The 72,089-nt window shown below is 42.3% G+C and overlaps 1 protein-coding gene across 2 annotated transcripts; it reads left to right on the top strand.

Moving 5' to 3' along the window:
• The first annotated feature begins 4,160 nt into the window (after positions 1 to 4,160).
• SOCS2 (suppressor of cytokine signaling 2) lies at positions 4,161 to 35,630 on the top strand. 2 transcript variants are annotated; one of them, XM_077470647.1, is made up of 3 exons: positions 4,161 to 4,303; positions 5,872 to 6,143; positions 34,766 to 35,630. In XM_077470647.1, the coding sequence occupies exons 1-3, from the start codon at positions 4,272 to 4,274 to the stop codon at positions 35,221 to 35,223; spliced, it is 762 nt and encodes a 253-aa protein (XP_077326773.1). In that variant the 5' UTR covers positions 4,161 to 4,271; the 3' UTR covers positions 35,224 to 35,630. The 2 variants fall into 2 exon arrangements, with proteins under 2 accessions (XP_077326773.1, XP_077326772.1); XM_077470646.1 differs by lacking the exon at positions 4,161 to 4,303 and adding an exon at positions 4,950 to 5,102.
• Positions 35,631 to 72,089: the final 36,459 nt, after the last annotated feature.

Genomic DNA, 72,089 nt, shown 5'->3' on the forward strand with positions numbered 1-72,089 from the left:
TATTCTCCCTGCATGTCCCCCTCGGATCTACAGGGACTGCACTTCCAAGTCTACTTTGCAATTGTAGTTTGCACTTGTAGGGCAAGTGGATTTGAATTAGTAAATAACCCCCTATGTGTCCATGCATATTAGCACGATTACAGCCATATTTAGATGCAGGAGAAAAAAGCCCTTCTGGTTCATGTTTCTGATTGGAGCTTTCTGGCAGAAAAAAACCCCCATAAAACTCGCCTAAACTTTGCACAAAAAATGCTCTATATGACCTTTTTTTACTGCCAAGAGAACTGGCGTTTTTTTTTTTTGTTTGTTTGTTTTTTTAAACCCAGTGTGCATGGAGCATAAAGGATCCCAAAAGAACTCTGAGGATGGGATTTCCCCATTGGTGAACATGACTAATGTGTGATGAGAACACCGCTCCGAGAACAAATGTTTTTGGCAACCTGACCAGGTTTATACTGCGTGGAGAGACTGCGCATATTATTATTACAACATAAAAAGGCCCCTTTATATAAGATTACTTTTTTATTTTTATTTTTTTAGGTCAATTTTCTATTTACAGTCATTCAAAAAGCGTATTTATTCTCATCACTTGATCTGTGTATTCTCTCTATGGGTACTTTGATTCCAGCTGTTCCCTCTTTTCCTTTTATCTGCTATTCAGCTCCAACTGTTCAGTACTGAGAAACAAGGATTTGTTGTCCAATATATACAAATTGGATTTTACCAGGAATTTACCAAAACATTCGCTGGATTACAGCGAAGGGAATTTAAAAATACAGAAATTAGAAATGACTTATTTTAATGCAAATGTGCAGATTATTTCACAAAAATGTTATATTTCAAAGAGGCTTGTCTTTATACAGTGGGGGTTATTTACTAAAGGAAAATCCACTTTGCACAGAAAGTGCACTTGGAAGTATGGTCGTTGTAGATCCGAGAGGGACATGCAAGGAAAATAAAAAACAGCATTTTAGCTTGCACTTGATTGGATGCTAAAATCAGCAGAGCTTCCCCTCATTTCAGATCTACCCCTGCACTTCAAAGTGCACTTTCAGTGCAAAGTGGATTTTCCTTTCGTAAATAACCCCCATAGTCACCTGAGAGTAAATTAGTAATTATTGTACTTCTGTATTCCACCGTGGGTTGCCCTGAAGTCTCCCTGATATTTACAGGCATACCCCACTTTTAAGTACACAATGGGGTTTATTTACTAAAGCTGGAAAGTGCAAAATCAGGCTCACTTCTGCATAGAAACCAATCAGCTTCTAACCCCAGCTTCTTCAATTAAGTTTTGGTAATAAAACCTGGAAGCTCATTGGTTTCTATGCAGAAGTGAGCCTGAGTTTGCCCTTTCCAGCTTTAGTAAATAAACCCCATTGTGTACTTAAAAGTGGGGTATGCCTGTAGTTGTACTTCTATAGTACAGGTGTCTTGACTTTCTATATAATCCTCTAAAATGAATTACTAAAATGTGCACTTCTATTGCCAGTAGGAACTTGCCTTTATGTATAATACCCATAGAGTAAGTTGGTAATAAAAGTACTTCAATAGTCCAGAGGGGCTTGTCTTTATCTGCAGTCTCCTGTCAGTAATTTAGCAGTATTTGTAGGTCTATAGTACACAGAGTACCCTGCCTTCTTATATAGCCCCCAAAGAGTAAGCTAATGGTACCTCCATGGTCCTATATATAGGTGCTTGTTATCAATTGTATCGTAAGTTAGTAATACTTGTACCTCAATAGTCCAGAGGGAGTGTGTGTGTGTCATATATATATATATATATATATATATATATATATATATATATATTTTTATTTTTTTTTTTTTTTATAGGGAGTTAGTAATACTCTTTTATTCTCTAGTCCAGAGGTACTGTCTGTCTATTTATACAGTGGGGTTGATTTACTAAATCTGGAGAGTGCAAAATCGGATTCAGCTGTGCATGGTAGCCTATCCGCTTCTAACTTCAGTTTGTGCAATTAAGCTTTGGCAAAAAAAAAAACCTGGAAGCTGATTTCTATCCAGAGCTGCACCAGATTTTGCACTCTCCCACAGTTTTAATAAATCAACCCCAGTGTATATATATATATAATTCTTGTAGTTCTATAGTGTAAATTAGTAATCCTTGTAGTTACATAGTCCAGTTATTACTATAGATATAAGTGAGTTAGTAATACTTGTAGTTGTATAGCCCAGGGGTTAATATAGAGTAAATTGTTAAACCTTGTAGTCAAGGGATTACTATAGATATAGAGTAAATTAGTAATCCTTGTAGTTGTATAGTCAAGGGATTACTATAGATATAGAGTGAGTTAGCAATCCTTGTAGTTGTATAGTCCAGGGATTACTATAAAGGTGAGTTAGTATTCCTTGTAGTTGTATAGTCCAGGGATTACTATAAATATAAGTGAGTTAGTAATCCTTGTATTAGTATAGTCCATGGATTACTATAGATATAGTAATCCCTGTAGTTGTAGAATCCAGTCATTACTATAGATATACGTGAGTTAGTAATCCTTGTAGTTGTATAGTCCAGGGGTTAATATAGAGTAAATTGTTAAACCTTGTAGTTGTATAGTCAAAGGGATTACTATAGATACAGAGTGAGTTAGCAATCCTTGTAGTTGTATAGTCCAGGGATTACTATAGATATAAACCTTGTAGTAGTATAGTCCAGGTATTACTAAAGATTTAAGTAAATTAGTAAACCTTGTAGTAGTATAGTCCTGGGATTACTATAGATATATGAGTTAGTAATCCTTGTAGTTGTATAGTCCTGGGATTACTATAGATATAGGAGTTAGTAATCCTTGTAGTTGTATAGTCCAGTTATTACTATAGATATAAGTAAGTTAGTAATCCTTGTAGTAGTATAGTCCAGGGATTACTATAGATATAAGTGAGTTAGTAATCCTTGTAGTTGTAGACTCCAGTTATTACTATAGCTATATGTGAGTTAGTAATCCTTGCAGTTGTATAGTCCAGGGGTTAATAGAGAGTAAATTGTTAAACCTTGTAGTTGTATAGTCAAGGGATTACTATAGATATAATCCTGGTAGTAGTATAGTCCAGGGATTACTATAGATAAAGGTTAGTTAGTAATCCTTGTAGTAGTCTAGTCCAGGGATTACTATAGATATAAGTAAATGAGTAATCCTTGTAGTAGTATAGTCCAGGGATTACTACAGATAAAAGTGAGTTAGTAATCCTTGTAGTTGTATAGTCCAGGGATTACTATAGATTTAAGTAATTAGTAAACCGTGTAGTAGTATAGTCCTGCGATTACTATAGATATACGAGTTAGTAATCCTTGTAGTTGTATAGTCCAGTTATTACTATAGATATACATGTTAGTAATCCTTGAAGTTGTATAGTCCAGGGATCATTATTAAGTGAATTAGTAATCCTTGTAGTTGTATAGTCCAGGAATTACTATAGATAAAAGTGAGTTAGTATTCCTTGTAGTTGTATAGTCCAGGGATTACTATAAAGTGAATTTGTAATCCTTGTAGTTGTATAGTCTAAGGATTACTATAAAGTGGATTAGTAATCCTTGTAGTTGTATAGCCCAGGGATTACTATAAAGTGGATTAGTAATCCTTGTAGTTGTATAGTCCAGTTATTACTATAGATATGTGTTAGTAATCCTTGTAGTTGTATAGTCCAGGGGTTACTATAACGTGAATTAGTAATTCTTGTAGTTGTATAGTCCAGGGGTTACTATAACGTGAATTAATAATCCTTGTAGTTGTATAGTCCTGTATAGTCCAGGTGGGGTTGTCTTTATTTCTAGTCCCCTGAGAGTAGATTCGTATAGCAGAGTTGTAGGTTGTTGTTTAGAATCCTGAAATGACAGGTACACTTACCGCACACATCGGTGAGTGGACTGAGATCTAGGAAGGGGTGTAGATGGAAAGGTGTGTCTCCTCCGCACAGCACGGATAACGATCCTACAGCCGAGCCGCAGAAAATAAATGGCTCGCTGTCGGCTGCACTTCGTAGAAGCGGCCAGAGGTGGCAGCAGAGGGGCGGTGAAGTAGCGCTCGGTCACGTGAGTGGATTCCTGGAAAGTTCCTGGAAAGCGGCCTTTGTATTTACCAGATATGGGGAGGGAGAGCCCGGCCAGGAGATTAGGGAGGGGGGAGCCGCACACAAGGAGCGATGGCTGGTGGGGTGGGGGGGTGAAGTCAGGATCCCCGGTCACAAGTCTCATACATACAATCGTTCCATGGAGCTCCGCTCTCCGCCGGGACCTCTCTGCTGTGCCGGGCTATGGAGCCGGGACCACGACTGATCCCCGCAAGGTGCGTGTGTGTGTGAGAGATAGGGACACCCTCCGGGACAAGGTGAGAGCGGGGGAGGGGGCGATCCGGGACACCCTCCTATCCTTGTCTATGGCCGATCTGTGTGTGTGTGTGCATTCCTAGACAGACCGAGGATGTACTCCGCACCTGTATACTGGGGCACCATCGGGCGATCTACATTTTTTTTTGTGTGTGTATTTATGTATGTAATGTGTGTGTGTGTGTGTATACACACACACACACACATAAATACACACACAGCTCCGATCGTTCTGTATATCCATCCTCCTTGATACACCTTTTATATGGGTGTATATAGATTACATGTCCCTCTGATCGTCCTGCACAGACCTCTATATCGGTGAACAGATCTGTACATTCATCTGATGGTGCTAGTACATTAGATGGCTGAAGATCTCATTCTGTCCGTCTGATCGTCCTACATTTCGTCCCACACAGACCTTTTTTTGTATTGCTTCTCCATAGAACTGTGTCCCTATGATCCCAACAGATCTCTGTCTGGGTGAATATATATTTATATTGGGCCGATCGTTCAGGATAGATTTTTTTTTTTTTTTTTTTTTTTTTTTTATATACAGGTGACCAGACCTTTCTGTATGATTGTCCAAGATGGATCCTTATATAAGGAGATTAAGAGAGAATCTGATAGACAGATGTGAATATTCGTCTGATCGTCCTAAGTAGAACTGTGTGTCCTTCTCATGGTCCCAGACAAATCTTTATCTTGGCGAATATATATTTATATCGGTCTGATCATCCAGGATAGATCTTTATACAGGTGAAGAGGGCTTTTATGTCAATATGATTATCCAAGATGGAGCATCATAGGGAGACGGATATATAGATCTATCGATCGCTCAACCTGATCATACTTGCAGACGTGTCTATGTGACTATTTGTCCCAGACAGACCTTCCTGTCAGATCATCCTACTGGATGGAACTGTTTGTCTGTCTGATGGCCCCAGACAGATCTTTAATCTTTATCTAGATGTGTGTGTGTGTGTGTATATATAAAATCATCTGTGTGTATATGTGTATATATATATATATATATATATATATATATATATAATTTTCTGTGTGTGTATATATATTATCATCTATGTGTGTGTGTGTGTGTGTGTGTATATGTATGTATGTATGTATATATATATATATATATATATATATATATCTTTTTTTTTTTTTTTTTTTTTTTTATTACACACACACACACACTTTTTTTTTTTTTTCCATTCTCCATCTGATAGTCCTAAGGATGTTTCTACGGATTAAGAGAGCTTTATGTTAGTATGAGTGTCCTAGATGGCTCCTTTATATAGGGGATCATGCTAAGATGTGAATAATCCTCCCAGATCTTTCTCTTTAGGTGATGTGAGGTCAGTACATACATTGTATGATATGTAGGACACCCCAGTGCTCCATCATGGCCTGTATATCAGTATGGTGATTGTCCAGACAATGAGATGGGGGGGGGGGGGGGGGCTGTAGTCTTCTCTCTCCTCAGGGCTCCTCATTCTAATCCATCCCATTTGTTGCTTTCCAGGAAGGAGGAAGATATAGCCAGGGATCCCTTGGACCATGATCACCTGCAGCGGGCAGTAGAAGTGGGCTCTGACCGACCACGCTCAGTCCACCCTGATCACCTGCCTGCAGGGAGACTAGCTACCTGTCCAATGACCCTCCGATCTCCTGACACCACTGACAGTGTGAGCACCATAGAGAACGGTCAGAACGAATCATCGCCGGGGGGCAGCGAGGAGAGCCCGGCCGGGGAAGACCGTATTGCCGCCTCCATGGTGGAGCTCCGGAGGTCAGGTCAGTTCATGCACACCATAGAGATTGCTACTACTACCATTGTGTTCTGTCGTTCTTACTGTCTTTAGAACCGCACGTGACAGGTGAACCCTCACACTATAACTGCACAATTAGATAACTACATGTGTGGGGTCATCTAGAAGAATGATTCTCCGATCACTTTAGGAAGAAGTGCAAAAAAGTGGGCTTGATTTTATTTTTTATTTTTATTTTTTCTAAAATTAGAGAGTGCAAAATCTGGTGCCGCTCTGCATAGAAACAATCGGCTTCCAGGTTTGTTTGTCAAAGCTTAATTGAACAAGCTGAAGTTAGAAGCTGATTGGCTACCATCAGATTGTGCACTCTCCAGTTTTAGTAAATCAACGTGTGTTTATTTATGTAAAAGAAAAAAAAATTATGTTGACCGCTCCGACAGCTACTGCAATAATCTAGGAAACCTCATTTATTGCTCCTATTAAAGAATAATCCATTAACGTCAGGCATCCCTGTTGCAAGTCCTGTGAAATGCTCTATTTTCACCTAATTGGATACACTTTGTGCAATGCACCACCTCTGTGTAGAGTGCAGGTACAAAAAAATATTTTTATTATTATTCCCAGTAAAGGTGCGATCATTTAGGCAGATGGCTGTCAGCGGGTAATCATTAAAGGGAAGGCAATCACGGTTTCATAACGTATGTCTTTATTGGAGACGATCGCGTTCCTACCCTTGCTGGCAGTTGTCTAGAAATCTCCAGTCAACATAATGCTGCCAGACATCCTTATTATCCCTGAGACTTGCGGGTGGGGGCTGAGGAATGACGGCACCTAGAAATAAAATCAGTGCTGGGGGGGAATGTTAGGTTCCCGCGCTGTGACGTGCCGTGCTGTTGTCACTTTGGAAGAAGCTGGTTTCCTCCTGCCCATGTCAGATGAGGTCTGATCTGTCATAACAGAGCTTTTGTGTGGAATACAATTTTTGTTTACTTTGTCACTGACTGATCCTGAACAAAGGCGTGCACACGCCGTCCTCTATCCATTCTACAGCGAGTCTGCAGCTGGCTCTACACCCAGCACTAGATCAGTAGGAATAACATAATGTCTAAATCTGGTTTTGGGAGTGTGTGTGTGTGTGTGTGTGTGTGTGTGTGTGTGTGTGTGTGTGTGTTTCGTCATTTTCAGTCATCCTAAATGTCGTCTGCATGTTGGTTTTTGCCTTTTTTTTTTTCTGTTTTCAATTGACATTTAGTTTATACTGCATTATACAATGCTTGTGCCCCCTGGGATATTAATAAATAATGCATACTCTTTCCATGTGCATATTTAAAAATGTCCGCAGGATCAAAATGTACAGTACATGTTTTGTCTAGGTCTAGAACTATACAAAATATCTTGGCCATTTTGTAGTTTGCATTTTTTTCTACTGCTAGTCACGTGACCTATGCCATGGCATTACTCTTACGCCAAACTTTTCAATCACAATTTTGGTAGCTTGAGATGAGGGTTTAGACTCCATGGTTTTTGTCCCCCCCCCCCAAGAAGTTGGCATCATGTTGCTATAGTAACTATTCAACACCCGTGGGCCATATTAAGCTTTCAGACTGTATTCCACAAAGGTTTGCAGGTTATAGCAGCGTAACATAAGCAGTTTGTTAGAGGGAAAATCGTGCTGTCCCATGAGACATTTAATTTTTTTTATTTTTTTTTCCCTCTTGGTAGGGTAGGAGTAGAAGTGAGTGGAGATATGGTAGAGGTGTAAGATTGCGCCATTGGTGAAAGTAGAATGTGTTATTTAATTATTTTTTGGCAGGTGTTCTAGCCACATGTACTAACCTCCAGGGGAAAATCTAAACGGAGAAGTATGCTTTAGCGTGTCTGGGTGTTTTTTTTTTTTTTTTTTTCTAACCTATCTTCTGTTAATGAGCCTTTGTAGGACTAAGGTTACTCTGTAGGTAAGATAGGTAGGTGTTTTAGGCATGGGTCTACAGTAAAAAATGGAACCCCTTACAGTAGTGATTGTGTGTGTGTGTGTGTATATATATATATATATATATATATATATATATATATATATATATTATAAAGGGCTAATTTTATTTTTTTTACCCCATTATGTTACTAAACGTCTTAGACCTGGTTCACATCTTTTTATTTTATTTCTTTTTGGTGCTTTTTGCAGAAACGCACTACGGTTCATTTACACGGTTTCCTATGGGACACGTTTATATCTATGCTTTTTTTTTTTTTTTTTAGCCGCTGCGTATTTGGAAAGGGTCAGGGTGGTTACTTTTTTTTTGTTTCAATATACTTCAATGAAGAAACTGCAGAAAAGCATCTAATGTGTTTTTGCAGCAATTTGTTGTTGGGCAGATTAAAAAAAAAATTGGGCAAAAAAAAAATGCAAATCGCAGCAAAATCACGTGTGCAAAAAGTACTGCAGAAACAGATGAAAAGCAAACTGCATAGGTGTGTACCGAGCCTTATGCTGGCCACATGGATCAATTTTTAGATGCGAATATTAAGGCGAAAAGTCTTTTGTGCATTTGCTGAATGAAAGAATGTTTGAAATTTTCACTTGTTTTTAACATTCTGTTTTTAAAATGGTTGTAATTTCTGAACAAAAACCACATGCACTGTCTGAAAATTCCTTTGACCAAGAAGTTTATTTCCAAATTTTTCCATCGCTGTGGTTGAAAATGAACGTCCATTTGACCCTAATAACGATTAGAAATCGAAAGTTCTTAAAATTTACTTTTTCAAAAGAAGTATTTTTTTTTTATCTCTGAATCTATTTACCAGATTCACTCTTTAATATTATCCTCTAATAGCATATACAGTATATCTCTTCTGTCTTTTCTCAGAGTGGATTAGATATTTTGCTCCCTAACCATGTAGTTGAGTATTTATATTTTCCACTGCATAGAGATATTTAAGAATAAATTGCCTTTTTTTTAACCTTTACATATTAACTAAATTATACACCACACTTTTTTTATTTATTTTTTTTGTTTTGATTAACTGAGTGTGCAAAATCAGGTGCAGCTGTACATTAGTAACCAATCGGCTTCCAGGTTTTAATATCAAAGTGTAATTGCACAAGCTGAAGTTAGAAGCTGACTACCATGCACAGCTGCACCAGATTCTGAGTGCACCGGTTTTAGTAAATCTCCCCCCATCGTGTTTTTATTTTTTATTTTATTTATTTATTTATTTTTTGAAGAGGCTGTCAACTCAAAGTGTGGCCAGAATTGTACAAATATAAAAGCGTAAAGCCCATCAAGTGGCCTTCTACCAAATGTTCGTTCTTATTGGAAGGAATGTTCTGATCTTTATTTTTATGTCACGATCGTTTAGCACAGAGCTCGGTATGTTCATGCGTCACTTATTTCTTAAGTGGAAATATGACTTTGTTCATAGACCTTGCTATTTGTGTCTCAGATTCCAGCTGAACCTTGGGCATATAAAGGTGACCCTTGCTGGCAAATATCATCTAAAGTTACTGAATTGTGTAAAAATGGCTTGCAATTTGAGACTTTAGAACTATCAAGGGGTCTTCTAGAATATCTCATCTAGTGCATGTTTTGCTGACCTTGATAAATGCCTCTCTATATAAATGTATGCATTCCATTGTTTGCTTCCTCCAGTTTATTACACTATTTTGGCATTGAAACTATCACAATGCTACAAGAGGGCTAAATATTATGTAGGTATGTGTATAATTAAAAACAAAAGGTGTTTTTGTTTTTTGTTTTGTTTCTTCAATTGAATGATTCTTAAGTATATGTAAATAGTCCCCATATATTTTTGGCAACATCATTTAGGCCCTGTTTGCACCTGTGCCCTTTAAAGCCGGCCATACATTATAAAATTTTCTTATTTGATTTCCTTTAGTTTTGCCTTAAACTATGTATTGCAGGGGCCTGCCAGCTTGCATACAAATTGAAAGTGTTCAGGTTTGACCTCATATAAGAGAAATGTAATGTATTGCCAGCCTTGGGTGCAGAAAGTGGAGGGAGGGGTGGGGGTGCGTTTTCATGAAAATGCACATTCAATAGTAACTTGTCTAAAATGCATGTAAAAGCACTGTGTAGTTGAACCCCCAGCAGTCTTGCTCATTTTGATTGACGGCACCTCCTATATTTGTAGCTCACCAGGAACCTTTAGACCTCTGTACCCATAACTCGATAGCCCCTAATTAAATACAAAATGGTAATATGTACATGAATATATGAATTAAATGTGTCATATTAAAAATTAAATGCTGTAAAATTTTGTAATTCATAACAGCAAAATAAATCTGACTTATAGAAATATGCTTAACAAGATCACTTAACTGTGTCAGTGAGTACCATAGATTGGATGGCCAAATATTTTTTTGCGGATTGGGTAAGTATTCAATGTGTACAGGGCAAATTTCTGGGGGGGGGAATCAAAGCCTTTGAACCAGTTATATATCAATGGCTGGTTTCCCCAGCATAAGGACCGTCCACTTGCAGATGCCCTCTTCGGTTTTGTGACTTGAGCAATCCTTAAGGGGATAATCTGGTCAAGAAAACATGAGACCTGACAATTTGTGCATACAAATCTGACTTTTTACGAATGTCTTTGGCCAGCTCATCTAGTTGCCTCAAATTTAAGTTTAAGGCTGTCGGCATTTTCTAGTATCCTGTAGATCCTAACATGGACATGTGGCCTAAATGTTTCTTGTTCTATTTGCTGACAGGGAGTATTCCCCGTCATACTGGCTTGCTTGTTGGCATGCAACATACTCCTGGCATCTAACCGTTTTTATGCCAATATCCCTCTGGGCTTTGCTTTTGTATCTCTAGTATCTACTTTATCTGCAAGCTTGCCAGTATCTCTCCTTGGTATGTTTGGGATGCCTACAGTGGTGGGGAACTTGGATATGCATATTTAATTTGGTCATTGATCAGGGAGCTCTGTACTACTGTTGGAACCTAGCTTACCTCTTAACTGAATATTCTGTGCCTTATATTCTATTCTGCTTGTTGGTTGGGGGGGGGGGGGGGGAGGTTGCCTTCTGCCAAACCATTGCTTTCATAGTAGGGTAATGATGACTTTTTTTTATTTTTTTTATCTCCAATCGCAATAAGTACAATTTTTAAAACGTGGTCATCAATAATACACATGGTCCTCCCTGAGCTTTAATTTAAAATTACTTCTAGTTTATTTGGAAAGTTGTCATTGCATTTTAAAATGGGTCTCTGGACGAAATATGGATGTTCACGCATGTACATATGCTTAAAGTTGTTGTAAACACTTAAAACACACTTTTTGCTACAGTTAAGCCTACAATAAGGCTTACCTGTAGCTACCTTGTTATCGGCACTGAAGCACGTACCCACTTTAAAGTTATTGTAATGTCATTCTATGAAGGTAAAAAACTTTTGTGCTGCAGCACCCCCTGCCCCCCTAAAACTTGCCTGAGCCCCATATTGATCCATAAAGGAGCAGCGGGTCTCCCCAGCCTCATTGGCTGTCGCTACTGTCAATCACAGCCAGTGAGCCAAAGAGCAGGGGCGAGGCTGAGCCTCACTCCATGTGTGAATGGACACACAGCAGTAGGAGGGAGGAGCCTGGAGTGCCAGCAGGGGACTCGAGAAGGAGGTTTGGGGCTGCTCTGTGCAAAACCACTGCACAGAGCAGGTAAGTATAACATGTTTGTAAAAGTGTGTGTATTTTTTATTTTATTTTTTGCTTTTTTTTTTTTTATTTTTTTTTTTTTCCCCCACTTTAACTATTCTTTCCAGCTATGGCAATTTTTAAAATGGATGCAAATTGATCTCTAATTAGACAAGGTGGGAAAGCATGATGGTGACCACATGATCTCTACCTGTCAAGTCAGAACACTTTTTGTACTTTCTTGGGAGAAAAAAAAAATGTGTTATCTGTGTGAAGCAGGTGACCGCCTATGTTCTGTAAGCGAGAGTCCAGATGCTCCGCAATGAACTCGGAAGCTAGTGGCAATTGCTGTAGCAGCGGTGTTTACGATTTCTCTTCTGTATCGCCACCTTTAAACTTGTATACTTATGCAGCACAGGTGTCTTCCAGGTATCGAGGACCTGGCATACTGTGTAAACACAGAAATCCCACCACCTGTGCATTAGAGCTGCACGATTCTGGGCAAAATGAGAATCACAATTTTTTTTACTTACAATAAAAAGATCACGATTCTCGCAACGTAAAATCTTTCACATTTATACAAAAAAATAAGCGGGCTGACTTTACTGTGTTTTTTATTTAACCACTTCCCGACCAGCGCACGACGATGTACGTCGACAGAATGGCACGGGCAGGCATATTGGCGTACAGGTATGTCCAATATTCGATGCCGCCCTGCCATCGGGAGCGCGCCGCCGGCGGCGCGCTCCCGCGCTGGTCGGGACCCCCGTGAGTCCGGTCGCGGGACCCGCGGACTCGATCGTCGCGGGCATCCCCGCGATCGTCTCACGGAGCGGCCGAATGGAGGAAATGCTGTATAAACAACATTTCTACATTCTGCCTAGCAACTAGTGACGCTGATCTCTGCTCCATGTGATTGGAGCAGAGATCAGTGTACACTAAATGAAAGCCCAACCCCCCCACAGTTAGTAACACACCCCTAGGAACACTTAACCCCTACACTGCCACCCACTGGTTAACCCTTTCACTGCCAGTGTCATTTACACAGGAATCACTGCATTTATATAGCAGTGATTAGTGTATAAATGACAATGGTCCCAAAAATGTGTCAAAAATGTCCGATGGGTCCCCCACAATGTCGCAGTCACAATAAAAATCGCAGATCGCCGCCATTACTAGTAAAAAAAAAAATAATAAAAAATTATTAATAAAAATGCTATAAAACTATCCCTATTTTGTAAACGCTAGAACCTTTGCGCAAACCAATCAATAATCGCTTATTGCGATTTTTTTTTTACCAAAAATATGTAGAAGAATACGTATCGGCCTAAACTGAGGGAAAAAAATGTTTTTTTATATATTTTTGGGGGATATTTATTATAACAAAAAGTAAAAAATGTGTTTTTTTCAAAATTGTCGCTCTATTTTTGTTTATAGCGCAAAAAATAAAAATCGCAGAGGTGATCAAATACCACCAAAAGAAAGCTCTATTTGTGGGAAAAAAAGGACGTCAATTTTGTTTGGGAGCCACGTCGCACGACCGCGCAATTGTCAGTTAAAGCGAAGCAGTGCCGAATCGCAAAAAGTGGTCTGGTCTTTGACCAGCAAAATGGTCCAGTCTGCAAGTGGTTAAAGTAATTTTTTCCAAAAGCATTGCATTTGAAAGACCACTGCGCAAATACAGTGTGACATAAAATATTGCAACGACTACCATTTTATTCTCTAAGTAATTTTCTAGCAAAAAAAAAATTGAGTTGAAACCAAGTGTCAGAAAAAGATTTGGTGTTTAAGTGGTTAAACTTTTTCCACTTAGACACAGTCTATTCCATTGACAAATTGTTACAATGTTTATACTTAAGTTCAACTGATAAAGAATGTTGTGATTCTTGGCTGACTGCCCAGTTTTTCTCTTCCTTTCTTTTGAAGGCTGTGGCACCAGAAGAGCAGAGAGAATTCTTTGCATAGAAAGAATTGTGAAACACTTTAGTCAAGATCGTGATAACAATTCTTGACGATTAATTGTGCAGCTCTACTGTGCATGCCTCAAAACTCTGCCAGCTATTGGCAAATTACTATACTGCCCATTGGCATTTGTGCACACGTGCCATATCCTTGTGGAGTAGTAAAATTCTGCCTCCTGGCAGAGCTGTGATGTAGCAATTCCAGGAGGCAGCGGGGGCCAGCTTGGGCCAGACACCTAGAAGTGCTGCAGCACAAAAGTAAAATGGTAAAAAATAGAATAAAAAGTTGTTGCACTTCAACAAGCAGGAAATTATCTTTCAAACAAGCCTTAGCTGACCACTTTAGCTGTAAGTTCTATGAAGTGTGCTGTCCTCAAATTTTATAACCAAGGCACTTGAATAGCTGTGCAGGTCAGTAGCTTTATTTCACACTCTTCCAGCAGTGACTTGGTACCCTTCCAGGCTTCTAATGTAAACAGCTGAACTGTATTTAAAGTGGTGTTGCCACCAAAAAATAAAATGTTTAAAATTCTTAAAAAAAACTAAAAAAAATTATTGGGGGGAAAAAAACACATTTTTTTACTCACCTCTAAATACCTGTTGCTAGGGGGTCCCTCGTAGTCTGCCTTCTTCCTTGCCCGGGCTGGTGACATCACTTCCCCTCGCGCCGCACAGTCACCTGAGACCTGTCACGAAGAACAGCATGAGATAAAGCTGCTAAGAATTGGACTACAGCCAAAAATAGAGCATTGTGACTGAGGATTATTTTCTCCTCTGTGCCTGAAGCCACAGATGGCAGTGAGGACAAGCTCTGCTACTGCTTGTTAGGAATTCATACATGTGTAAATGTCCATATATCTGGAATGTCTAGGGAGAGAGATAGGGAGAGATAACTGCCCTGCCAATAGTATCTCTTTAAATCCAATTGCTATTTTCCTAGCACAGGTTTTTAAACTACACTTATAGTACATAATTTCTAACACACACACTTGTTTAGAACCCAGTCTAGAGACTCTTCACTATTCTAATCCATGAGGAGCAATGGGACTGTGAAGCCTACAATTACACATACAGTAATAGTAAAGTGATGCAAAAAACAAGCCTACATCCTTTCACTGTTCTGACTTCTTCTCTAGACTGAGAGCTGTTATTTAACTGCTATACATTACGAGAGAGGCTCTTTGCATCACTTGGACAATAGCAGATAATGAACTAGAGCTAATGAAAAAGTTCTATTGTAATTGTACCTAAATAATGCCAACTATATTATGACATTAACCACCTCGCGCCCGCCTTATAGCCGAATGACGGCCGTAGAGCAGGCACGTTTGTCCGGGTGGTCGTCCCTGGACGTCCTGATATTTACTACCGCGATGCACGCCGCCGCGGGCGCGCATCGCGGAAGTTATGTGTTCGCCGTGTCCCCCGGGGACAGGCAAACACAGATCGCTGTAAACGGCCAATCACAGTGGCCGTTTACAGCGTGATCGGCGTGTCCAATGGGAGATGATCTCATATGTAAACATATGAGATCATCTCTCAGCGCTGCTCTCCCTCCTCACACAGACAGTGTGAGAGGGGAGAGATGAACGGCTGCAGCGGCAGCCGTTCTGCCTCGAGTTAAAAAAAAAAAAAAAGTGCCATCCGCCCCCAGCAGTGCCATCCGCCCCCAGCAGTGCCATCCGCCCCCAGCAGTGCCATCCGCCCCCAGCAGTGCCATCCGCCCCCAGCAGTGCCACCTGTCATCAGTGCCACCTGTCAGTGTCACGTGCCATCTGTTGGCACTGATAAGTGGCATTGATGACACGTGACACTGACAACAGATGGCACGTGACACTGACAGGTGGCACTGATGACACGTGGCACTGAAGACACGTGGCACTAATGACAGATGGCACTAATACGTGCCACCGATGACAGATGGCACTAATACATGGCACCGATGACGTGTGACACTGATGACAGATGGCACTGATAAGTGGCATTGATGACACGTGACACTGACATCTGTCATCAGTGTCACGCGTCATCGGTGCCATGTATTAGTGCCATCTGTCATCGGTGGCACGTATTAGTGCCATCTGTCATTAGTGCCACATATTAGTGCCATCTGTCATCATTGCCACGTATGAGTGCCATCTGTCATCAGTGTCACGTGTCATTGTCCTGGTGCTTCAAAAGTGTAATAAATAGTCAACAAGTTAGATGTGTAATTTATGTTCCTAGAACACATGATGGCGCTACCTGCATGTTGGGCCTCTCTATGTGGCCAGGCTGTGAAAAAGTCCCACACATGTGGTATTGTAATACTCAGGAGGAGTAGCAGAATTTTTTGGGGGGTGTCATTTGTGGTATACACATGCCACGTGAGAGAAATAACCTACATAACCTACCTAATAATTACAATGACAATTTTGTGGAGAAAAAAAAAATGAAAAATCTTAATTTTGCAAAGAATTGTGGGAAAAAAATGACAACATCAAAAAGCTCACCATGCCTCTTACTAAATACCTTGGAATGTCTACTTTCCAAAAAGGGGTCATTTGGGTGGTATTTATACTTTCCTGACTTGTTCGGGTCACAAGAAGCGAGATAGGCCACCAGTACATCAGATGTGATCAATTTTGTGCGATTCGCACCACAGCTTGTAGACTCTCTAACTTTCACAAAGACCAAATAATATCCACTAATTTGGGTTATTTTTACCAAAGATATGTAGCAGTATAAATTGTGGCCAAAATTTATGAAGAAAAATTAATAATTTGCATAATTCTGTCACAGAAACAAAGAAATATGCGTTTTTTTTCTAAATTTTCGGTCTTTTTTCATTTATAGCGCAAAAAATAAAAACCCCAGAGGTGATCAAATACCACCAAAGGAAAGCTCTATTTGTGGGGAAAAAAAGGACAAAAAATTCATTTGGGTACAGTGTTGCATGACTGAGTAATTGTCATTCAAAGTGTGAGAGCACCGAAAGCTGAAAATTGGTCTGGGCAGGAAGGGTGTTTAAGTGCCCAGTAAGCAAGTGGTTAAAGAGGAAGTAAACTCTCCCACTCTGATGCTTGTTTTCATTTAGTCCATTATAATAAGTCAGACTATAGCCACTGTAATCCAGCCCAAATCTCATATTACTTACTGTTTAAAGAAACTTTAAAAAGCTTGTTTCCAGGGGTTAGGCAGCACCATCTTAAGTATTTTTTTCTGAGTCCACAGTGGAGTGTATTTCTGCCCTTACGTTGAGCACTTCCTGTATTGTTAACCAAGCCTCCGTCTCAATCCAATGTTTCTATGGCAACCCTTCTTCCCTGTTCATAGCCTACTTGTTTTATTTCATAGAATTTACTTGTGCCGATGTCTGTTTCACTTTGTCAGACTTATCAGCTTTAGCTAAGACTACAGTCATGGCCAAGTTTAGACTGTATGTGAGGTCACATGATCCGTAGGAGGAAGCTCTGAGTAATTAGCAGAGTTCAGTGGTGTGCTGTAGGAAGTCCTGATAACAGATAGATAAGATATAGAGTGTGCCTTAAATCCGGGGTGTTCTGGACATGCTCAGTGACTTCATTCTACAGAACAACAAGGATTACAACAATACTAAGTAAGTAAGGAGATATCTACAAGCAATGTTCATTAGGGTTTTTTATGCTGATTTACATGGGACAAAGTTGTGGGGGAGGCTTTACAACCACTTTAAAGCAAATGTAATTCCTTTGGCTAAATTTCACACTATTTTAGGCGACTAAAATATGACTAAAACTGCATTCTAGTCAAGACTGACTAAAACCAAATCGAGGGGGGGGGAGTTACCACGCACAAGTATTCAAAAAAGGAAATTGACTAAGGCTGACCATACACAATGAGAAGTTTTCTTTTCTGCAACCACGGGTTGTACCACAAAGCAATTTGCATGATTTCCCCATCAACAAACGTTACTGACGGGAATCCCTCCTGCCCAGTAATTATCTGCTCCTATAGCAGCCGCTAGCGATAATCATAAGAATCCATCAGGCTGGCTGTACCCAAGTTAATTGCTCAATTTGGTACATTCAGCCTGCCCATTAACTGTGCAACTCTCGGCCAGTTCCTGTTGAACCAGCCAAGATTCAAACCATGTATGGTCAGCCTAAGTTATTGTCCTTGCTCTTAAGTGATCTTCCCACCAGTGCCCCTGCTTAGATGGCATTGTTTTGTGAATGTAGTGTTTTTTGTTTTTCTTTTCTTCTTCGCAGTGTGCAATGATTGGTTACTAAAATAAACACATCAGTTCATAAGCTGCCAGGAAAAAAAATAAAAGGTCACTGGTGATTGCTTTTGAAATTTACAACTGTTAATGCAATCAAAATTCCTTTTCTGCCAAAATCAAAGTCTGGAACCTAATTTCCCCCCCCCCCCCCCCTTTTCCTTTTTAAGAAAAAAAAATCGCCCAAATGGCCTTGATAAAGTTTACATACCCTTGAATGTTTGGCCTTGGTACAGAAGCTGTCACACACAGGTTGACCACTGGGCACTTAAACCCCCTTCCTTACCAGGCTAATTTTCAGCTTTCGGTGCTCTCGCATTTTGAATGACAATTACTCAGTCATACGACACTGTACCCATATGAAATTTGTCTTTTGTTTTTTATTTTTTCACACAAATGGATCTGTGTAAATGAATTTTTCTTCGTTTCTGTTATAAAATTGAGAAAATTAGTAATTTTTCTTAAATTTTGGCCAAAATTTATACTACTACATATCTTTGGTAAAAATAAGTACAAATCGGTGAATATTATTTGGCTTTTGTGAAAGTTAGAGTCCACAAGCTATGGTGCATATATATATATATATATATATGTGTGTGTGTGTATACATATAATCACACCTGAAGTACTGATGGCCTATCTCATTTCTTGAGACCCTAACATGCCAGAAAAGTACAAATGACCCCTTTTTGTAAAGAAGACATTCTAAGGTGTTAAGAGGCATGGTGAGTTTTTTGAAGTTGTCCTTTTTTTTTTTTTTTTTCCACAATTGCAAAATCAATAATTTTTTTTTTGTTTCCACAAAATTGTCAAATCAGATTATTTCTCACACACAGCCTATGAATACCACAAATTACACCCCAAAACACATTTTGCTATTACTCCCGAGTATGGCGATACCACATGTGTGAGACTTTTACACAGCGTGGTCACATACAGAGGCCCAACATGCAGGGAGCACCAACGGGTGTTCTGGAGCACCCAGGCCAATTCTGACATTTCTCTCCTACATGTAAACATCATCATTTCTTTGCTAGAAAATGACACAGAACCCCAAAACATATGTTCTTTTTAGCCCTAGAGAATACAATTGCGGTCGTTGCAACTTGTTATCTCGCGTGGTATTTGCGCAGCAATTTTTCGAACGCTTTTATTTTTTTGAAAAAAAACTGTGTTGTGCTTAAAAACAAAATCGTAAAGTTAGCCCAATGTTTTTGCATAATGTGAAAGATGAAGTTACGCAGAGTAAATGGAGACCTAACATGTCACCCTTCAAAATGTGCACACACTCGTGGAATTGCGCCAAACTTCGCTACTTAAAAATCCCCATAGGCACCGCTTTAAACTCTTACTGGTTACATGTTTTGAGTTGAAGATGTCTAGGGCCAAAATTATTGCTCTCGCTCTAATGTTCACAGCGATATCTCACATGTGTGGTTTGAACACTGTTTTCATATGTGGGCGGGACTTGCATATGCGTTCACTTCTGCATGCAAGCACATGGGGACAAGGGCGCTTTTTATTCATTTTACTTTATTTTCGTTTGACACTTTTTTATATTTTTACCCCAAAAAAAATTTTTGATCGCTTTTATTCCTATTGCAAGGAATGTAAACATCCTTTGTGATAGGAATATGGCATGACAGGTCCTCTTTACAGTGAGATATGGGGTCAATAAGACCCCCCATCTCACCTCTAGGCTGGGGAGCCTGAAATAAAAAAAAAAAATTAAATGATCCTGGCTTCGATCGTAGCGGTGAGTCAGTAGAAGCACCGGAGGGCGGCAGGAGGGTGGGGACGCCTCCCGTAAGAACAATCAAGTAGTGGAACAGCCGCTATGAGCGTTCTTATGGTGTAGGGAATCGCCGGCTGAAAAAGCTGAAATCTGAATAATGCCTGTAGCTGCACCATTTGACGGAGCGATCACGTGGTGAACGGCCATGATGAGCCTGCTTGGTGCTTGGTGCATCCATGTGAGAGCTAATAAACTCATTGACTATTTATACACAGACAGGAATTGTGATATATATATATAATATAAATTTGGCCAAAATTTATACTACTACATCTCTTTGGTAAAAATAAGTACAAATCGGTGAATATTATTTGGCTTTTGTGAAAGTTAGAGTCCAGAAGCTATGGTGTGTATATATATATATAATATATAATATATATTATTATTTTTTTTTTTTTTTTAAACCAAAGATGTGGGAAATTGAGCTTGATTGCCATTTTAACTTGTCTGTCAATCAAGTCCTGCTGTCTGTGTCAATGGACGCAGCAGGACTAAGAAGGGTGCCTGCATGAGTGCCCCCATGGAAGGCGGTTCTCTGTGGAGGCACGTGAGAGGAGGATCAAAACCCTTGCTCAGAGAAGGCAAGTAACTTTGTTTAGAAAAAAAAACAAAAAAAAAAAAAACATTTACAACCCTTTTTAAGGCTTATGTTCACAATACATGGAGCACTGTGACCTATGGAAAGGGGCACACGGGCCCTGCACTGCAGGGAGGGTCAAATCTTGCATATGGCGGGGGGACAATTACAAGAACTGATCTCCTGTGTCTCTGCCTGCAGCAGAAAGCCAATGGGAGAAGGAAAAGCCAGCTTTTCAGCTTATGCAGGAAGAGACCTACAGGGGAGATTGGTCCTTTTAATTGTCCCCATGCTGCACTGATACACCCTCTCCTGCCCACATCTGGTTGTCCGGTACAGAAAGACCAACCCTGGTGATATAGATGGATTATTCGATGTCTGTGACCATGGAGAGGAGAGCTTGTCTGTTGGTTATTTACAGAAATTAAAAATTGGCAGATCAGTAATGGTGTTTAGGATGCACATTTTCTGGAAATTAGTTGCTTTTTAAACCGATTGTGAAGGTATGACTATTTTTATGCTTGGGGCTAAAACTATGGTGCTTTTGTTCCAGCCAGAAACTCAGAACCAATCCCAGTGAAGGGGGCTATTTCAGCCAGTCACTAATCACTAATGTTGGCGGTGATGGTTACTGTTTCAGCCAGAAACTGACCACTATTGCAGGTGTGGTGGTGGTTGTGCCAGCCAATGGCCCACCATTACTGGCAAGGAGGTTGTGCCAGCCACTAACAAGCAGTGCTGGTGGGGGTTTGTGCCAGCCACTAACATCAATGCTTGTAGGAGGTTATTGGGTGAGCCAGCCACTAATTGCCAATCCTAGTAAGGAAGCAGTGGGTATTGTTCTAGCCAGGTGGCTTTTTTTGTCATAAAATATGTGCAGGTACTACCTTCCCTCTGGTGTGATGATCCTGCAGGACAGGAAATGTGTAGATTATTTGGGGGGTACAGTGGCCCTAACAATGAGGTCATGGGGACCACTAATTCTGTTGGTGACACTGGTTACAGACAGCCACTGACCCCCAATGCTGTGGGGGATTCTTGTTCCACCCAGTCACTTAACCCTAATGCTGGTGGGAGGCGGTTGTTCCTGCCAGCTACTGTTCAATGTTGGGGGGGGTTATTGTTTCTAATAGACACTTACAAACAAACCTGAGGGGGCAATTGTTCCTGACAGTGTTCGGCCACCAATGCTGGTTGAGGGAGTTTATTGAATCCAGCCACTGTCAACCAGTGCTATTAGAGGGGCAGTTATTGCAGTCAGCTGCTGGGGGGGGGTATTCCTGCCAGCCACAGGCTGCAAATGATGGGGGGGGGGTAGTATTGTGCCAGCCACTGACCACTAATGAATGCTGTGATTCATTGCAGGCTTGAATTTTATTTAATCAAGCCCCTTTAAAATCCTCCTGCTGCAATTTGGCCAAACCCTGTATTGGGTGCTATGCACACCACTTTACTACTCTCCTCTGGGACACGGGGTGTGTGTGAGGTGCCTATTTGACCAAACACATCCAAATTATTACCGAAAAGTAGATTTATGGGGTGGTGTGTGTTGTGGGGTGTTTTTTTTTATTTTTTTTATTTATTTTTTTTTTTTTCTAGATTGGGTACTTCAATGGGCAGAAGTCAAGGAAATATACTTTATAGCTTTACTTTAACATTCTATTCTTGTAAATTACAATTGTCAGAACTGGTTTCAGTGTGTTGAAAATCAAGGCAGTATTTAAAAAATAAAATAAATCCACCCCAAGATTTAGTATATTGCAGCTTATGATGTGGTGGCTGCATTTGTTTGTTTTGGGCTTTGTTCCCCCATTTTCACCTGGTGACATGGCCAGTAACATTCTGCCTGTATTAATGCCCTGTACACACGGTCGGACTTTCCGACGACAAAATCTGGTGGATTATTTCCGACCGATTTTGGCCCAAACTTGTCTAGCATACACGCGGTTGCACAAAGTTGCCGGAAAATGTGATCGTTCTGAACATGGTGACGTAGAACACGTACGACGGGACTATAAACAGGCCAGTAGCCAATAGCTTTCACTTCGTAATTTATTCTGAGCATGCGTGGCACTTTGTGCGTCGGAACCATCTACACACGATTAGAATTTAAACGATCGGATTTTGTTGTTGGAAAATTTTAGATCCAGCTCTCAAACTTTGTGTCGGAAATTCAGACGGAAAAAGTCAGATGGAGCGCACACACGATTGGATTTTCCGTTGGAAAGTACGACCATGTGTACAGGGCATTAGAGTGCCTAAACTCTAGATGAAGGGGCAACACAGACACTTTTGGAAAGCAGCATTGTCAGTCTGGGGGTGGGGGACGGGGGACTAAACTAAACAGATTAAAGCCAAAACTCCAGCTAAAACTTTTTTAAGTCATTACAGCAACAGTTTTTTTTTTTTTTTTCCTTTTTGGGATAGAAGTTTTAAACAAAAGCTGACCACTTTAAGTAGAGATGCACCAAAATTTCGTCAGCCAAAACTGGTGTTCTGTATTTTGCTGATGGGAGAAAAAGTTGCAGATAATGGCGCTGAAAACACATGTGATTTTACTGTGCTTATGATGCGTTTTTCATAGGTCATGTAACAAAAAGTAACACTGGTGTAATATTGCTGTGTTTTCAATGGGGAGGTGCGTTGTTGCGTTTTTTTTCTAACTAAACAAAAATGCGGTAAGCAAGATTTTTACCCCCACAAACAGTGTGGAGACATACATAGAATTTAAGGGATATATTTTTTCTTTTCCTGCACTAATGGCCAGTGATAGTCACACTCACAATCCTCACATCAAAATTTCCATCCAATGCACCTCTAAAATGAAGCAACCGTCAGTGATGGTTTGTTTTTTAAACAGAACAAGCTGTCCTGCAGATGAAGCAGGAGAAAAGGAGACCCTTACTGCTAGATCACCAGGTAAATATACAAAAGCCTAAAAGAAAAAACAAAACAAATGCGGCTATCGCGTTTAAAAACTGGTAAATTGCAATATAATCTTTGCTTTTGGGCTTAATCCTGCTTTAAGAAGAGAGACTGAAACGAATACATTATGAAAAGCAAGCATGTAAAGTACATAAAAGCCAAGGCAAAAATTACTTTAGGATAAACTGTGCAAAAACTGCACTGGGTAAGATTTTTCAATTTAATCAAAATAATAAAAGCAAGGACATACTAGACAGATTTAGGGTGAGGGGGGAGATGGGGGAGTCTGACCGCAGAAAAGCCTCCCCAGAAGAAGCATGCTGATCAGTGTTGCAGGCTGTAGCATGCATCGATAATCGACTGGCGAAAAATCTGACAGTGGTTGTATAGCCTCCCTGCCTATACATAGATCGAAGTTTGTCTGGTCCCTGCTGGAATTGCCATCTATGTATGGCCAGCTTAAGACTGCAACTATATGAATGAATTTCCCCCTGAAGCAGCATTGCAGCAATATAAAACCTGCCATGATCACTTCATTGTTGATGCGTTTTTAATGGATAATCCTGCACAGATTTTTGCAGGCACAAAAATGCACAGCAAACGCCAAATCAGAGGGGCAGCCTAAACTGCAATAAATGTGCAAAATGTACTTGATAAATCTCCTAATGAAACTTCACCTTTTAAATGCCAAAGACTGTTACCAGCTGTGCTCTTTTCAGTTGCCACGTCTTACAAACTTGGCATCGCATATCTATTTTTCTGAAACATGAACTGCGCATGTTGCCCAAAGCAACAATTTCACATGCAAATCTACAGCAAAAATATCAGGAGAATTTAATTTAAAGGCATGGGGTGATACAGAAAGTTCCAGTTTCGGGCACTTTAAAACCTACAAAGTTTTATCCTTTAGTCTCGAAGCTGCAAAGGTAAAAAAATAAATAAATTTAATATTTCATCGGGTAGCATAGAATGCTGTGCCTATTTTGCTTTTGGTCTTTACTGTGTTAACTGAAAAACACTTTGAAAAAAAAAACAGTACAGAAAGTTTTATAAAATGTATTTTTCCCATTTTGGATAAAGTAGAGGGTTAATAATAGGGCTGAAACAACTAATCGATTATGAAATTAATCGATTATTATTTTCATAATCGATTAATCGGCCAGTAACATAATGGGGTAAAAAAAAAAACTAAAATTAGCCCTTTATAGTACAAAAAGAGCAAATAATCGCTACTGTAAATATTACTCACTGTTCTACAGTAAAAAATATGAACCCCCTTACAGTAGTGATCTACTTTTTTTCTACTATAAAGGGCTAATTTTAGTTTTTTGTTTTTTTTAACCCCATTATGTTAGTAAACGTCTTAGGCCTGGTTCACATCTATGTGTTGGTGCTTTTTGCAGAAATGCACTACAGTTCATTTACATGGTTTCCTATGGGACACGTTCGCATCTGAAAGGCTCAGGGACTTTTAACGCAAAATAGTGCTTTTTTGGTTTAATATACTTCAATGGAGACGCTGCAGAAAAGCATGTAATGTGTTTTTGCAGCAATTTGTGTTTTTTAATCTGGCCAAAAAAAAGGCAAAAATGCAAATTGCAGTAAAATCACGTGCGCAAAAATCAAAACATACAGCAAAAAGCACTGCAGAAACAAGTCAAAAGCAAACTGCACAGGTGTGCACCGTGCCTTATGCTGGCCACACAGATCATTTTTCAGATGAGAATATTCAGCCGAAAAATCTTTGTACATTCGCTGAATGAAAGAATTTTGTTTGAAATTTTCACATTCTGTTTTTAAAATTAATGTAATTTCTGAACGAAAACCACATACACTGTCTGAAAATTCCGTTGACCAAGCAGTTTTCCATTTCCAAATTTTCCCATCACTGTGGTTGAAAATGAACATCAATTTGACCCACTCCCTTTTTTTTTTTTTTTAAGGGTATTAACCGATTAATCGAAACAATAATCGGCCAACTAATCGATTATGAAAATAATCGTTAGTTGCAGCCCTAGTTAATAATTGCTGTCATTTGTGTGGTGGTTGTTTTTTTTTTTTTTTTTTTTGATTCGGTGTAATGTCATTTTGCTCCCCATCGTAGAATGCTCCGGAAGTGACGTTGCGGCAAGAAATTTCGCATTGTGCATGCGCGATGTGTTCCAAACACTTGCGCCATGCGTTCCAAAGGATTTGCGGCAATGCAGTTGAGTGAAACCGCCAGATAATGTCACGGAAGTCACGTTAAACTTCAGACGAAGCGGAGAGCGAGCGGTTAACCGTGGCTCAGGGAGGGGATTACCTCCCCTATGTGGATTCGGGGAGGGAATTATCTGACGGTTTCAGTGGTCTGCATTGCGGCATATCCTTTGGAACGCATGCCGCAAGTGTTCGGAAAGCATCGCCCATGCGCAGTGCGAAATTTCTGGCCGCAACGTCACTTCTGGAGAATTCTATGATGGGGAGCAAAATATGACACTACACAGGTTTTGTTAAGGAAATTTCCCTTCACTTCTTGTTCTGTAGAAAGGCTAGCTTTCCATTGTGAAAAATCTCCTCTTAAGGCTGGGTTCACACTGCTGCGGGGGGAGAACCGGATGTGATTCGCACAGCAAATCACATCCGATCTCCGTAGCGCTGCGAGTTCAGCCATACAGATAGTATGGCTGAACTCGCAGCGGTCCCGCAGCAAACTCGCACGGGACCCTTTTTTGGGTCCGCAACGGAATCGGATCGCATGGGGGTTCACACCATGCGATCCGATTCCTGTGCGAGTCGGCAGATCGCACTGCGATATGCCGACGGATCTGGGGGTGTCATTAACATAACATTGACACCCCCAGCCGTCCGCATAGGGCAGTGTGAACTGCCGGCGGGAGGTGTGCGATGCGGGAAAACGCCGCGGATTCGCGGCGTTCCCGCATCGCAGCAATGTGAACCTAGCCTTAGACAGTTGTCACAGGAACAGGTGTTCCCCATTGCAAAGGATACTTCAAGTCTTCATTCATCTCTGTATCTATAAATATTGCGACAAAAAAAAAAATAGTTTTCAAAGTTCAGAACACAAGGCACTGTTTTTTGACCTTGTCAATCTACCAACCTTCTAATGTAAAACAGCAGATGTTTCTTAGCTGTTAGAAATGATTGAAACACAAGAGTGTTTTCCTTGAATGAGCAACTTCCCATTAAAAGCAGCTAGAGGGGTCAGGGATGTTTCATTTTGAAGTTTTTACTCCTTCTTAATATACGGAAATGGTTTATTAGCCAAAGCCTGGACACAGGACACATATTTTAATCCTGAGTTAATATTGCCAGAAGACAAAGGTGACTAGGCTGTACTGAAACTTAATGGAAAACAAATATGATCAATGTGCTCCGCTTAAAGAGGAAGTGAACCCTGATGGGTTTACTTCCTCTTTGTCTCCCTGCAAAGGTAACGATGCATAGTAGCCCATTATGTGTCACTTACCTGACACAGGAGCCAGCGATGTCCCCTGTAGCACAGAGCGTCCATCTTCTTCTGGGTATTGCTGCTCCGGCCGCTCACAGCGCCAGAACAGTGATGTCGCTCCCACGCATTCGCACAGGAGCTGCCACTAACGGCATATCGCATGCGCCATAGACAGTGGTGTCTGTCTTTTTGTAAATATCTCCTAAACCGTATAGTTTAGGAGATATTTCTTGGACCTACAGGTAAGCCTTAATCTAGGCTTGCCTGTAGGTCAAAGTGGTTTGTAAGGGTTTACAACCACTTTAAGAAAGTGGTAAAAATGCATGTATTCTTTGCTTGCCAGATTCTTTGCTTGCCGGATTCTTTGCATGCACCTGTCTGTGACTCAAAGCACATCAGAAACGCAATGGGTGCATCTTGGATAACATTTTCCATTGGTATCAATGGAAGGTGAGTGGGATGGGGTGTGGGGGTGTTTATTTTTTTTCTCCCGGGGCACCAAAGTTGTAGCATGCAAGACTTTTCAGAATGCAGCACACTGGTGTGAAGAGTTCCATTGGCGTAAAAGGGGAAAGCCTTTTTATTGCCATTTTTTCTTGTGCTTTTAGTCAGGTAAAAGACACATCAGTGTGAAATAGCCCTGACCTACAGTATGAATGTCTTATTAAAGGAAAAGTGCAACCAAAGCTCATTTGGCTCAATTTCTCCTGTTCGTGCGCTTTGTTTTGCATTCCTGTGACCCATTTTCAGCTGACGGGCTAAAGTCCACTGGAGAAGGATCACGACGATGGATCGGGATCAACCAAACAGTGTGGACCGTCACCTGGCAAGCTGCTGAGTGCCAGAGTAAGCCCCCTCCACAGCCCAGTGAGGGGGGGGGGGATTAGGAGGGGAGAACTGAGCGATCAGCAGTCTTTGATCACTCGGTTATCAGTCTTGGAGCCGGCAGGGGACAGATGCAGCTATGGATCGATGCTGCATCCACCTAGGAGAGTAAAATGTAACTTTTTTTTATTTACTGTATTTCTTTTTCATTTTGCCTTTGGGTATTTGTGCTGTTAATCTGAAATCCGTTCTTGATGACATTCCTTGTGTTCATCTTTCGACTCCTAGAAACTGAAAGTAAAGTTATGCCAGTACAGTATACGTCTGTACAGTTCTGGGGCTTCACATTAGATAATTGCAAGAGTTAACTGCTACCATGTTCCTTTTTAAAATGGAGAAAATACTTTTTGGTCAATAGGCTCTGTAAAGCAGCAAGTTATACTGTATGCACCTATTTATATGTGTGATCTTCCTCCTGTTGCAAAATAAGGTACTATTTTAAACCGTCATAAAACCTTACGTATATGCACATACATGTCTAGTCTACTTATGTGAAAGCCCACACTATATTAGTACTGTATAAGGGAAATGTACTACATTTTATACTTTTTTCACATGATTTTACCATTCCAGTGCAGGTTATTCTATGCATGTGAAAAGGCAAATTCTGCAAAGATTGCTAAAACTGACTCTGTGCAATGTCCGTCGCTGTTAGAGAAGTATTACTAGCATGAAAAGGTTTATTGAACTAAAAAGCAAATCGCAAAATGTACTTTTTCTGAAAAAACTAACAAAAATTTAATTTATTTACAAATCTACAAGCACATAAGGTTAGGATTTATCTGCTTTATATAAAACTAATATTTTCAGATTTTGTTCCTTTTTTACTATTTAAAATAGTTTTCTCATTTCTCAAAATTTGCTATGCCAATAGCTTTAAAAGAAGCCAATAAATCCACTTGTGCCGTTCTTACCAAATCTTTTATTTCACCCGTAGTATAATGTGCAAGTGATTTGTTATGTTTCTGTGGAAATGTTTGGACTGTGTGGCATTGCATTGTATGTCCTATCCTTTCCGCACATAATTATCCTTCAGCCATTTAGTAAAAGCTGATGCAGCCGATCACTGTTAATTTGCAAAGCCAGTTAAAAGAATTCAGTTAAGTATGTGTTTACAGTATTATTCATCTTGGGAGTGGTGCATAATATCGTATTGTTCGAGGAAGGGTAGACTGCTTTAATGCATGAAAGGCCAACGTCATGTTTGCCCTTAGGAGAATCAAATGTCAGGAATTAGCCAGCAATACTTGGAAAAAGAGATCACCTTTAGTAAAATGTTCTTTCAGTACCAAGTACTGCTGACATATGAAAGAGCCTTAGACCTATTTCCTGGAAGTATAACCCATTTGATGGCATGAGCCCCGTCTTCTGGTGCTTTAACTGTTCTATTTATACAGCAAGATGAAAAAAAATTTTAAAAAATTTAAAATACTGGGATTCAACATTCGGGTTCATTTTTTTTATAAAATACTGATGTGGTTTTAGGATTTAATTTTTCTTCTTTTTTTTTATATTCAATATTTAAACCATGTTTTGGGGGAAAATTAAAAAAAAATGTCAGTTTAACTAGATTTTGAAAAGTCAGTCTATCAGTGCCCCTCTTGAATAATTAATGATTTTCTACACATTGACCCAAGGCTGATACAACATGCTCCTTCATGCAGGCAATATCCAGTTTCATCAAAGCTAAAAGTGAAGCTCCACCCAAAAGGGGAAACTGCTTATCTGCCGCCACGTTTTGCACTTTTTGGGGGGGGGGAGCTGGATTACACGGGTACCCTCTCCCAGCTCAGTTTGTCCCCTCTCTCCGCAGCCTTCTGGGACATTTCAGAGGTCCCAGAATACTGTAGCACAGTAGGAAACAGGCTGTGAAGCCACAAGGCTTCACTGCTGGGTTCCCTTTAGTCAAGATGATGGCACCAACACTCAATAGAAGAATCGGCTCAGGTGAGGACACCATGGATGCCTGGACATTTTAAATGCCCTAATAAGTCAGCAGCTACAGTATTTGTAGCTGCTCACTTGCTTTTTTTTTTTTTTTTTGGGGAGGCGTCTGAGCTCCTCTTTGAAGTATAACTAAAGGCAAAACTCTTTCTTGGACAGAGTGGAGAAGCGGGAATAAAATCGGTCAATTTTCACCCTTTATTTGTCCTGTTTACCACTCGTGTTTATGGTGAAGGTAAAAATCCCAAATTTTGCATTGCCCCCAGAGACGTAAGCAAAATTTTCCAACTGGGACACTAAATCTCCTAATTTGCTGTGATTTCCTCACTTCCTGTTTTGGCTATGGGACAGGAAGTGATGGTAAATATCCCCAGTAGGCCACAGATTACAAAAAATAGGGGCAATGACCCTCCCTCCAAAATGAGAAGTTGTGCCTATAGCCCTACTTTAAGTGTGAAAACTTGTTCAAGGCTTTAAACTTATTCTTTTGCATCATCTGAATGCACATGAAGACTTGGTTTGAACTTTTCTTTTGTTGAATTTTGACACGAAGACCTATTTTGTGCATCACCTGAATGCCATGTCTCCTTTTGGATGTGCTTCAGGTTACAAAAAACTGGCCTTTCTTGTCTGATTATGTTGGATAACAGCACATGCCTAAAAATTTTGGGGAAATGGTAGAAAAATTACGTGCAGGCTGAAGCTGACCTTTTTAATTTTTTTTACTGTATCTGGCCTGCTCCCTGCATTTATTCAAATTCAATGTTCTGTCATGGAGGCACAACATTGCGTAAGGGGTGGCATTACTGTCCTTCAATGCATTTGAGCAGTAGATCTAAAAAAAAAGTAAGCCCTGTTTGTGAACTTGTACCTACAGGTTGGCCTACAGTAAGGCTTCCCTGTAGGTACAGTGAATATCTCCTAAACCTGCGCGGTTTGGGAGATATTCACACTGCATGCAGCTGCTGACGTCACCCGTGAATGCGATCTGAAGGGATGGTATATCAGAGCTCCAGGACTCGCATGTGCGCGAGTGACGTCATTACGGTGTGGCCAATCGGATCACTTGAACCCGGAAGGAAGACTGGGGGAAGATGGAAGCCCTGTCAGCGATGACAGCTTGCCCACTGGAGGGCTTTGTTGTAAGGTAAGCATTTCATAATGTGTTCGTATACTAGAACATTATGCCTTTACCTTGAAGGTTAAAAGGGCTGCAGTTTACTACTGCTTTAAATGTGTGTTATATGTTGTATTCTAATTGAGATCATCTTATAAGAGGCATGTATTCAGTAATCTAAGATTTACGAATGGAGAGGGTGTATGTACAAAATGAGAATCAATTTTTTTTTTTTTTTTGCTTGGAATAAAAATCACGATTCTCGAAACTTAAACTTTCACAATATACAAAAATCTAACCTGTAAAGTTTTTAAATTAATTTATTTTCCCAAAAATTGCATTTGAAAGACCACTGCGCAAATACAGTGTGACATAAAATATTGCAACAACCACCATTTTATTCTCTAGGGTGTCTACTAAAAAAGTTTGGGGGTTCTAAGTAATTTTCTAGAGGCATTGGAGCAGGAAACCTGTGAAGCAACATACTAAAGCCTCCATATGACAGGGCGCCCCCACTCGGGGGCTTCTACAATTTTTAAAGATCTGGCAGGAACAATGTCGGGACAGATGGGTGGCTTCCTCAGTTTCACTAGGTAACAAGCTAGAATTCCTGTCTCCCCTTTTTTTTTTTTTTTTTTTTATCAAATGCTCCCAGAGATCCAGGGAAAAGGAAGTCTCTTTCTGGATCATCTCTTGTTTCAAAGTGATATCAGACATTCCCACAGAAGAGCAGGGATCACGGTTTTATTCAAACCTCTTCACGGTACCAAAACCGAATGGGGAGGTAAGACCCATTTTAGATCTCAAAGATCTAAACTGGCACTGGCACTTTATCCTTTTGCATAAAGTCAATCCGATCGGTTGTCTCCATTCTACAAGGAGGAGAATTTTTTGGCATAAATGGGCATCTTTGATGCCTATCTCCATGTGCCAATTTTTCCCCCTCATCAGAAATTTCTATGCTTCAAGGTAGAAAATTGTAATTTTCAGTTTGTGGCTCTGCCTTTCGCTCTAGCCACCGCACCTCAAGTGTTCACAAAGATCCTAGCCCCTCCTTTAGCCAGGTTAAGGGCTCAGGGTATAACACTTCTAGCCTACCTAGACGATCTGCTCTTAGTAGATCAGTTGGCCACCTGTCTAAACCAAAGTTTATTCTCAGCCATGAGCTACCTAGAATTCCCAGGCTTGATTCTCAACCTATAAAAATCCTCCTTAAAACCATCAAGGAGATTACAGTACTTGGGACTGATCATGGATACCGTTCAAAAGAAGGTATTCTTACCCCAGGGAAAGATCAGTTCCATAAAGGAACGGATTTGGCTTGTCAAAACAAAGAAATCCTTCCATTTGGCTGTGCATGAAATTGTTAGGAAAGATGGTGGCCTCCTTCGAGGTCGTTCCTTATGTGCAGTTTCAGTCAAGACTGCTGCGAAACAGTATTCTGTCGACTTGGAACAAGAAGGTCCAGGCTTTGGACTTTCCAATGCGCATATTCCCTGAGGTGCATCAGAGCCTCAATTGGTGGTTCATATCCAGCAACCTTTCACAGGGGAAATAATTTAAACCAGTATCCTGGAAAGTGGTAACAATGGATGCCAGCCTTCTAGGCTGGAGAGCAGTCCTGGAAGAGGCATCTGTCCAGGGGAAGTGGTACAGGTTAGAAAGGACCTTACCCATCAATATTCTAGAAATTAGGGTAGTTCGTCTGACCCTAGAGGCCTGGACGCTCATATTACAAAATTGTCCTATGGCCTGCATCAATCGCCAAGGGGTCACAAGAAGTCGTGCAGCCCAAAAAAAGGTGAATCCTGTCCTATCTTGGGCAGAGCGCAACATTCCTTGCCTATCAACGATTTTCATTTCGGGGATAGAAAATTGGCAGGCGGACTACTTGAGTCACCAACAATTGTTTCCGGGAGAATGGCCCCTTCACCCTGACATACTTCTGTCTATGTCCAAGATGGGGATGTGGCTCTGTTCACGAAGAATCTTTATTTTGCAAAGTATTGTGGGAAACAATTACAACTAGACATTGGAATGTCTACTTTCCAAATGGGGGGGGGGTGCTTGTTGGGGTCTCAATAAATGAGATGGACCATCAGTACTTCAGGTATGATTAATTTTCAGGGATTGGGATATAGCTTGTGGACTTTCACACAGACCAAATATACACCAGTTTTGGGTTATTTATTTTTTTTACCAAAGATTTGTAGCAGTATAAATTTTGGACACAATTTTTATGAAGAAAAGACTAATTTGCACAATTTTATAATGCAGAAAAATGCATTTTGTTTACAGAATTTTCAGTCTTTTTTTTTTTTTTTTTTTTTTTAGTGTAAAAAATATAAAACCCAGCGGTGATTAAATGTCACCAAAAGAAAGCTCCATTTGTGTGGAAAAGACAAACTTCATATGGGTACAGTGTTGCATGACTGAATAATTGTCATTCAAAATGAGCATCAAAAGCTGAAAATTGGTCTAGTTAGGAAGGGGGTTTAAGTGCCCAGTGGTTAAATAGCAATTCCAGGTGACCAAGCAACTATGCTAAAGTTGGAGAGTTTATTGGGGGCTTAAATTTTATACATTGGCAGAATATTACTGTTGCTATACTGCTACTTTAAAAAAAGAAAACAAACCTTTAAACACACATTGCCGAGCTTGACAAATGTTTTGGTGCTTTGCTTACTTCGGAGGGGGAAAACTGGGAAGTGCCCAGTTATATGGCCGGTTTTAAAGTGTCAAGTTGACAATAACAAACTGATTTAATAAGAATTCTAAAAATGATGAAGTGTTTTTCTATAGACCAGCTCTCTATAGTTGCAGATTTAATTTTGATAAATGCTGTGACTTGTTAATATTGCTCGCTAGGCAATTCTTTTTATTACCTAACTGCAGACTCTCGCTCCACACTTCTGCTGCTTCTTAGGCTTCATGCACACTGGATGTTGTAACGTTATTAAAAAACGCCAGTAGCTTTGCAGTGAGTTTTTCAACGTTTTAGTAAAAAAAAAATTTATTTTTTTGTTTACAGTCAAAAATGCCCCAGCCAAAAACGGTTAAGTCTGTGTGCATGGACACCTAGGATAACACGCTGGAGTTTATTGACTGTAGGGAAAAACATTTAACGCCAAAAAACAGCAGCTATAAAAATGTCCAATGTGCAGTTCTCATGCACACACATCCTCAGGGTATGTAAATGACACTTGGGTCTTGTACAGCAGATTATGGCAACCAGTCTGCTTCCAGCTTTATTTTTCAAATGCACTAGATTCTGTCTGCTAAGGTTGTGGATACTGGTTTAACTCCTACTTACTTCAGAGATCCTATTGACCCATCTTTTTAATTTGTCTTTATGCCTTGTTGATATTTCAAGTATACAATTGAATTACTGCCCAAATATTTCAGTGCTCAGGAATCTAGCCAATTTAGCTTGCCATACTTTCAAGGCACATATTAATCGTCCACAGCATGGGATGAGGCTTTGTGCCCCTTTTAGTGTCTCATGACTTACTTTCCTAGTTTTTAAATGATGTGGCTATTTGGGATATAAATGTATATATTCACCTACCCCTAAAGAAGAGGAATTATGCAATCTCAACTCGTTGGCTACTACTCTGGTCTTCATTGTACCATTGATGGAGAACTGTGGTTATCCATTATGTGTTTACTGTAACTGCATCAATTTGTGTGTGTTTTAATTCTGCACTACACCTTTTTTTAAACTTTCCTAACAAATTTTGAACCCTTTTAATTCTATTTCCTTGTCATCTATGCCCTATAACAGTGGTGGTGAACCTTGACACCCCAGATGTTTTGGAACTATATTTCCCATAATGCTTAACTACACTGTAGTTAACTACACTATAGTGCTTGAGCATCATGGGAAATGTTGTTCCAAAACATCTGGGGTACCAAGGTTCACCATTACTGCCCTATAAAGTCCCACTAGAGGGTAGGTTGTTTGTTTTTGTTTTTTTGCAAATTGGTTAACCGGGGATGTGCTCATCTTCTTTTCCTAGTCCCTTTTCACAGCAAGTATTACACAAAATACGTAAAGTATATAATTATTGAACTTAAAAAAAAATCTCCTTTTTGTTTTCTGACAGGCTGGTATTGGGGACACATGACCGTCAACGAAGCCAAGGAAAAACTGCAAGATGCGCCCGAGGGCACTTTCCTAGTTAGGGACAGCTCACACACGGACTACCTCTTGACCATCTCTGTAAAGACCTCTGCAGGGCCAACAAACCTGCGCATTGAGTATCGAGAGGGGAAATTCAGGTTGGACTCTGTCGTTTGCGTACGTTCAAGATTAAAACAATTCAGTAGCGTTGTTCATCTTATTGAGTATTATGTTCTGTTGTCAAAAAACAAGAAAACAGAGACTGAGACTCTTCCCAACCGGACAGTACATCTTTGGCTAGTGAAGCCACTTTATACATCTACCCCATCTTTACAGCATCTCTGTAGACTGGCTGTCAACAAATGTACAAAGAAGGTCCAGGAACTGCCATTGCCAATGAGACTAAAGGAATATATCGCAGAGTACCGTTATCACATATAGAATCATTTCTACAATCATGCCTACAGCATGGGAAATGCATTTCTGCAAGCAACTTCCAAATCCAGCCAAATATGTTTTGAATCCGTTGTCTGCTCCATGCTGAATTTTTAAGAACATCACATTGTGTTCCATTCTTAATGGTTGTTGTAAGATTGTTCAGGACTTATGAAATGAACCTATTTTTTATAGGGTATGTGTTTTTGCTTTTGCTCGCTTTGTGTGTGGTGGTGGGGTTTATTTTTCTTTTGAGGCCTAATCTGTGTAGAATTGTCTGGTTTATGGGAACAAGCCAGTTCCCCTGGATGATCATTATCAAGCAGGCAGGATAGAAAATGATATGATCTTCTTGCCTATAAGATAATATTTGATTTGGTCTTTTTTGAATAAAATCTGTCTACAGTAAGGAATGCTAGGACTCATCACATTAGCTCCAAAAAGTAATACAGTATACAGTGCACCTTTTTTTTTTTTTTTTTGACCGGACCTTCCATCCATTGGAGTGCACAAAAAGGATCCTTCTTTGTAGGCAACTTACTGTAAGCAAAGCAAGTATGCATCATAGCATAATGCGTTGTTTCCTTTTATTGTAACCACATTAAAAGCAATCCTCAATGCATTTCTGCAGAGGGGGCAATGGGGGAACCTCAGGCCTCACACACACAATGGCACAGAGACGTTCATTTTTGTGCCCTTGCAGAACGCGTGCAGAAAAAAAATTTGTTCTCTGTGCCCTGTTCACACCACAATGCCCACAGAATCCAATGTGTATGCAGTTTTCTGAATGGGGCCAAAAACAGACAACATCAACATTGCTGTGAATAGGGCACATAACTGACGTGCATGAAAACCTGAGGTCAACGCGCATGTAAACGGATGTCTCTGCAAGTGGAACATGTGTGGTTTTCATTCACTTATGGTGTGAACAAGCCCTTAATCATAGCTGTGATTAAGGCCCTTTGGGGCAGAAATTAGTTGGCAGATTGCTTAATGCTCTTACAATAAACGGGATTTGAAGGATTATGCTGTGCTGGATACTTGCTTAATCAATTTAGCCAAGATGTGTATATGGTCCGTTCTATTAAGACACATAGCCCAGGTGTATGGGTACCTTGAGTGTTTTAAATCACTAATGCATTTATATTTGTAAAAGGTTTGTTTAACGTGGCCAAAGTTCTGCAACGTGCCAAAGTCTGCTGAATTCTGTCAGAATTCCTGTAAAGATTACAAATTATGGGATCAAGTTTTACTTCTGGGGATCAAGATTTTGTTAGTCTCACCTGTGATGTAGAACTGGAATATGTCTTTATTCTGATGTATACCATTCTTTGTAAGGCTGCTTGCACATGGTACTAATGTTTTTACGCTGTATAAACTTCACAAAAATTTAGGTTCTCAAAGCTCCCAGAATGCTTTTGAGATATATATATATATATATATATATATATATATATATATATATATATATATATATATAATAATTAGAGGTGTGATTTTATGCATCTACACTATATTACTAAAAGTATTGGGACACCTAAGCACTTGAACTGTAATTTGAGTTGACCCACCCTTTGCAGCTATAACAGCTTCAACTCTTCTGGGAAGGCTGTCCACAAGGTTTGTGTGGTCAGGCACTAATGTGGACAAGAAGACCTGGCTCAGTGTCTCTACTCCAATTCATCCCAAAGGTGTTCTAGTGGTTGAGGTCAGGACTCCACCCCAAACTTGCTCATCCATGTCTTTATGGACCTTTGTGCACTGGTGCACAGTCGTGTTGGAACAGGAAGGGGCCATCCCCAAACTGTTCCCACAAAGTTAGGAGCATGAAATTGTCAAATGGTTTGGTGTGATGCCTTATCTCCCTTCACTGGAACCAAGGCCCCCCTCCACCAAATGATTTGGACCAGTGCACAAAGCAAGGTCCATAAAGACGTGGAGGAATTTGACTAGCTTGCACCTCAACCCAATAGAATGCCTTTGGGATGAATTGGAGTGGAGACTGAGCCAGGTCTTCTAGTCCACATCAGTGCCTGACCTCACAAATGCACTTCTGGAAGAATGGTCAAACAGTCCCATAGACACACTCCTAAACCTTCTCCTCCATAAGTTCATATGCATGTAAAGGCAGGCTCCCAATACTTTTGGTAATAGTGTATTTGTATGCACGTAAAATGCTGAACTAACGCCTTTTTTTTTTTTTGTTTGTTTATTTGAATGTGGCACTAATTTTACTGACACATTCTTGACTGTGCATAAACCCATAAAAAACAATGGGCTGCATTTAGATCTGTAAACTAAATACCTGAAAGATGAAAAATCTGGTTTCTGGTGCCTGTGTAAGGTTTGGTTCATATCTAATGCAGTGTGCCTTTGCTCTGTTTCTGCAATGCTTTTTGCATTTATGGTCGTGTGTGGGTGGGTTTTTCTTGCTTTTTTAAAAAAAAGTCCTTGACCCTTTCCAAAAAAGTAGTGGTTGGGGAAAAAGAGCATAGATGTGGCTGTGTCCCATATAAAATCATATTAAATGGACTGTAGTGCATTTCTGCAAAAAGCATTAAATGCAGAAGTGTGAACTGAACCTAAGGATCCTATTAAGTTGCCAATAGCAAAGATGATGGTTGTCGCCAATCAAGAGTCCAATTTACCATGCCCCAAAAGTGTTGGTTACTTTTGAATTCATAAACTTACCTGCTAAGTGCCACACAAACTGTATACCTGTTTGTAATCCTTAACATGTCTTGACTAAGAGCAAGGGCTTGCAATTGATGGGGTCTCAGCCCATTTTGGGTTTGTTTTGATTCCAGTAAAACCTTTGTCCTGTGACAGCAACTTGAAGTTGCACTATAAAATGAAAATACTGCTGTGTAAAATGTGACCACCTAGGTGTTCCTGCACATGCCCCCCAACATTGGGCTTTTCTGACCAGGTGAGCTCCGACATATCCTGGTAGTGTAAGTCTGCCTGCTTACTATGGTCTTGAACAAGTTCCTATTACCCAATCGCTATGACAGGCTGCCTTACTAACCAATAGGAATTTGCAGGAGGTAGTACTGAGCATGCAATCTTGGATATCAGGAATTGCGGGAGCTTTGCCTGATCACCATGTCTTTGTTTGCCAGGGCAGGAGAGAGCATGCTGCAGGTATGTCCTGGCACCTGTTAGTGCCTACACTAATTTTTTTTACAGGCCCACTGGTGCTTATCTAGAAGGTGTAATGTTTCAAAAGATTTTATAGTTTTTAGATTTGCTTTTCTAAGTGCAAAGCTGATGTGAAATTCCTTTGTGTTTTTGAGCTTGCCCTTCAAATTGGGTCCAGCAGTCTATTGTCTTGAGATTATTGACTTTGATATTTATTATGTTGCAGTTCTGTTGGAAATTGCAGCTTTTTGAGGGTCTTGAAGGAAAATGATTTGATGGTTGCATTTTATGTATTAATTTTTTTTCTCTTTTCCCCCATAAATATTATCTAGGTCTCATAATTAAAAGGTAAAATCTAGCGGTATATTGTATTTCTAATGGAAAACAGTGATTATTTAACCCATTATAATCCCAATATGTTTGTATTTGCACAATGAAGTAAGTCTCCACTATGCATTTCCCTACTATACCATTTCAAGTTCACCTTGCATTTGCTCAACAATTGTAAAGCTTTAGGCTGCTTTCACACTGAGGCACTATATCGCTAATAATGGCGCCTGTAATAAGCCTCTCCTGTCACTCCATTGTAAAAGCCTGAGTGCTTTCACACTAGAGCGGTGTGCTGGCAGGACGCCAAAAAGTCCTACTAGCGGCATCTTTGAGGCCCTGTAAGAGTGCCCCTGCCCAATGAAATTAATGGGCAGCGCTGCAGAAGGGCAATCGCATTTAACCCTTTTTTTGACTGTTAGTGGGGGTTAAAAGCCAATGCTCCAGTGTGAAAGTAGCCTTATGGTTTGTGGCTGGTAGCTAAGCACAGCTTTAAGGTGCTATTTTCATGATATCCTACTTGAAAGCTTTTCAGTTGTGAGACGAGCATAAGGCACTTTTTTTTTAATTTTTTTATTTTTTTTGTAATTGTATTGCTATTTCCAGAGATTTTATGTTGTGTTCGCTTTAAGCAAACTATGGATCTGTTATCGCACGACTGGTTTTTAAGGTGCCTTAAATGGTATTCTGGCTTCCTGTGTGGTACACCAAGTTTGACATTTTGTTTTCTTATTCCCTAATATTTAATACTTTGACAAATTGTTTTTACACTCACCGCCAATACGAAGTTCAACATTTTTGAAAACTACTTGGTATTAAAATTACTTGAAAATAATGGTGTCTCAGATACATTTACACATAGTATTGGTGCAACTATGATGTCCATGTATTCTTTTAACTAATATAATTACACCACTTTTCAGGCCCAGAATAATTCTTCCCTAGAATATGCTGTAAATCTATCTAATAACCACACAATCCCAAAAATTTAGCTTTTTATGTAAAAAAAAGAAACTGCTATAGCTTTGAAGTTTTCATACCTTGATCGAATGTGATACTTGAAAAGCGTTTACTATCCAGGTGAGTGCTTATTGCAGAAATTTTCTGAATTAGTGGCTGAATAAGGCCATTTGAAGCTTCCGTCAGTTTGACTACCAACACTGAACGTGCACTGTGTAGTTTTTATATATACTCTTGTTCAATGTAAAAAGCTGGTCTAAAATATACTGTCTTTAGTAAGGTCCTGACGTTCATATACCTTGTAAATGCCTTCAGTAGCTCTGTGTAAACCAATCTGCGATCAAGGCTCATTAGTCCTCTTTAAAAAAAAAAAAAAATTGTGGATCTGAAGGATCTGTTAAAATGCAGCCACAAAGATAAATGCTGTGTTGATCTCTGCTGAGAAAAGCAGCAATTGCTTTTAATGTCTACAATGTAGAACTTCTTATTTTATTTTTTATTTTTGTTTTTTTATATATAAATCTATAAAATAAACCTGACTATTTAACAAGTGTGTATTCTCTGCTGTAACAATAAATAAAATGGATACAAAAACCTGTGTGCTCTGACGTGTTCATTTTGTGTGTTTTTTTTGGGGGGGGGGGGGGTTTTTTAGTTTGGACATTGCACCATACTGTCTGGTTTTAAAATAAACCACTCTTGACCATAAAATGTGACCTGCGTTAAAGATTATATATCCTTTTAGTTGATGGAACATTTTATGCATCAAACTTTTTGAGCGTGCTTTTTATGCAAAAGCTGGGTAGTTTACAGCAGCTATTTTATTTTTTCAGTTGTGGCACCCTACTTGACTAACCACTTGACTTCCAGAAACGTTTACCCCCTTCACATCCAGGCCATTTTAAACCATTTAGCACTGTTACTTTTATTTGGCAATTGTGAGGTCCTTAACTTTTGTATCCTCCTTTGTGTGAAAAACTAAATACATTTCCTTTGGTATACACCATAGGGTTTTTTGTTTTGCTAAAGAAACAATGTTTTGAAAAAATCTTATCTGGTATAAAACTTATTTCAATAAAATCAAATGCTATCATAAATGCAGGCCAAAATGTATTCTGCTACATGTTTTTGTATAAGAAAAGAAATGCACCAAATTAGTGTGTATTATAATATTGGTTTGCGTTAAATGTATAGTGTGTGTGTGTGTGTGTGTCTAACCAGGACCGTACAAATGCTCTCCAAATTTTCCCCATTTTGGAAAGTACAGTCTCAAATATTAAGCATAAGACAAAAACAATTCCATAGCTCAACTCACCAACCAGTCTGCTGACCAACCAAATTAACCTGTCTAACCATCTGTTAAAAGCAGGGGTTTAGTTGGCACACGTTTGCAAATGCATGTGAAAGCTGCAAGGCCTCGTCACAGCACAGTGTTGCTTGCAGTCCTAACACTACAAATTTATAAGTGTGTCCACAGTGGAAGCACATGCATGGAATGGATAGATGTGGGACAGGTGAGCCTAGAGGCTGCCCAAGCCCCCTTAAAGGAACAGGAGCACACTGGACATCCAGCAAGAGCAAAATGGTAGCGATATTTTTGTTTGAAATATTAAGTGGCATGTCAAGTCTTACATTTTCATCTGTCCAGGACCGCACTAGAGAGATAGGCTCTACCTCCAGAGGCAGGAAACGCAATACCAATCTTTAAAAGGCGGCTTCCGTCCTTTCCCCTTCAGTCTTTTGTGTTTCCTCCACCAGAGGAGGAGGCTGGATTAAGGAGCTCTCCTTCCCATGATACCTGGCGTAGGTTGACGGACATTTGGGGTCCCCTGGTTGTGTTGACTGCAGCTACGAATCGGCGGCATCCTCCTGGATAGCCCGGGGAGGGCTGGCGTTACCCGCCTGACGAGCGGATTTTGATTTGGCGCGAGTCAGGCGGGGGCGGGCACAGGCATTGTGTTCTCCCACCTGCGTCTGGAACAAAGTACCTAAGGTGGATGCAGCCTTCTCCCAGTGCGCAAAATCAACGGCCCTCGCCTTTTGAGGACATGGGTGTCCTCGAGGAACCCATGGACAAAAGGATGTAGGTGCTGTTAAAAAGGTCATGGGAAGTAACCATGATCAATTTAAAACCTGCAATGGTCATAGAGTGGTGGATCTGGAGGTCTGGCTGGAACAATTGCAAGGGCATTTGGAAGGTGGGACCTCTAGAAAGGAAATCTTGGATTCCCTTCCTATGCTGCACAAAGCAGCAGGCTACATGGCAGACGCCTCTGCTAAGTTGGTCAAACTTTCAGCAAGGACCGCTGCCCTCGTAAATGCATCTCGCAGGGCACTATCGCTAAAATCCTGATCGGGGGACCCAGCTTCAAAAGTGAGATTATGTGGTATTCCCTTTTGAAGGAGACCTCTTGTTCAGGCAAAAGGTTCTGGATCGCCCTGCAGACAGGAAAGCCTTTCCTGTTAAAATGAAAAAGGCACCAGGGAAATGCTTTTTTCCCATCGCAAAGGACAGACTCCTAAGGGCTCAGCTCCTAAAAAAAAAAAAAAAAAGTGGACGGGGGGGAAACAGAAAAAAACTAAGTCCGAGAGACTTGGTTCCTGTGGGGGAAAGACTGGGGCAGTTCCTCCTACAATGGGGAAAAAACTACCCCAAATGCTTTTATTCTGAGGATAATCAGGGAGGGTTACCGACTACAGTTCAAACACACCCCACCTACGAGGATGTGTGTGACCAAAGATCCTCAGGTGATGATGGCCTTGCTGTCGCAAATAGGCAATTTGGTAGACGAGAGGGTTCTAGTACCAGTGCCAAGACAGGAGATAAACCACGGTTTCTACTCGCATGTGTTTGTAGTAAAGAAACCGTCAGGCAAATTCCGGTTGATTTTGAATTTAAAGTTACTAAACAAGTGGGTAACATACAAAATATTCCGGATGGAAACAATTTTTACAGTAAATTCAATCCTTGCTCCAGATTGTTTCATGGCCTCCCTCGATCTAAGGGATGCCTACCTACACGTCCCCATTCATGAGGACTCAAAAGTTTTTGAGAATAGCGGTTCAGTGGGGAAGGCAGACCCAATACTTCCAGTTCAGGGCCCTGCCATTCGGCCTATCTTCCTCCCCCAGGATATTTACCAAGGTCCTGGTGGAAGCATTGGCTCCCCTGAGGCTGAAAGGAGTCGCGGTCATACCGTACTTAGATGACCTTTTACTCTTCGCCCTCTCCAAACTCCAACTGCAGGGAGACCTGAGGGTAACCATATCCTGGCTAAAAAGGCTGAGGTGGTTAATAAACGAAGAAAAATCACACTCAGCTATGTCGGGACTGGGTCTGTTAGTGGCGAAAATTCCTGCGGTTCCTTGGACAAGGGCCCATTTCAGGTGCCTTCAGGATGACATCCTGAACAGCTGGGATGGAGCACAAGAATCCCTGGACAGGATAGTCCACCTATCCTCAAAGACCAGAAAATCTCTATGGTAGTGGAGGAAAGAGGAGCACATGGTACGGGGTCTATGGTGGTCTCCTCCAGTGTCTCCACATCACTATGGATGCCAGTGCTTGGGGCTGGGGGGCCCATTTTGGGTCAAAAATAGCCCAAGGACGCTGGGGGAAAGCACAGTCCCAAAGGTCGGCCAATTGGAGAGAGTTACAGGCGATCTGGGAAGCATTAAGAGCATTTGCCAGAGATCTGAGGGGCTACCATGTAAAGGTCCGCTCAGACAATGCAGCAGCAGTCTTGTATCTAAACAATCGAACGAGATGTCCGTCCTTGATCGAGTTAACATGTACGATTTTATATCGGGCTGAGAAGAACCTAGGGTCGATCTTGGCAGTCCATCTGAAAGGGGTGGATAACCACCTGGCGGATTTTCTGATTCGACACCAATTGTGCGAATCAGAATGGTGCCTGAACGAGGAAATCTTTCAGCTGCAGAAATGGGGTCTCCCAGAGGTGGATTTGTTCGCCAGGAGAATGAACCCCCAGGTTCCAGTGTACTTCTCACTAGAAAGGGAAGAAGGGTCAAAAGGGATAGATGCTTTTGCACAAAGTTGGGCGTTTCACACTTGCTACGCTTTTCCCCCCATTCAAACTGATTCCTCTAGGAAATTTCTTCAGGAACGGACCACAATAATATTGGTGGTTCCGTATCGGTCAAAGAAACCGAGAGGGAAGATCTGCTATCCCAGGGCCCAGTTCTGTTGCCAGAAATGCACACCCTGAAATTATCGGCCTGGCGTCTGAGGAGAGCCTCTTGAAGTCTAAGGGGCTCTCAGACAGGGTAATAAAAACACTTTCCAGTAGAAAGAAGGTAACCCAAGCAATTTATGTTAAGTTTTGGAAGGTTTTTTGTTCAGGGTTAGACACTAAAAAAGTGTCTGTAGGTATCCTGGCAATCTTGGCGTTCTTACAAGATGGTGTGGATAAAGGACTGGCCCTTAGTACTTTGAAGGTACAAGTTGCGGCCCTGTCAGTGTTTCTAGAGCAACCCCTGGTGTTAGACCCGCTAGTTAACAGGTTCTTTAAGGGGGTTAGACAGAATTAAGCCTGTTCCTTTTTAAATTTTACCCAAATGGGACCTGTCAATTGTGCTACAGGGATGGGTAAAATGGTCACAGGAAGAAGAGCCCTCTTTAAAATGGTCACGCTCAAAACAGTGTTCCTAGTGGCTATTTCCACAGCTAGACGCATTAGCAAGCTTCAGGCACTTTCTATGAAAGAGCCATTTTTGAAGATGGGCTGGTGCTACGCACAGACCCAGGTTTTTTTGCCCAAGGTAGTGACAAAATTCCATAGAACACAAGAACTTTTGTCTTTGTTCTGTGGGTCCCCCACCAATCCAAGGGAAGTAGAATTCCACCAACTGGACGTGAGAGCTTGTGTCTTACAGTATCTGGAGATGTCAAAGTATTAGAAAATCCAATGCACTATTTATTTTACATGCGGATAAAAAATTGGAGTCGTAAGCTTCAAAGAACACAATTGTAAGATGGATAAAACAAGGTATTGTTTAAGCTTACAAAATTATGAAAACGGAATGTCCTTTTTCCCCCCGTGGCTCACTCCACACGGGCACTATCGACCTCTTGGGCAGAGTGAGCTGGAGCGTCACCAGAACAAATTTGTCGAGCAGCAACATGGTCAAATTACTCAACTTTCATGAAGCACTATAGATTGGACCTTATCTCAGCGCAAGACCAGGCATTTGGGAGAAAAGTCCTTCAAGCGGTCTTAGTTGGACGGCGGTCCAGAAAGGTAATTTGAAGGGGCCCATGTGATTACTTAGTACCTCTACGGAAGGCCAAGAGTCATGAGTCCGGAAGTGTCGTGCCTGTGTGCAATTTATAGCCGTCATAGCATTCCTAACTTGGAGGTCTACTCCCGGAGGGAATTGTGGGTTCCCTATATTAGGGTACAGCGGAGAATTGGGTAGGGATAGTGTGTAGTGCAGGATTGTGATCCCACTCTAAGTGTCATCCCTATCAGAGGGTGTGTTCTTACACTCGTGTCGAGATGGGCATAGCACCAGCTAGCACCAGACATTTAGCAAACACCACCGTATGGTGGACACAGGAAGAATACATACATTTTTTTGGTTAATATTTTTTGGTTAATATATATATTTTTTGGTTGTAAAACACATAAAAGCTAGATAATAGCAATACGGAATAAATTGTCATATATAGATTATATAATAAAAACACATTTATTTTTTGCACTTGGGTGCACGATAAGAAGGGTTCTAGCGCCAAAGCTTAATTTAAATTCTACATCTCTGGCCCACTCCTTTACATAAAGGAGTGGGATCTAGGCATAGGCAGCTTTAACCCCTTGAGACCTATTTAGGTTTTTATTTTCATTTTAGATTTTTTCTTTCATCCATCTTTCCAGTTTGTAATCTTTATAGAATCTGTCCATAGCGCAATTTTAACGATTCACCTTGCAAAGGGACTTGTATCTGGGCTTGCTCTAGCTGTGTCCACAGCTTCAGATCCCGGTGCCTCCACCAATCTTTAATTCTACCGAGGTGTACAGCCTGGTAGTATTTCTTCACCTCTGGGACAGCCAGTCCCCCATTAATCTTAGGTAAGGAAAGCAGGGTTCGGGACAATCTCTATTTTTTTTATTAGCCCATATAAATTTAGTGAATTGACTGTGCACATGTCTGAAAAACGATGTGGGGATTGCCATTGGCAGTGCCTGCAGTAAGTATAAGAATTTGGGCAGAATGCACATCTTAATAAGATTGCACCTGCCAAACCAGGAATGTAGGCCTTTATTCCAGGATTCAAGTAGGGCTCGAGTTCGGGTCAATAATGGCGGGAAGTTCATTTGAAAAGTGTGGTTTAAATTTGCTGGGACGGAGGTACCCAGATATGTCAAAGCTACGGATGCCCATTTAAAATTGAAATTGGATTGTAGAGCTTGCAGTAAGGTTCATGGGATCTTGACGGTCATGGCCTCTGACTTATTATAGTTAATTTTGAGATTGGATATCTGCCCATATTCCTCGAATTCCTGTAAAAGGTTTGGAAGGGAGATTACCCTATTTGAAAGGGAAAACAGCAAGTCATCTGCATAAGCAGAGACTTTGTACTGGATATCCCCTACCATCAGGCCTTGGATATCCGGATTGTTCCTAACTTTACACAGAAAAGGTTCCAAGGAAAGAGCAAAGAGCGTGGGGATAGCGGCCAGCCCTGCCTAGTCCCTGATAGGAAGGGGGTCTGAGAGAATCCCATTTACTTTGACCTGAGCTGTAGTAGTAGTATATATCTGAGTAATCCATCTGAGCATTGTTTCACCTAACCCTATATGGCGTAATACCGTGAACATATAGTTCCAATTAACCCTGTCGAATGCTTTTTCGGCATTGGTGTTTAGAAAGATCGAGGGCGTATTCGTTTGGTTAGCTACATGTAATAAGTTTAGCACCTTAATCGTGCTATCCCTAGCTTCCCTCATAGGGATGACGCCCACCTGATCCAGGTGGACTAGAGTCTGTAAGTTACGGGCTAAGCGGGTCGCTAAAATTTTGGTGAATAACTTAAGATCCATGTGTAAATCCCCCATGTCCGCCGTGGGGGGAGCCTGTGGTGACTGATGTGTGTTATTGGTCATAAAGTGATTGGTAAGCAGTTATACCTGATTTTTGCTGTATTTACTATATATGTTGCTAGATGTGTTATATGACATATATATTTACTCTATTTCATATATATTGTTTACAGATTTATTTATAGATTTTGTTTTATAGATTTATCCTCCTGAAGAAGCGCTCCTTTGATCTTGAAACTGTTGAGGCGCGGTGGCCCGGCAAGAAGAAGCGAAGAGGGGGACAAGACCCCCGAAGATGGGGACAAGACCCCCGAAGTCGGAAGAAGAGGGCGGCGGCGAAGAAGAAAGCCGGGCTCCTCCACTAGTAAAAGAGCTAGCAGAAGATAGCGGTGGAGTCCGGCGAGAAGACCCCCGAAGACGGTCAGAAGCCCCCCTATTTTAACCCTTGTGTGTTGTTTTTTTTTTACTTTTTTTCACAGGTGAATGGGTAGGGGTACATTGTACCCCATACTCATTCACATAGGGTGGGGGGCCGGTATCCGGGGGCCCACTTATCAAAGGGGGCTCCCGGATTCCGATAAACCCCCCCGCCCGCAGACCCCGACAACCCTGGCCCTTTTCCTCATCAACATGGGGACAAGGTGCTTTGGGGTGGGGGGGGCGCGCGGCCCCCCTTCCCCAAGGCACCCCCCCATGTTGAGGGCACGCGGCCTGGTACGGCTCAGGAGGGGGGCGCTCGCTCGTCCCCACCCCCTTTCCTGACTGGTTGGGTAGCGTGCTCGGACAAGGGTCTAATGTGGACCTGGGGGGACCCCCACACCGATTTTTCGGCGTAGGCGTTCCCCTTTAAGTCCATACCAGGTAACGGGGCCAGCGACGCCTCCTTCGCTGGCCCCGGCTACCTGGAGATGCGCTCAAAATGAGCAGACTTTTCTCCGGGCGGGAAAAGTCAGTTCATTTCAAAAGTACAGCGGACTGGCACACACACAGCCGGATTGTCCGCCGAAATGCGAGTCCAACAGACAGATTGGAGTGCAAAACTACTTTCTAAGTCCGCCGGACTTTTGGGTAAAAAAAGTCCGCCGGAGCCTACACACGGGGGGATTGTCCGCCGGACTTTTCCACCGGATTGTTTGATCGTTTGTACGAGGCATAAAAGTTTAACTTTGTTTATCGGTATCGAGATAGTCCTTTTGTTTCCTTGAGGGTCAAGTAGGACAGGTTTAGCAACCATCCTCACTTCCCTTAACATTTTGCACACAATTTATTCTGGATGACGGTACCTTTTATCTCCATTTCCATAAATTTTTGAACTCGAGGCAAACTCACCAAAATGTTATCACATTCCCTCTGTTCTCAGGTGCATAAGAGCTGGGGGGAGAAGAATCTGCAGGACACTGTGCTACCCAGTGAACGGCTGTGCAGCAGGGGCGTGTCAGTAGAAGTCTGATCATTGGAGGAGAGCAGGTCGAGGTCCCAGCATAGCTAGAGGACTGACCACAATGTGTTTTCCTGCTTAGTGTGGTAATTTTTTAATAGGAAAGCAAGGGGATTAGTGGGAACACCAGGGATTTCACATAAAAGAAAGGAATTCAAAGAGAACAGAACACTTTTTATACATGTACATAGTACAGCAGACACAGATCAGAAATATGAAATATTGGAGTAACAAACGCTTTAATGGCCTTGTAATCTATTTGTCATTAAATTATTTCTTACAGTGTTTTTCTACCTTGTTGTAATGTTTTCTGTGAGTTCCTAAACCTCTCCTATTCTTCTTCATGTGCTGTTGTTTAGAGCAAGAAGTGTATGTAAGTTGCGATCACGTGAATTCAAATCCTACAGTCCCTAGTCCATCTCAGGAGCAAGCAAGAGAGGGTGACTACGATCTTACATACTTAGAGAATTAATGTAGCGCCACCCTACCAAGAAGTTGGACAACAGAGGTTTGGTGGAGGCTGAACGCAACAGAAGGTACTTTTTTGAGTAAAAAAAAAGCAGTATACTTAAATATAATTATTTTTTTTAAATCTGAGAGTGTAGTGTCTTCTTAAGCTGCAGAGCCCTTGGGTGGGGGGTGTACATAGGCTACAGCCAAAAAGATCCCTGCTGATGCATTTGGCAGGCAATACCGCCAGCTGAATGTAACCCATTCAAGTGAATGCATACCTCCCAACTTTCTGAAATGGGAATGAGAAACACCTATTAGCAAAAGTATGTAGGCATAGGACACACCCCCTTAATGGAGAATTGTACAAAAAATAATGATTAGTTCAACCACAAGTGCTTTTTTACCACTACTATTCCTTTATACTGGCTTTTGGAATTTATAAATGCAGCAATCTAGTTAGGTGAAAGCTTTAGCAATGTGAAACACTTGTCGATTACATAAGTAGTGCATCTTATATACAACTATATAGATCAGACCAAAATGAGGGACAATTGAGGAGGAAAGAGGGACAGATGGACTTTGTTCCAAATCAGGGACCATCCCTCGAAATCAGGGACAGTTGGAAGCTATGTGAATGGGGTTGCTGCATGGTTATAGGGGTTAAACAGGCGAAGAGGAGGCAACATAATGCCTCCTCACTGCCTGGCAAATTACCAGATTGCTCCTCAGGAAGCAACACACATGTGAATGAGCCCATAAGCTAGTGTTTGAAGAGCCAGTGGATCGTATGCATGGTATTCTGTAACATATTTGTTATGCTCCAGAGCCAAGCTTAAGTCTTCAGAGGAAGAATTCTCAGTAGCAATACTGTATATTAGGATAGGAATACAAAGGAGAACCATGAGTTTTTAATAGAAACTGATTTCACTTTTTCTAACTTTACAGACTACCATTTGGAATCCTTATGTTATATAATTTAAAGACATTTGCAAAACAATGCAGTTTGCTCATTTTTAAGGGATTGTGCAAAGAAGAATAGTGGTGTTAGCTACGGCTCAGGCTCCAGCTGTCTGCTTTTGGCCACTTCAAGTAAACAAAAAATGTTTTTGATAAACTGAATACAAAAAAATCCATTGGTTCTGGGTTGCTCTATTTGATCTGGCAGACTAATAAAGCCATAAAGTCATCTACAGCTAAAAGTAGAACCAGGGCCTTTTCCCCCAGTTGTCTTCCAGGTCAGCCCTTGAGAGATGGAGCTCCTCTTCACACACAGGAAACACATTGTCCCTGGTCAGTCTTAGTGTTTCCTCCATCCGGAGGAGATATGTTGCCTAAGGACCTGAGGGGCTCCATCTCCCAAGTGCTCACCGGGACAGGTGCCCGTCAGGTGCAGCAGCAGGTGGAGTGGGAGCCTCTGAGCTGCAGGGGGTCAGGAGACCTTACCAAAGATGCATTTTCTTTGTTGGTCGGGTGTGCTGCCGCAGGCAACCCTTCTTGGCAGCAGGCATGAAGTGTCCCGGATTCCGGCTCCCTCTGAGCCCAGGCGCGGAGATAGGAGCCAGTACAGCTTCCCGTTGACTGTCCTCGGCAAGGGGGTGTGTACCGCGGGCGGAGGCTGCTTGACCTGGAAGGCGCGGGGCATCACTTCCGGGGGTGGACGACATCATCGTTGTGCGCCGGGGAGCATGTCCTGCCCCCTTAAAGGCGCGGAGAGCGGAAATGGCCGGCTGGTGCAATTTTTTCATGGACACAGCTGCAGGAGACAGTGGTATCGCCACTGAAGCTCCAGGATGCTGGAGGAAGATGACCTCTCATCTGCTCAGGCTCCCAGGAATGCAGGCACCAGCGGACACAGGTAGGCACCAGGGGGTGACTTTTGTTGTCCATATATTGAACAGCAGGCTAGTTAGTGATGGTCTCTAGCAGGCTGGGGAACTACAAGGGGTTCAAGTGTCACTGGGTGTGCACACTGTAATGGCTGAGTAAATGCTGATGTTTTTTTCTCACCGCCATGGGCCCCGTTTTGTGTTTTGCCAGGCAAAGCCCTCTAAAGAGCCGAAGCCCACTCCCAGGAAGTGGTTTGCAAAATGTGATACCAAGATTCCCTTGGGATACACTGAACCACTATGTCAAGTCCGCATAGACAGACTGGTTAAAAAACAGTCTGATGCAATTTACACAAACCTTTTTGGATCCATGAGGGATGACATGGCTACTACCTTTAAGGAGCTTAAAAAATGTATTTCAGAGGTAAAACCTCAAACAGCTCTCTCTGGAAGTTACTCTCCCATAGCCTTGCCATGATCAGTCGCCTCAGGGTCGCAGGAGAGAGCAAGGGAACGAGCAAGTAGCAGCGTGGTTAGCGAAATAGCCACTGACAGCTCAGATTCAGAGCAGGAAGCTGGGGGAGAGGGAAAAAGAGGACCCAAGTACAAATTGTCCCTAGAAGATGTAGAGGACTTACTTGGGGTTATATAGGAGACTTTGGAAATAGAAGAAGAAAAAGAACTTCCATCAAAACATGACCTGATGTACCAAGGTCTAAGGAAGAAAAAGTCCAAAATATTCCTGGTCCACCAGGTGATGTCGGACGTTGTGAGGAATGAGTATTTGAAAACCCTATTGGTCCTCTTCAATGCGGTTGGCAACGAGATCAGGGGATCAACCTGTGGCAGCCAGGCGGGCTATCTGGATGAAGACTTGGTCAGGGGATCCTGCATCCAAGATGAAACTATGTAACCTCCCATTTTCCGGAGATCTTCTATTCGGAACAGACTTGGACGAACCCCTAGAAAGAACGGCGGACAGGAAGAAAGCGTTCCCGGTAGAGAGACGCAAACCTCCACAAAAGAGGTTTTTTTCATGGGTGTAGAGTGTCCGCATGAAGAAAACAAAAGATTGCCCAAAAAAGCACTGGACGGGTCACAAGAGGAAGCCAAAGAGAAACGCCAGTTGGGGGAAGGCTGGCTACCTTCCTACCTCAATGGCAGAAGACGACAGCCAACCAATTTATCTTAGACATTGTCGCAAGGGGTTACTCCCTGGAATTCAGTTGTCATCCTCCAGAGAGTTGATCTATTAACTAAACTTCCTAGGGATCCCGAAAAAGCAAGGGCTTTCCTGTTGTTGTTGGGGGAGATGATAGACCAGAAGGTCCTGACTCCAGTCCCAGAGGAAGAAAACCGAAAGGGAAGTTTTGATTGATATTAAATCTAAAACCTCTGAACCAAGCCATAAAATACAAATAATTCCACATGGAATTCATATTCTCAGTCAAGAATATTCTTCAACCAGGAACTTTCATGGCGACCATGGATCTCAGTGATGCCTATCTCCACATTCTCATACGAAGAGTTCCAGAGATACCTGAGGTTGACGGTGGAGATGGAGGTAAAGGAGTATAATTTCCAAAGCAGGGCTCTTCCTTTCGGGCTATCCTCATCACCAAAGATATTTACCAAAGTCCTAGCAGAAGCCCTGGTCCCTCTGAGGTTGAAGAAGATGACTGTAGTACTTTACCTAGACGACCTGCTTTTCGCAGTACAGTCAGAAGTTCAGCTGGTAAAAGACCTGGCAGAAGCTCAACTATGGCAGAAGTCATTAGAATGGATTTTAAACATCAAAAAACCCAACCTGTGTCCTACTCAGAACATTCGATTACTGGGATATCTGCTCAGCTCCATAGAGCAGAAAGCATCCCTTCCGGAGGAGAAAATTCAAGGTCTCGTTAAGAGAATAAGTTCTGTACAGAACAACCTCCTGATATCCACACAAACCTATACCAGGATCTGGCATGGTCTTTCCCAACCTCACGGAATTTGACCACAGTTGCGTGCAGTTGGGGATGGGGATCCCACCTAGCAGGTCAACCTGCTCAGGGGAGATGGTCCCAGGAAGAGGCCTAGGCATCTTCAATTTGGAGGGAGCTTATGGCAATAGCCAAAGTCATAGAACACTTCCAAGACCAGCTAAGAAATCATCACACCCTGATCCTGTCGTACAACACTACAGCAGTAGCTTATGTGAACAAGCAAGGGGCACGAGGAGCCCCCTCCTAAGCTACATCTCCAACCAGATCTGTCATTGGGCAGAAGGGACTCTACTGTCTCTAGGAGCAGTCTACCTAAAGGGGGAAAACAATGAAGTGGTGGACTTCCTCAGCTACCAAGAGATCTCACAAGAGGAATGGGCTTTACATCCAAAGGTATTCAAGGAAATTACAGCCCGCTGGGGAATGCCAAATATAGATCTATTTGCATCCCGGAAAAACACCAAGGTGAATCATTTATAACCCCCGGTATATCTGATTCTTCAAGTAATGAAGAAATTCCTACAGGAACAGACAAATGTGATACTGATAGCACCATATTGGCTCAAGAAAGCCTGGTTCTCTCAGCTCCTTAGTCTCTCAGTGGATCTGATATCCAGCCAGGACCAGGCTTTTGGTAGGAAAGTCTGGTGAGTACTTGGTTATCCTCTCCAGGGTTGACCTGGAAGACAATTGGGGGAAAAGCAGAGTTAGTTCTTACCGGTAACTCCATTTTCAGTAGTCTTCCAGGGCCCCCACCAGTAACAAAACAGCAGGGCTCCTGGCAGCCAGCATCAATAGACCCCTCCATCAACAGTAGATCTATCCCACCAATAATTGACCCACTAGCAACAAAAGATCGCCCCACCAAAAATAGGTCTCGCACCAGCAAAAATAGACCTCCCCAGCAGAAAATGATCCCTCTAACAACAATCGATCCCCCAGCAGTCGACATCAATAGACCCTCCAGCAATCCCCAGCATCACATTCAATGATGGAGGTGCCAAACTGCATTTCCCTATGTTCCTGCTGAAAAAAAGCCCTGAGTAGAACCCAGAATAAAAGTAATATGCCAACTTGGCTGTCTCTGAATTATAGTCATTTTAAGTCATTGACCCAGGACAAGTACATACGAGAGAACAGAATCTGAATTCCTGACCTTCCTACTTGTTGACTCGGTATGTATTCAAGCTGTTAGATAAACATTGTAATGAGACAACCAGACAAAAAGCTATTTTCAGTACAGTTTTCTTTACCCTAGGTTCACACTGCTACAATCTGATTTTGATCCATTTTTAGAACGATTATATAGTACAACTTGGATGTGATTTACATATTTTATGGGTCCAAAATCAAGCTGGAATCGCACCAAAGTAGTACAGAAACCTTTTCCAAAATTGCACCATGCTGAGTTGCATTGATTTGAACAGAAACTACTGAAAGCAATATGATTTCTATTGTCTTGCGATTCTGTGCAGCTCAAGTCTCATTTGAAATCACATCAGCATGAACAGAGCCTTAAAGAGGTTCTAAAGTCTTAAGGGTTTCCACCTTAATGCATTCTATGCATTAAGGTGAAAAACCTTCTGTGCTGCAGCTCCCCCCTTTTTCTTAGCTGAGCCTGATCTGATCCAGTGATATCCACAAGTGCAGCAGCTCCCATTGCCGTTTGTCTCCTCCTTGGACAGATTGATAGCAGCGGAAGCCATTGGCTCTGGCTGCTGTCAATCAAATCCTGTGACACAGCAGCGGGGGGACGTCTGTGTAGATGGACACAGCAGCGGGGTTTGAAAGTGAGTATGCATGGGTGCCCCAGTGGAAAGTGACCTTCTGTAGGGGTGCCAGACGAAGAGGAGGGGCTGGAGTTCCAGGGAGGGATCCCAGAAGAAGGGGATCAGGTTGGCTCTGTGCAAATGCATTGCACAGAGCAGATAAGTATAGATATGTTTGTTTTTTTAACCACTTCCAGACCGTCCGCCGTCATTATACAACGGTACTTTGATGTTGAATACTGGGGTTATGGCAGCAGATAGCTGCCATACCCTGGTATTTTTAAAATAGGCAAGCGGTCCGCTTTCAGATAAAAGTGGTCTCTGCGGCAGATTCACTGCAAGATCACTTTTATCGATGGCAGGAGAGGTGCTTACTCCCCCCTCCCCCTGCTCCTTGGTGGTCTCTGCTGCTTCCTGGAGCCATCGGTAGTGGTGGGGATGATCGGGTCCTTTCCCTTGTAACGCATTAAGTCGAGTGAGGGAATGATGGCCCTCACTCGGCTCCATACCTTTGGATGATGGAAGAGACTTCAAACATTACTTCCGCCCAATGGTCTTAAAGGGGGGTTTTTTTTATTGCACCTGTAGACATTTCCAAACCTGGCTGATGGAGATTTTTAAATGCCAAAGTTTGCCGCCATTCCACAAGCGGGCGCAATTTTGTAAGCATGACATGTTGAATATCAATTTACTTGGTGTAATATTAACTTTTACCATTTCAAAAAAAATTGGGCTAACGTTACTTTTTTTCTTATTTTTTTATTTAAAAAAGTGTATTTATTTCCAAAAAATTGCGTTTGTAAGACCTCTGCGCAAATATGGTGTGATATAAAGTATTGTGCCCACCACAACTGCCATTTTATTCTCTATATAATGTTTGGGGTTCTAAGTAATTTTCTGGCAAAAAAAAGAGAGAAAATTTCCTATCAAATACTTACTGTTTTTTTCCTTTCCTGATGGACCCCATGGCAGCCTACATGTGGGTTAACCCCGCCTCCTCTCCAATGCTATAGGACCCCATTCCCATAAATTTTAGCTCACAGCCAGAGACTGCGTTCCATAACTAGTTGAGAACTGTTGACCAATGTGTGGGAACTCCGTCTGCTATGGAGTCCATCAGGAAAGGAAAATTACGGTAAGTATTTGATAGGAAATTTTCAGTTTTCCTGACATACTCCATGGTAGCCCACATGGGGGAAATAACTAGCCAAATCACATGGGTGGGTATGCTGATCAAAAATAAACTTTTAAATTTGCCCCGTCAACCAACAGGATTCTTAAACCAAAGTTTACAGATGATAGTATTAATGGAGACCCATAAGAGGCCACTTTACAGATGAGATCTGGAGCCACATGTTGGGCTGCCGTCACGGCCTCTGTAAAAGCCCTTAGCCCTGCTGGATGGATTGGACGATCCAGGCCACGATCGTTCTGGTTGAAGCTCACTTGCCTTTGTTATTCCTGGAGTGTAGGATAAACAGGTAGTCTGAGCGTCTAAAAGAGGCAGTAACTTACAGGTATTCCTTCAGTATGTCCCCTACATCCAGTGGGGGAGCCTCCATGGACCCTGTGGCCCTGAATGTAAGTAGGACAATTTCTTGGTTCTCATGGGACACTGACGTGACTTTTGGGTTTGAGTCGAGCATAGTGATGAGAACCACCTGATCCGGGAAGAAAGTCAGGAATGGTTTTTTATGACCTATGGACCTGATCTCAGAGACCCTTTTAGCCGAAGTGATTGCCACGAGCAAAGCGACTCTTGCAGAAAGGTCTTTAATAGAAACCAGAATGGTTCCCATGGTACTGAGTCCAGCCAATGAGTCGATAACAATGAGAAGATCCCACTTTAGGAATTTTGGCCTCCTTTGGGGCCTGAGCATTGCCACCCCTCACAAGAACTGTCGGAATAAAGGGTGAATGGCCCATGATGTTCCCGGAGAAGGCTGATAGGGCTGAGACTCGGACCCTGAGGGAGCTGGTGGACAGAGACAGATCTAGACCATATTGTAGGAATTCCGGGATGTCTTGGATACCCAGATCTCTGAACGATCTTCCCATAGAGGATGAGAATTCAACGAACTTCACCCATATTCTGCCATAGACCTTATTTGTGCTTGCCTTTCTCAAGCTCATGAGGGTAGAAATTACTCCTGATGCACAACCGAGGGTTTCAAGCCTCTACCTTTCAAGAACCAGACCATTAGTCTCAACAGCACCGGGCAAGGGTGCAGGACTGCTCCCTGAGAAAGAAGGTCCGGCCTGAAGGAAAGAGGGACCAGGTCTCAGAAGCTGAGCTGGGCCAGGAGGGGAAACCAAGGCCTGTTTTGCCAGTAAGGAGCTATCACCACCTTTTTTTGCCTGAGTCTCTGCAGAAACCTCATGTCATGGATCTGCCACCTAGGGGTTAAAATAGTGCAGACTAATTTCAGTGATTGGTAACAGGCTGCCTCATTTAAACACCTCAGCAGCACTGTGTCTTTGCTGTCTGGTTTGCAGCTCATACCTGTTCCAGTGACTTCCTGTTCCTGTGATCCGATCTGTTTCCTGTGTTTGACCCGGCTTGTTTGACTATGATTTGATCTCTGCTATCCTGACCTTGGCCTGCCTTGTAACCACGCTTTGCTCTACACTGCTTGATATCCTGTTGCCGAACTTTGCCTGTATCCTGACCATTCTCTGCCTGTCGTCTATATCTACATCTGATCACCTGTTACCAAACCCGGCTTGTCTGACTACGTATTCAGTGTCTCCCCAGCTTACCAACCTGCTTCCTGTTTCCTGCTACACCAGCTGAACTGACAAGACCAAAGACGAACCAGGCACCCATACACCGCAAGGCTCTTGTGACCACTGTTGCAACATCGGTGGCCCTTGAGCCGGGGTTGTACGAGACAGCCTTCCCACTGCACATCAGGCTCATCCGCCAGGTACGTAACACTTCAGAAGGACTGGGAAGGGGGGAAGGCATATGCCCTGCTGAAGCTCCACCGATCCGTCAGAGCGTCTACTCCGAAGGCCCGGCTGCAACAGCTCCGAGTGTAATACTTCCTGATCTTGAAGCAAATACGTTTACTTCGGATCGACTCCCAAGGACAGGATCCACTCAAACGTCTCCGCATGCAGGGATCATTCGATGTCTAACTGAACGTAAGATTGGACGTTTTGGGCTCCAGGAACAAAGACTGGCGAGATATTGGCCAGGTTTTTCTGGGCGCAAGACATGATGGGCTCAACTTCTTGGAGCAAGGTGGAGCCCTGAGTGCCCCCTTGTCTCTTCACAGGAGACTGCTGTGGTGTTGTTCATTCTCAAATAAACTGATTCCCCTTTCAGAAGATGACTGAAGGCTGGAAGGGCACAGCAGGCTGCCCGCAATTCCAGGACATTTGAGCCCGGGTTGTGGAGATGAGCATCCCACCTGCCTTGTGCAAGTTCTGATCTGCAAAGGGCTCCCCATCAGGCACCACTGACATTGATTGTGACCATGACCCATGAGATAGGGGCGATGGGGTGGCACATGAGCAGATTCCTACTTTGAAGCCGCCAGAAGAGGCTGTTCCTTATTTCTTTTCTTATGTGAATGAATTGGTTGCCGTTTCCCGAGTTCCATTGCTGGAGAAACCCTATCTGGAAAGGGCGTAGTCTCCACAGAGACCATTTGACCATGGCGGTCGTAGAGACCATCGTGCCGATAATTTTTAGGCACTGTGAGGCCCTCAGACATGAGGTTTGAGCCCGTGACACGCTTTCTCGTATGACTGCAATCTTTTCCACTGGCAGAGAGATGGTACTTTCCACAGTGTCGAACTGTGCCCCTAGGTATACCAGGCACTGTTCTGGTTCCAGCTGGCTTTTCTCTAAGTTTAGCAGCCAACCAAAGTCGAGCAGTGTGGTGATAACCTGAGCTCTGTGGATAGTGGTACAACCATACCCCTTTACTTTAGAAAAACTTGAGGTAAGGTTGTCAGCCAGTGGTCTGAAATTTAGGCCACCCAGACGTCCCAGAAGAGAAGCAAACACGCCCTCATCCGACCCGCCTGGGCGGGTCCAATCTCAAAATGACTTAGCCGGCTCATGTCCACTGGATGCCTGGCTCTTAGCAGGCTTTTGGAAGGGAAGGAGGTCTGACCCCTGCTCCAATTCCTTCTGAAGTCCCGACCGGACCGGTATGAGCGCGCTTCCTTTGAATGTTCAGTACTGCATCTTCTCCGCTGGGGCCTCTTCCGGTTGAGCATATGCCTATCCTTGGGCAAGATGCCTGACTTCCCACCCATGGCCCGGGCTATAGCACTATCCAGCCTGTTGCCCAACGACGATGCTGGATCAGCGAGCCAAGGGCGTAATCATAAGGCCCGCTTAGCTGTGACCAAGAATAGCATAGTCCGAGCCAGCAGGCAGATCAAGTCGGTGAAAACTTCCCCCAGGAAGGCTGCTGCCAGCTTCAATGGTTGGACTTCCGAGCCCCTGGTCAGTTCTTCTGAAATGCCCTTGAGCACAGAGTCTACATTTTTTGTGCATGCTTCAATAGCCTTGTGTCACGTACCTTACAGTCAGACTGTTGAGGGTGGCCTCTTGCACGGTTCCGGTCTCCACACCCCTGGAGGTGGGAACAGGGAGTGTGGAGGCAGCAAAAGAGTGCCGGTGCCTGCAGATTGAAGTTGAAGGCCTGAAGATGCTGGGTCCTCACGGAGGAAGAGGTGTAGGCCGGTCACCAGAGGAATACAACCGAAGCCAAGCAGGTGTGCACGTCAGGAACAAGCAAGGTCGGCAACTGGCTGGCAATGAGGTACAGGAACAAAAGGCAGGTGTGTAGTCAAGGACGAACAAGGGTCTGGTAACGTGCTGGCAGTGAGATACAAAATCAGGAAGCAAGCCGAAGTAGGAAGTCCAAGCCGAGGTCAGTAATAGTCCAGGAAGTGGTAAGCAGGCATGAGCCAAGAGAATAGTCGAACAAGCCAGGGGATCAGGAACAAGGTCACAGAAACAAACAACGATCAGGTGTCTCAGGAATAGCTGAAGACGATCCAGCACTGGTATCAGGTCAGGATCCTGTTTATATAGCGTGAGATGTGCCAGGATTGGTGGACGTGGGCGCGCGTGCGTGAGTACGTACATACGTCCACGTGTTCGGATTGGCGTGTGTCCGTTCGTTCAGGAACTTGTACGCCTCTGACGGGGACACCGCGCATGGCGCCTGGAACGAATGTGAACCGCTGCTACACGGGGACGGACATTCACATGGTGAGTTCCCTGACACCTTGGACATGGCTGCGAGTGACAAGGCGTGGGTTTGCAAGCCATACCGGCTAGCCCGTATATCCTTTTGAGGTCTTGATCTATTCTCTCCAGCCCATCCTTAAAGGATACAGTGTCCTCTAAAGGAAGAGTGACACGTTTAGTCCTTCCCCAGATGCTTAACCACCTCAATACAGTGCACTTGCACCCCCTTCCTGCCCAGATCATTTTTCAGCTTTCAGCGCTTTCACAGTTTGAATGACAATTACTCAGTCATGCAACACTACCCGTATGAAATTTGCGTCCTTTTTTTCACACAAATAGAGCTTTCTTTTGGTGGTATTTAACCACTTCCCGACCAGCGCACGATGATGTACGTACAGGTACGTCCAATATTCAATACCGCCCCTGCGCTGGTCGGGACCCCCGTGAGTCCGGTCGCAGGACCCGCGGACTCGATCGCCGCGGGCATCCCCGCGATCGTCTCACGGAGCGGCCGAATGGAGGAAATGCCGAGTAAACAGCATTTCTCCATTCTGCCTAGCAACTAGTGACGCTGATCTCTGCTCCATGTGATTGGAGCAGAGATCAGTGTTCACTAAATGAAAGCCCAACCCCCCCACAGTTAGTAACACACCCCTAGGAACACTTAACCCCTACACTGCCACCCACTGGTTAACCCCTTCACTGCCAGTGTCATTTACACAGGAATCACTGCATTTATATAGCAGTGATTACTGTATAAATGACAATGGTCCCAAAAATGTGTCAAAAATGTCCGATGGGTCCCCCACAATGTCGCAGTCACAATAAAAATCGCTGCTCGCCGCCATTACTAGTAAAAAAAATAATAAAAATTATTAATAAAAATGCTATAAAACTATCCCTATTTTGTAAACGCTATAACTTTTGCGCAAACCAATCGATAATCAATTATTGCAATTTTTTTTACCAAAAATATGTAGAAGAATACGTATCGGCCTAAACTGAGGGAAAAAATGTTTTTTATATCTTTTTGGGGGATATTTATTATAACAAAAAGTAAAAAATAATGCGTTTTTTTCAAAATTGTCGCTCTATTTTTGTTTATAGCGCACGGCCGCGCAATTGTCAGTTAAAGCGAAGCAGTGCCGAATCGCAAAAAAAGTGGTCTGATCTTTGACCAGCAAAATGTTCCGGTCTGCAAGTGGTTAATCACTATTTTTTTTTAATTTTTTGTCCTATAAATAAAAAAAGACTGTACATTTTGTGAAAAAAATGCGCATGCACGGAAGATCGCCGTGGCCGGGACCTGGAAGAGGGCGGCGTGTCCTGGAATGCAGAAGCATTCCAGGCACCATCAGGATGTCAAAACCAGGGAACATCATGAGGGAAAAACAGACAACCTATAAACAAAAACTGCTGCCGTGGAGAAAATTCCTCAGCGCTCCAGACCTTGCCAGCCAACCCTTGCAAGACGTTTCAATCCTGGGCAGATGCAGGCTGTCCCCAGCACTGGACATATATGCCTGATGCCACACACCCACCTGTTGACAGCGCTTGAATCATTTGCCCGACACCAACCCACTCGGGGCTCAATTGTTTGGTCTTGGACGTCATGAAAAGTAAGTGCAATGCTGTAGGTCCAATTGAGGAGAACAAAAAGGGAACGCAGTGTCTGGATGTGAGCTCAAATTTATGGTAATGGGGGCCTATAGCATTGGAAAGGAGGCTGGGTTAACCCACATGTAGGCTGCCATAGAGTTTGGCAGGAAATTTTTTTTTAACTTGTAAACAACAAGTTTGAAAAATAGACCTGGCCCTTAAGTGGTTAATACAAAAAAAAGCTTAATGCCGCGTACACACGACCGGACTTTTCGACGGACTTGGTCCGGCGGACAATCCGATGGACTTTGTAGCTGAGGTCCGGCGGACTTTCAAATGAATGGACTTGGCCACACACGATCACTCCAAAAGTCAGACGGATTCGAACATGATGACGTGGAATAAGGAAGTTCATATCCAGTAGCCAATAGCTGCCCTAGCATCTTTTTTATTCCGTCGGACTAGCACACAGACGACCGGATTTTTCGACCAGACTCGAGTTCCTCGGAAAGATTTGAAGCCAGTTTTATTTCTAGGTCCGCCGGACTTTTGGAAAGAAAAAGTCTGCTGGAGCCCACACACGATCGAATTGTCCGGCGGACTCTGGTCCACCGGAAAGTCCGATCGTGTGTACGCGGCATTAGAAACACTTTTTTCTAGATGTTTTTGACAAGAAGGTGTGATGTACAAACATAAAATAGCTAACAGATTTTTGGACTTTTTTCTGTTCTAAACTCAGCACACCTTTATGCTGTGTACAGGCTAATTAAAAATAATAGACTACATTTAGATCAGGAAAAATAATGCCTTAATGCCTAAAAATGTGTTGTTCTTGGCATCTGTGTGCGAAAGCCCAAGAAGGATCCAATCATGAAGGAAACAGAAGAAGAGACAATTTGGGTCATATGAAGTTAATAAAAAGGGCGTTCGGTTTGGTTTGTCATATTTTTAAGGGATAGGTTCACCTTTTATAACATGTTACATTCATATTCAGGAGGGAAAACATGTAACACTACTATTGCACCAGCCCCCACACCCTCCCGATCACCCATTGTGACAGGAAGCGGGAGATCTTCTTTCTGATTTTATCTCAGTGTAGGGCTTTCAATAAGCGTGCATATTCTCATTAACTTCTCATTGCCGACCAGCCGCCATCATTATACTGTGGCAGTATAATACTGCAGCTATACGTCGGCTCATGGGATCAGGATTGCAGGCACGCTAATAAGCCCACTGCACTGTGGGGGGTGCCAATGCTCGTGACCAACAGTCGCAATGACCCTAGTGTTAACCACTTTCCTGCCAGTAAAAGTAAAAGTAATCAGTGCATTTTTATAGCACTGATCGCTGTATAAGTGCCAATGGTCCCAAAAATGTGTCCGATGTGTCTGCCATAAAGTCTCAATCCTGATAAAAAATCCCAGATTGCCGCCATTACTAGTAAAAAAAAATAATAATAATAATAAAAATGCTATAAATCTATCCCCTATTTTGTAGACGCTATAGCTTTTGCGCAAACCAATCAATATCAATCAAGTTTATTGCTTTTTTTTTTAACCAAAATTATGTAGAAGAATACATATTGGCCTAAACTGAGAAAAACATTTGCTTTTTTGAAAAAAATGGGGATATTTATTATAGCAAAAAGTATAAAATATTGTGTTTTTTTTCAAAATTGTCATTCTTTTTTTGTTTATAGCGCAAAAAATAAAAACCACAGAGACGATCAAATACCACCAAAAGAAAGCTTTATTTGTGGTAAACACAGGACGTGAATTTTGTTTGGGTGCAGCGTCGCACTACTGTGCAATTGTCAGTTAAATTGATGCAGTGGCAAATCGCAAAAAATGGCCCGGTCATTCAGCAGCCAAATCTTCCAGGGCTGAAGTGGTTAAAATAGAATTTATAAAAGAAAAAAAAAAAAAAAAAAAGCCTACAAATTTTGAGATCATGCATTTGTGTCTCAGGGAAACATGTAACCCCATGGCAAATAATTGTCTCTATTCCATGCTAGGTATTTTTGGTCACTGACGCAATGAATGAAACTGATGCATTAGCCCCCTGAGAGAGGATCATTGAAAGGAACATGTGCATTTGATCTCAACAACTAACTATGCAATCTTTTTAGCCAAGTTCAGCAGTGACGTGACAGTTTGAAAATGCATGAATGCTCTGCGAACAGGAATGTTTAATCTTTCACGCCCTTTCTTAGGCTACTGAATTCCTAGAAAGAGTTATTTTAGGATTAGTGCAGAGCTAAGTACCACGATTGCTGGTGATGAATTCTGTGCTGGATATGCTCCCATTAAGACCCCTTTCACACTGAGCCGCCACCGGTGTCAGGAGTAAAGTGGCGCTATTTTTAGGGCCACTTTGCTGTTGTTTTAGCTGCGCTATTCGGTCACTAGCAGGGTGGTTTTAACCCCCCGCTAGCGTCCGAAAAGGGGTTAAATCCAATAAACAAGAACAGACTCTGGACAGCCGCACTCTTGATAAGTAGCCTTCTTTTATTGAGAAAAACGCACATCAAAAATCAAAGATGAAAATCACAGCAGACAAAATAGCTGACGTTTTGCACTAGCAGCAGTGCTTATTCACCCGGAGCGGCGTTTTGCCAGTGGTATCGCAGCGCTGCCCCATTGATTTCAATGGGGAGCAGTGGTGGAGGAGCGGTGAGTTCACCGCTCCTTCACCTCTCCAAAGAAGCTGCTGGCAGGACTTTTTCTGACGCCCTGCCAGCGCACCGCTGTAAATGGAGCAGCTGTTTTAGGGCATTTTGCAGACGCTATTTTTAACGCTATAGCACCTGCAAAACGCTCCAGTGTGAAAGAGGTCTAAGGGCTCATTGTAACGATTGGCATACGGTGCAATCCGGCCAAAATTTGTGCAGTGATGGGCTGATCTCAACAGGTGCATCACACTGTTTTCTTTTTTTTAAAAGAACTTTATTGAGATATCACAACAAACATCTTACAATGTTCAATTGCCGGCAAAGCATTGCGAGGCAGTGGATTGACTTGTACTGCGGTGTGCTGAAAAAAAAAAGTACTGCATGCAGTACCTTTTTTTTTTTTTCAGTGCACACTTCCCGCACATCATGGTGATATGAACCAGGCAGATAGGGAGACAAAGCATTTTGCATTGCCATGCAGTGAGACTTTGCTGAAATAGCGGCCCAACAAAGTCCCACTGCATTTTTTGTGATCCTAGACTTCAAGTGTACCTAAGTTAAAGGAGAAGTACAGCCAAAGCTCGTTTGGCTGTACTTCTCCTGTGGATCACAGTAGTGCAGTTCGTTCTGCAGTCCTCTGAACCATTCTCAGCAGACAGCGGGCTCAAGCCCACTGTCGACTGATGTCACAGAGCCAGTCCAGACTCAGGCAAAATTGCAGCCATTTGGTCGGGTTCCTCCCACATGCCTGGAGCAGCACCTGGCTCAGCCTATCAGCGAGCTGATGAGAGCCTGAGCCGGCCATCCCCACCCCTTTCACAGCTCAGCGCTTCAGTGAGCGAGGAGGGGGCAGAACAGAGAGCTGCTGACTGACAGTCACTAGCTCTCAGCTCAGGGAGTTGTGAGAATCGAACGATCAGCAGTATTTGATCACTCAGTTCTCAGTGTTAGAGACAGCAGGGGACAGAGGCAGCATCAGACCAGTGCTGCACCCAGCTAGAGAAGTATGATTCTTAAAAAAAAAAACAGAAAACCATACGTCTCTTTTAAGAACAAACATGTAACTCTATTGCTGCTTATAGCAATATTTATACCCCTTGAAATTTTCCACATGTTAATTGTCATGTTCCAACCGAAAACGTGTGCATTTTTGGGGATTTTATGTGATAAACCAACACAAAGTGGCACATAATTGTGAAGTTGAAGGAAAATTATAAATAAGTTTCACATTTTTTTACAAATTCTTTACAAATAAATATCTGAAAAGTGTGGTGTGCATTTGTATTCAGCCCCCTCTGCTCTTATACCCCTAACTAAAATCTAATGGAACCAATTGTCTTCAGAAGTCGCCTAATTAGTAAATGGAGTCCACCTGTGTGTAATTTAATCTAAGTATAAATACAGCTGTTCTGTGAAGCCTTCAGAGTTTGTTAGAACCTTAGTGAACAAACAGCATCATGAAAGCCAAGGAACACAGCAGACAGGTCAGGGATAAAGTTGTGGAGAAGTTTAACCACTTAAGCCCCGGACCAATTGTCAGCCTAAGGACCAGAGGTCTTTTTACAATTTCGCACTGCACTGCTTTAACTGGTAATTGCGCGATCATGTTGTACCCAAGTGAAATTTGCGTCCTTTTCTTCCCACAAATAGAGCTTTCTTTTGATGGTATTTGATTGCCTCTGCGATATTTATTTTTTACGATATAAAAGGAAAAAGACTGAAAAAAAAAAAAAAAGATATTTTCTTCTTTTTGTTATAAGAAAATTCGAATAAACGAAATTTTAGTCATACATTTAGGCCAAAATGTATTCAGCCACATGTCTTTAGTAAAAAAAATGTCAATAAGCGTATATTTATTGGTTTGTGCAAAAGTTATAGCGTCTACAAACTAGAGTACATTTTCTGGAATTTACACAGCTTTTAATTTATGACTGCCTATCTAATTTCTTGAGGTGCTAAAATGGCAGGGCAGTACAAAACCCACCCCCAAATGACCCCATTTTGGAAAGTAGACACCCCAAGTAAATTGCTGAGGGCCATGTTGAGCCCATTGAATATTTTTTTTTGTCCCAAGTGATTGAATAATGACACAAAAAAAAAAAAGTTTACAAAAAGTTCACTAAATGATATATTGCTCACACATGCCATAGTTATATGTGGAATTGCACCCTGAAATATATTCTGCTGCTTCTCCTGAGTACGGGGATACCACATATGTGGGACTTTTTGGGAGTCTAGCCGCGTATGGCACCCCGAAAACCAATCACTGCCTTCAGGATTTCTAAGGGTGCAAATTTTTTATTTCACTCCTCACTACCTATCACAGTTTCAAAGGCCATAAAATGCCAAAATAACACAAAACCCCCCAAATGACCCCATTTTGGAAAGTAGACACCCCAAAGAAATTGCTGAGGGGCATGTTGAGCCCATTGAATATTTTCTTTTTTGCCACAAGTTGCAGGAATATTAAAATTTTTTATTTATTTTTTGCACAAAGTTGTCACTAAATGATATATTGCTCACACATGCTATGGGCATCAGTGAAATTACACCCCAAAATCAATTCTGCTGCTTCTCCCAAGTACGGTGATACCACATGTGGGGGACTTTTTGGGAGCCTAGCCGCGTACAGGACCCCGAAAACCAAACCCTGCCTTCAGGATTTAAATATAAAACGCTACCAAAAAAAACTGTTAGCGATCGCAGGGATCAGGCCTGACTCTGCAAACGCTGCAGTTATGTGTTTAGTGTTTTGTAAGTGACAGTGATCGATTGATACTGCACTTGGGTGGGCTGGGCGGAGGGGCAAAACGCAGGTGCTAGCAGGTATCTAGGCTGATCCCGCTAACAATGCGTTTTTTTGGAACCCTAAACTGCTGGGGACGCTAGTATAGATCTGATCAGATCAGATATTGATCTGTTCAGATTCTATACCACTACGGGAGGTGTATGCTTTGCGCGTGGGTGTTAGCGGTACTGGCACTAACCTAGCGCTGCCTGGGGCGACGCAGACCCTGACCCTAAAAGCTAATTGATATCACCCGCCAGGTGATCAGGGGGTTAAACCTTTATTGGGTAATAAATGGGGGGTGCCCTGATGCTATAAAAAGCAAAATAACTAACCAGAGTCACCCGTAACACTTATACGGTGATCACTGGTGAAAGGGTTAACTAGGGGCAATCGGGGTTAAAATCTTTATTAGGTAGTATATGGGGGTCCCTGGCGCTATATAAAAACCTGACAGGGAACCTAAATAACTAACTGGCTATCCAGCATCACCAGTGACACTTATACGGTGATCGCTGGTGAAAGGGTTAACTCTAGGGGCAATCAGGGGGTTAAAACCTTTATTGGGTAGTATATGGGGGTACCTAATGCTATAAAAACCTGGCGGTGAACCTAAAAAAATAACTAGCTACCTAGCGGCACCAGTGACACAAATGCAGCGATCAGAAAAATGATCGCTTAGTGACACTGGCAAAAGGGGGTGAAAGGGTTAACTCTAGGGGCAATCAGGAGGTTAAACCTTTATTAGGGGGGGTAGGGGGCTACCCTGGACCTAACACTAACTGCCCTGACACTTTTTACTGTCACAATTGACACTAAATGCAGTGATGAGTAAATAAATGATCACTGCAATCAGTGACACTGTGACTGGGGTGACTGGGTGATTTAGCTGCCTGAATTTCCGCCAGCAAAAATTTGAGAGCATGTTCTAAATTTTTCAGACGGAAAAACTTTCTATCGGAAATTCCAATTGTGTGTATGCTATTCCTAAGCTCAAAAACTCACGCATGCTTAAATTCAACTAGGAGATGAAAGCTATTGGCTACTGGGTATTGAACTTCCTTTTTCCAGTCCTGTCGTACGTGTTGTACATCACCGTGTTCTTGACGGTCGGAATTTGGTGTGACCGTTTGTATGCAAGACAGCTTGAGTGAAATCCCGTCGGAATTCCATCGGGAAAACCATGAGAGCTTTTTCCGACCAAAATTCCGATCGTGTGTACGCGGCATTAGTCATGCACTCCACAAATCTGCCCTTTATGGAAGAGTGGCAAGAAGAAAGCCAATGTTGAAAGAAAGTTATAAGAAGTCCCTTTTGCAGTTTTGCGAGAAGCCATGTGGGGGACACAGCAAATATGTGGTGCTCTGGTCAAAGAAGGTGCTCTGGTCAGATGGACTAAAATTTAACTTTTTGGCCTAAAAGAAAAACGCTATGTGTGGTGGAAAAAAACACTGCACATCACCCTAAACACCACCGGGAAACATGGTGGTGGCAGCATCATGTTGTGGGGATCTTTTTCTTCAGCAGGGACAGGGAAGCTGGTCAGAGATGATGGGACAATGGATGGAGCCAAATACAGGGAAATATAAGAAGAAAACATTTTAGAGTCTCCAAAAGACTTTGGGACTGAGGCAGAGGTTCCCCATCCAGCAAGACAACGGCCCTAAACATACAGCCAAACCTACAATGGTATGGTTTAGATCAAAGCATATTCATGAGTTAGAATGGCCCAGTTAAAGTCCAGACCTAAATCCAATTGAGAATCTGTGGCAAGACTTCAAAATTGCTGTTCACACACTCTCCATCCAATCTGACAGGGCATGAGCTACTTTGCGAAGAAGAATATGCAAAAATGTCACTTTCTAGATGTGCAAAGCTGACCTGTTATGATGTTTTTACTTTGCTGTTTTCACTTAATAAATCTACCTAGCTGATTTTAACATGCTACACTAGTGGAGGCTTTCTTTCTCTTTTCCTTCCTTGATACACTGTGGAGTGACGGAGACTTTTGGTGTGGAGGAACAGAGAGAGGAGTGTCACCCAAGAATTGATTCCACCTTAGAATCACTATGCAGCAGCATAAAAAAGTGTCCACCTAATAGATGACTATACGATTATGAAGGTGAGAGTTTAGAGAGACCACAGTACTGGAAGACTATTCACCTACACTTTTAATGAACTGCACCTATGAACTTTAATCTATTATGGACTTTATTATTGATTTAAATACCGTAGATATTCACCATTTATTTAATTTATTTATTTTATGCCACCCTATTCTACACTTTTTGTAGAAAAAGTGTAGAATGGTATATTTACCAGACCAAAAGAGACAAATAAGAGTAGTTCATTGTTGAGATTTACATACTCTTTAGACCCCATTCACACTTGCAAATGGGGCCGTTAGTGATTACATGTGGGAGACCCAGTGGGGGTTTCCAGCATTTAGCTGTGGGTGCAAGCCCCTTTAAAAGCAATGGGAGACTCTCACAGCTAAAGACGGCCACTCGCATGTTATCTCTCAAGAAATGATTACCGGGGAATGATTGTCCCTGGAAGCATCCAGGGTCAACCATTCACAGCTAATTGGTCCATAAATGATTACATGCAAGTGACAGTGATTAGCTGCAGAAGCTGTGAGTCTCCCATTGCTTTCAGAGGTCCTTCCCTCTGCAGCTAATTGTTGGAAACCCTTTCTGAGTCTCCCACATGTAATCACTAATGGCACCATTTGCACGTTTAATCTTAATTTTTGGATTGAGCTAGAAGATTCTAGAAACTCTCACCTCTTTTAATTATACAAATCTAGTTATTACCTGAATCTGAAATGCAGACATTGTTTGCACCTGCCTCCTAAATCATACTGATAATAGAAGCGCGGTCCTGCAAATGGTACCCAGATCCCACATTTGCACCACGTGGGCAAAAATATGAATATTCCAAATAATTTTTAGGTCTATAGAATAAAGCGAAGACAGACATCTTTGTGGATTTTAGACAACAAACTAGTCCATGCAATGTAATTTCATCCAGCAATGAATCCCTCCCATCAACATGTACCCTCAGCTTTGAGGCACTAAACAGTAAATTGGAACCTACAGTGTACAAGTATGCAGCTCCCAACCCAAGCAATAATTGATATACTTTAACACAATAACCTGACATTACATGATTATTTTTAAAGATGAGTTCCAGGTCCAGGCATTACCTCTCCACCCCATCCAAACTGAAAACTTTGCATTGATTGACAAAATGCTGTGTTTCATGAATGGCACTTGTGCCGCACTAGTGGCCTCCTGTGTTCAGAAGCAGCAGGGCAGGTGCTTGGGCAGGGCAGGTGCTTGGTACAGGACCCAGAAGCTAATAGAGATCACTGTACTACGATGATTTCCAGCTTCTAAAGCAGCCTATCTCAACCTTTTTAACATGGAGGAACCCTTGGAATAACTTTCTTGTCTCAGGGAACTCCTGCTAATATTTACTATATACATAATTTATGTACAGCTCATAGTATATCTGCATGATGGTCACTGGAAACAATGCACCTTACAATTGTGGTCAGTGCAAAGAATCCTACCTTACAAATAGCTAAAAAACAGAAAAATGTATCATACTTACCGTAATTTTCCTTTACTGGTGCCTATCCATGGCATAATACAGATGATAAATAACTAGCTGACACGGGGGGGATAATGGCAATAAGTATTTTAATTAGAAAAAGGACATTGCAGCCTGAACCGTCCTCCTTCCAAACGCTACAGTTGTGAGAGCCCCCGGATCAATATGGTAGTGTCTGAGAAATGTATGGCGAGAAGACCGGTTGGCGGTCCTGCAAACCAGTGGTCATCAACCCTGTCCTCAGGGCCCACTAACAGGCCAGGTTTTATGTATTACCTTGGGGAGATGCAGACTAGAATACTGCAATCACTGAGCAGCAAATTATATCACCTGTGACGTATGTCAGTTATCTTGCAAACCTGGCATGTTAGTGGGCCCTGAGGACAGGGTTGATGATCACTGCTGCAAACCATCTCCAAAGAAGCATTAGCCCTTGCTGCCCAAGAAGTTGAGACTGCCCTCGTAGAATAAGCATTCACTCAAGACGGAGGATCCATAGTCTTTGCCCCATAGGCCTTCTTAATCAACAAAATGCCAGAGTTCAGATGGAAGCTTCTTTACCTCTGTATTTACTAAATGGTATAATGAATAGTCTCTCAGAGTTTCCGAAGGACCTTGTGGAGCCCGAGCACTCTGGAGATGTCCAGTTCATGACAGGACTCTGAATCCGCATCTGGTAAATACTGGTAACGCCCAGGGTTCCAACATGTGGCTTGGAGTAGCGACCTTAGGTGTGAACCCCCGAAGAGGTTGAAGTTCCACTTCGTCTGGGAAAAAGGAGACATAATCTTCACCTATCCCTAAAGTGGGAAGTTCTGAGACTTCTGCCGCATGTAATGGCCAAAAGGAAAGCAGTCTTTAGTGTTAGATTCCATATTGCTACCTGCTTCACTGGAGTGAACGGATGGCCAGATAGAACTTCAAGGACTATGGACAGATTCCATTTGGGAAATGAGCATCTGACAAGTGGGCGAATCGTTAACACTCCTCTGAGGAAAGTGACCACCAAAGGATAATCTGCCCATCTTCTTCATCTCCCTCACCTTGATTAAAACCCATCTGAAGAAATCCGAGAATATTGGAGGTAGAGGGGAAGATTGGATTAAATTCATTCTCAGCAGCAAATGACAAAAACGTGTCCCAGATCCTTGTATATGTTGCATTTGTTGAAGGTTTTATGACTCTTAGAAGTGTGGATATGACCCCTGGGGAGCAACCTAGGGCCTCAAACTTTCGCATCACATCTCAATCCCCAGATTCAGAGTTCCAACCTCTGAGGGTTTGGATGAGTTAGTCTGCCCTGAGACAGAAGCTGAGGAAAATGAGGGATCCTGGCTGGAGAGGTCACACTGAGGTGCATGGCTAGAGGGAACCATGGTCTCTTGGGCCAATACGGTAGAACTGCCAACACTTTGACTGACTCTCTGAGAAGTCTCAGGAGGAACTTAAATATTAGTGGATGAGGAGGGAAAGCATATGCTGTGATGAACCTCCGGGGGCATGACAGAGCATCTACTTCTTCTGCTTGTGGATGTGGTAGACGAGAGAAGTACCTGGCTAGTTAGGCATTCTCTGGTGTGGCGAACAGATCCACCTGAGGGGGATTCGAAAGACTGACAATCTGATGGAAAATATGGGGATGAAGGGCCCACTTGGTGTTGTCCAGGAAGTTTCTTGACAGCATGTCTTCTTCCATGTTCAATCTGCCTGGAAGATGCACCGCTCTAAAGGTCCAGGAGGTTCTTATCAGTTCAGAGCATAATCGGCTCTATCTCCCTGAGGAGTGGTTTGCTGCGAGTGCCTCCTTGCTTTTGCAGATATGCGACTGCTGCCCTATTGTCCAGGCATAGCAGTACTCTCTGCCCTCTGACTTGAGATGCCAATGAAGCCAGCACTAGGAATGCTGCTCTCATCTCCAAGACATTGGATTCCACTCCCTGGGTGAGACAAGATGGTCTTCCCTGTTATTTGGCTTCCCCGCAATGGGCTCCCCAGGCTTGTCCACTTGCATTGGA

Source organism: Lithobates pipiens, unplaced genomic scaffold, assembly GCF_037356315.1.
Source record: "Lithobates pipiens isolate NorthernLeopardFrog02 unplaced genomic scaffold, aLitPip1_a1.2 Scaffold_8, whole genome shotgun sequence".
Taxonomy (NCBI): domain Eukaryota; kingdom Metazoa; phylum Chordata; class Amphibia; order Anura; family Ranidae; genus Lithobates; species Lithobates pipiens.

Bases quoted from the DNA above. Each gene is read 5' to 3' on its own strand.
- SOCS2 (XM_077470646.1), top strand. From the start codon at position 5,026: ATGGTCCCAGACAAATCTTTATCTTGGCGAATATATATTTATATCGGT. The intron at 5,103-5,871 runs GTGAAGAGGGCT...GTTGCTTTCCAG, and splicing joins CAGGATAGATCTTTATACAG to GAAGGAGGAAGATATAGCCA. The intron at 6,144-34,765 runs GTCAGTTCATGC...GTTTTCTGACAG, and splicing joins GGTGGAGCTCCGGAGGTCAG to GCTGGTATTGGGGACACATG.